This window comes from Suncus etruscus, chromosome 1 (genome assembly GCF_024139225.1).
Source record: "Suncus etruscus isolate mSunEtr1 chromosome 1, mSunEtr1.pri.cur, whole genome shotgun sequence".
NCBI classification, from domain to species: Eukaryota; Metazoa; Chordata; class Mammalia; order Eulipotyphla; family Soricidae; genus Suncus; species Suncus etruscus.
The window spans coordinates 143,651,832-143,723,920 of NC_064848.1; the positions used below are offsets into that span (position 1 = coordinate 143,651,832).

Here is a 72,089-nt window from a genome sequence, read left to right on the forward strand (position 1 = left end):
GAAGCAGCAGAGTGCTGAGAGTGAGAGGGAGCAGAAAACTTAGCAAAAAGCCATGTGAGGAAAAGCATATGGCAGACAGGGCCTTGGAATAAAAGCAAGCTGACTCAGATAAAAGTTTAATTGACTGCTTGTGAATTATTTTTCCACTACTACCCTTCATCAGACCCATCCACCTGAGGAACTAGAGGTGCAGTGCCTGGGGAGGCCTCATCCAACACGTGATCTCTATACACTTTATATTTTTATATTTTAATCAACAACTACCTTCAGGCCAGAGACAATTCAATTTCTCTTACCTAGACAGAAGATGAAAAGGGCTAAACTTTAAATATCAGTGTTGTAGCTTCAATGAGTGGGAGAAATAGTGAATCTCAGCTAGTTATCGATGTGAATCTTGCAGAATAAACTTGGAAAAATGCAGTGAGTGATCGAATCTCTGGAAACATCTGCACAGACAGCAAAGCCAGTAGAGTGGTTTTCAGGGCTGACTTTTACATCTGTATTTGAACTGTCCTCTGAGAACCCTTAAATGTGACTTCTCACACAGCAGTAAAACAGAGGAAGTGCTGAGTCAGCCATACCTGAGCGAATCACCAGAAATGAGTGTAAACGCCAGGGATAGATCATCAATCGGATAGGAATGAGATACCTCTGATCACAGTTAAGCAACTCAGCAACTGAGTCTCGCCAAGGCAGGGTGAGGGACTCTGTCCCTTCTGCCCTAGTTTTACAGAACACAAAATATTTCTTTGGCATGGAAGGAAAACCAGTTAGAGAGATGCTGTCAGAAAATGCTAACGTAATGTGTAACTCCCTGTCCAAGTCTCTGATTCCTTTCCTGATTCCATTTTCTACTATCTCAAGCTTACCAGGCAACCCTGCCTAGTCTTTCTCCACTTCTGCTTTGGATGGAGGAGTTTCCAGGAAAGGGATAGTGGAATTCGGCATCCCAGCTGGCCTCTGTTGAATCAGCTTGCACTCCACTTCCTTTTTATTTTTTAATAATATCTTTATTTAAACACCCTGATAACAAATATGTTTGTAGTTGGGTTTCAGTAATAAATAGAACACCTCCCTTCATCAGTGCCATATTCCCATCACCAATGCTCCTTTTTTCCCTCCTCCCACACCCCTTCCCTGCCAGTATTTGAGACAAGCTTTCTACTTCTATCATTCATTGACATTGTTATAATAGTTCTCAGTGTAGTTATTTCTCTAACTGCACTCACCACTCTTTGTGGTGAGCTTCATATTGTGAGCTAGTCCTTTTGGCCCTCATCTCTGGCCATTATTACAATAATGTCTTTTTTCTTAAACCCCATGGATGAGTGATTATGTGTGTGTCTCTCTCCCTCTGACTTATTTCACTCAGCATAATAGATCCCATGTACGTCCATGTATAGAAAAATTCATGACTTCATATCTCTTGATGGCTGCAAAATATTCCTCTGTGTATATGTACCACAGTTTCTTTAGCCATTCATTTGTTGAAGGGCATCTTGGTTGTTTCCAGAGTCTGGCTATTGTAAATAGCACTGCAATGAATACAAGTGTGAGGTTGAACTCTACTTCTGACATTGCAGTTCTACTATTAGTGTGGGCCCTCCAATGCAAGCACCTTTCTATGTACTACTTTGGCTTGCACACCTATGCTCGCCACATGTTTGGGAAGCAATGTGTGTGTGTGTGTGTGTGTGTGTGTGTGTGTGGCCATACTCATTGGATTATTGATCCTACACTAATCAGTATTCATATTCAGCCCTAGGGGGTGATCTAGTGATGGGATTACAAGATTCCTCCCTACTTAGTATTCCTTCTCCATCTTAGGGAGTGGCCTGGTTCTTTTGAATAAAAGCCTGGGTTTTTTGAAAGGAAGAGGCTCATTCTTTCATCTTCCTCATTAAGCTGCTTTCCTTCATAGGAGCAGAAGGCTTGTGTGGTGGAATTCCTGGCTTGAGTGTTGGAATTTCTGAACCCCGTTTTTACACCCTTTCACTGTGTGGATTATTTTCTGCTCTGACGTTTGCTTCCAGACCTGTGTCTCACCAGATCCTAGTTTGGGAGCCTGGGGCTCCACTTATAGGTGTTTATATCCAGGTTCTCAGGCACACACTTTAGACTCATCATGCAGTGGTGGGTAGGTAGAGAGAAAACTGAGCAAGCAGAGCACCAAGGAACTTTGCTTTTTCAATTCTTAAGTATTTACAGGCAACATGCAAATCAAACACTTTTGAAATGTACTGCACAAAACTGGAAAAAGAGCTATATTGGCTGGGGGGGCAGGAGATGAGGGTTGTCACTATTTGGAAACAATTCCCTCTCATGCACAACCTAACCTTATTTAAATGAAAATTTCAGAGTTAAGCATGGGTGTGCAGTAAAGGGGAGCCCTATTTGCAGGTGAAGGGCATGTGAGTAGCTGGGGAAATCGGATACATAGTGGTTGATAGAATCTAAGTAGATTCCAGAGTTCCTGGGTCCTGGGTTACATTGATATTTTTTTTTCTTTCTACTTCATACCATATATGGACTCCAGAACCAAGTGGTGACATCAGAGTGACTCTTAACTCCCAATTTCTGAGCCACAAAAACTACGAAATTTTCCCAGTCAGAAAAGGATTGCTTTTTGTCTTGGTGCAGTAGATGACTAAGATGCTCTGCAGGTGGATGTCCCTTGATTCATCAACCTCTTGTCCCTGCTTCAGTCAAGAAAACCAAGAATGGGGTCGGAGAGATAGCATGGAGGTAAGGCATTTGCCTTGCATACAGAAGGACAGTGGTTTGAATCCCAGCATCCCATATGGTCCCCTGAGCCTGCCAGGGGAGCAATTTCTGAGCATAGAGCCAGGAATAACCCCTGAGAGCTCCTGAGTGTGACCCAAAAACCAGAAACCAAAAAAAAAAAAAAAAAAAAAAAGACCAAGATCATTTGGAAATTCACGCAGTGTAGAAACATGTTTTTCAGAGAAGTGGTATGTTTTGCTTCTATCTTCCCATTTATTTATTTATTTTTCTATCTTCCCATTTAGTGGGAGCTTGGACGTGACTCTCCCTGGCTTGGAGGTTGGAGGTTGGAGGTTGGAAGTTGGAGAGAGAGGGGAGACAGTGTTGCTGCTGTTTTATTGATTGAGAAAATTACTGCCTGGAAAGAAAATCATGATTGGGTTAGTAAGGAAGAAAGGGAACATGTACTAGAAAGGCGAGTATTGCACTAAAATAGATTTATTTCAGACGTGCTCTGCATTTCTGCCTCCCAACATTTTTCTCATTGAGGGGCCTAGAAAATAGGGCTGGAAGGCAAGTGAGTATGAAAGTAGAGGCTGCTTTTGACAAGGAAGCTTGATTAGAGTCATAGCCAGAGAACCCCAGGGAAGCTCTAAGGACCAAAAGGGTCAGACCCCCACAAAACAGCAGGCCATTTGTAGTTGAACTGTTGGAGGGAAGGGTCTCCCAGGTCAAGTATCTCAGAGATGGACAGGCAGGAACTTCAGTGAGTAGAATTTTCAAGAATAGAGACTATGTAGGAACAGACACATGACCGAGCCTACGGAGTAACTATGTGACCCCAAAAAAGGCTCCAGATATCTTGGGATCCCATTTGGGGAGCTCAAGAGTTGCCCCACTCTGAGAGACAGCCAGCTCTTCCTACTACCACCCACCCCTGATCAGTCATAGATATGGGAGGGGATGTAACTTTATACCAAGGGCAATGCCCAAATTCAGTCTTAGCCAAGATCCCTCAGGTGCTTGGGGGATGGATTTTTTTAGTCAAAACGGGGTGGGAATTCCAGGTTGATCTCCACATGTTCTTTTCTGGAAGCTTTGTATTCTATGATCCTGGAAAATAGCCATGATCTTCCGCAGAGCACCTTTGGTGGTTATGCAGAAAACAAAAAAAGGCATGAAATCTAGGTCTCACCCATAATGCCATGGGGGTTGTTCTTATTAGGATGGGCATCCCAGCAGATGTCTAAGGTTCCAGAAGCCTGCAGGAGTAGGCTGCCAGTCTTGCATAGCACTGAGGGTTGACGAATATATTTAACACACTGCTGTTTATTTGAATTCAACTAGACTGTTCTGCGGCATTTAATTGTCATGGACATCATGTAGCACAAGGCAGCTGAGAGACTGAAATGAGCTTCCAATTTGTCTTTGGAAAATTTTCTCCATTATGAGACTAGAAAGATTAAAGGGATAATAATACCTTCTTCCCATATCATGCTTTCCTATTAGCAGAGAGCTTTCATATGCACATTATCTTATTTGAGCTTTATGGTAGTTATGTGAGGAAGTTACAACAGGAATTACTCATCTTTGAGGTGAAAAAATGATAACTTTGGAAAATTTATTTTAAATGTTTATTGAGATTCATTGGTTTGCAATGCTATTAATAATAATTTATCATGCAAGTAATTTTTCCACCTTCTATTCCACAAATGGGTTACAGCTTCATTTTTTTTTTAACCTATATCCATTGTCTCAAAATCCAAGATGACAAAAGCATGATGGCCAGTGAACAAGACAAATGCTCTTTTCTTGGGCATATCTGGTTTTTACTCCTTCTCTGGTCTCTGGAGCTATAATACAAAAGGAAGCAGAAATAATACAACCAATACAACAATATGTCGCCAGAGAACATGTGGCATTGCCTTGCTGGATGCCTAGAGAGTGATCAAGAGATAAATGAAAAACAAAACTCAGATGGCACTAAGGACTATAATGAAGTGACAAATATTTTGGGGGAAAAAGTGGAGCCAAACTCACAAGAGTCTTGGGAAGACAATGGGCATAAAAATTTGAACAGCATATGCATGTACCATGCTGCTGATGTATGTAGGTCCATTCTAACCTTTGCCCAACTCTCTTGTAAGTTCTGAATTAAATATCCATCCACAAAGACCATCAAGGAGACAAACAACATTGCAATGAGGCATGGAGTTTATTTACCAGCATGCTGTGGTCACCCCTTGTTAGGCAAAGACCCCTTAGGCAAATTTCCAAATACTTCTATAGGGTCACAGATGTTTCAAACCATCACATTTAATCTTTAAGTTGATTGGCTATTGTCTAGGGTGTTTCTTTTTATGGCTAGATACCTAAAGTAAAATATTATAATTATGGGGCCTAGGGGTGTGTCAGCCGAAGTAGTAAAGGAGGAGCTTAGTTGCCTACTGGGCACCCATGACCTAGTCTGCCAGTAGGCCCCTGGGTATTGCTAGTTTATCTAACTGGTTTACTACTCAAATTTAGTCCTCAAATTTCCTGAAAAAACTGGCTGTTCTGGCTTAGTTTTTGTTCCTTAAAACTTGAGCCTGTCATGGCTGTACATAAATTCACAGCAAAGCCAGGTTATAGTTAATTCTAAATCAAACTTTATATCCTAACACATTGCCCCCATTCAGACAATGAAATAGCTCATGCATGCTTATGCTACTGGCCAGCATCTCCCCTGCTTCAGCCTTCCCACTTTTTAAATGTTTGGCCAGTGCCTTTTTTTGAGAACCAACTCATTGGGCTCAGCTCTCACAGGGTCCTTCCAGTTCCTGGGTTTAAATAATATTGAACCCGAGGGAACCAGCTGGCCTGGGAGTGAAAGTGGGGTTGCTTTTTCCAGAGTTGCCTGTTGGTCTCTTTTTTGGTGGGAGGGTAGTACACCTGGTGGGTTACTCCTGGCTCTATGCTCAGAAATTATTCCTTACAGGCTCGGGGACCATATGGCATAGAACCTGAGTTGGCCACATGCAAGGCAAACACCATACCCTGTGTGCTATTGCTCTGACCGCCCCCTTTTTAGAATCTCACCTTGATCCTTCTCCTGGTGGCAACATATCTAATAGATAATGGGAAATGTAAAGAATTTGACTTCTGGGGGCCAGAGCAGTGGCGCAAGGCGTAAGGTCTCTGCCTTGCCCATACTAGCCTAGGACGAACCACGGTTTATCCCCTGGCGTCCCATATGATCCCCCAAGCCAGGAGCAATTTCTGAGCACTTAGCCAGAAATTACCCTTTAGCATCACCGGGTATGGCCCAAAAACCAAACACCAAAAGAAAAAAAATGAATTTGACTTCTAAAATAGATTCTCCTCATTCTTCTAGGCCTCTGATTTATTGCTAGCTTTGTGAAAGTTGAGTAATATAGCTATTCAATGATCACTTGAGGCATTTCTGGGTGGAGAAGATCCCACACTGAAAGAACCAAAGCTCTGGGTGGAAGTTGAGTGGACTGGAGGGAAGGAGGAAGAGAAAAAGGGAAGGAAGGGAAGGGGAGGGAAAGAAAGAAGGAAGGAAGGAAGGAAGGAAGGAAGGAAGGAAGGAAGGAAGGAAGGAAGGAAGGAAGGAAGGAAGGAAGGAAGGAGGGAGGGAGGGCGGGAGGACGGAAGGAAGGAAGGAAGGAAGGAAGGAAGGAAGGCAGGAAGGACGGAAGGACGGAAGGAAGGAAGGAGGAAGGAAGGAAGGAGGAAGGAAGGAAGGAAGGAAGGAAGGAGGGAGGGAGGGAGGAAGGAAGGAAGGAAGGAAGGAAGGAAGGAAGGAGGAAGGAAGAAAGGAAGGAAGGAAGGAGAAAGGAAGGAAGGAAGGAAGGAAGGAGGAAGGAAGGAAGGAAGGAAAGAGGAAGGAAGGAAGGAGGAAGGAAGGAAGGAAGGAGGAAGGAAGGAAGGAAAGAGAAAGGAAGGAAGGAAGGAAGGAAGGATGGATGAATCAGTTTGATGAAACTGCCAGCCTATCTAGGAATTCTCCCCAGTTCTGAGCACCATCAGATGTGACCCAACTACAAATAAATAACAATAAAAAATTATCTTGAACAAAATGACCCAAATAGGATCAAAAGGATACTTCATGTACCCTTTGCCTGAACTTGCCCTGATTCAACAGCCATTGTCCCTTGACCTTAGACACCATGTCTCATGCCTTGATTTATACCTGCCACTCGCCTACTTTATACTTTTGAACAGTTGTCCTGATCATTGTGATTCTTAAACCTGATCCTTCTGCTTGCACCTGCACCAACCTGGATCCCTCTCAAATAAGCCACAAGAGCAGAGAGGGTAAAGACATCTACAAGGACCTCCTCTGTTTCAGGTTTTCCAGATGGCCCGAGGTATAAAAAGGAAATATGGGCTTTTGAGTCTGAGACACATTTCCTCTGGCTGCCTATAAGCCTTCCATGATATGTCCAATACACATGTCAGCTGCTCCAAGTACTCTTCATCTACTCACTGCAAATTCTTCCTCTCCAGACTTCTCTGCTGTGGTTTTTCTCTGCTCCACCCTGTGCAGTGCAAGGGAGTCCATTGCTTAGCAGCTGTGAGTGTAGTACTTCCCTCCCACCTTTGGTAGAGACAAGAGCACCCATTACTTGGACCGAAACAACAAGTCCTGAGGGTTTGCTTTGTAATCAGTGGTTGAGTAGACAGTGAATGGGCAGAGATGGGAGCAGAAAGAAGCTGGACTTTGGAGACATCTCTCCCAGTCTCGCTTGCCCCTGGCTTGTCATCCCTCCTGAGAGAGAAATAAAATACAGTATTAGCATAAGGATTAAATGAGTTTATTCATCAAGTGCTCAACAAGCAGGAATAATCAACAAGATTGTTAGGGCGCTTTCCTGGGACAGGGTCCATCATTGATGAATTAGGGCTGGAATTAGGGCTGGTGGTAGGAGACAAGAAACTAGACTCTTAGTTTCAATGATGCAGCCTGTCCTAACCTGGTTGTCCAAAATCCTGGGTTTGGTGGATGTTTTGGGATCATCTTGAATACGATCCAATATATATGCCCTCTACTCCCTGCCCAACCTGTAGTGAGGGCCAGAAAAACACAATCCTACCCCCTCCAAGTTGCAGAGACTCTCTGAATTGAAGATGGCAACTGAGGATGAAAAGCTGAAACCAAACAACCACAAAAAAATGTCTAAACCGCTAACAGGAACTGGTAGAGCATCTCCAACTGCTGGATAATAGAAAGTGGAGCAATGGCGCCACCAAATGGTGCAATTGTGAATACCATGTTGATGGCAGGCTCGGCATTCGCTTTAATATCCTCAGTTAACAGACATTAGAGCCAGTGTTGAAAGCGTTTGGTTGGAGGGAAGTTGAAAGTGGTTCTTCCCATCCTAGACATAGACCACTTCACGCAGTTCAGGCAAGACAGTGAAATAAGGACAGCAGAGCTCTGAATCCTCGCAAGAGGACAAGAAGAAATGGGGTTGGAGTGATAGTATAGTGGGTAGAGCTATACTATCCACATCAACCTGGGTTGATGAACCACATATGGTTCCGTAAGCCCCTCCAAGATTGATCCTTGAGAGCAGCGCAGCCAGCAACAAGTCCTGAGCACTACCTGGTGTAACCCCGAAACAAAAACAAATAATGACACAGGAAACATTTGAACAACAACAACAACAACAACAGGGGCCAGAGTGATAACACAGAGGTAGGGAGTTTGCCTTGCACACAGCCAACTCAGGACGAACCCAGGTTCGATCTCCAGCGTTCCATATGGTCCCCTGAGACTGCCAGGAGTAATTTCTAAGTGGGTGTGGCCCCCAAAGAAACAAACAAATAAACAACAACAAGACAATGGTTAGGACCACACCCATCTATGTTCCAGGCTTACTCCTGTCTCTGTGCTCAGAAGTCACTCCTGGTGGGGCTTAGAAGACTGTATAAGGGGCTGGAGAGATAGCATGAAGGTAAGGCATTTGCCTTTCATGCAGAAGGTCATTGGTTCAAATCCCGGCATCCTATATGGTCCCCCATGCCTGCCAGGAGTAACCCCTGAACACTGCCGGGTGTAACCCAAAAACCAAAAAAAAAAAAAAAAAAAGAAAAGAAAAGAAAAAAGAAAAAAAAAAAGAAGACTGTATAAGATACCTCTGGTGGGTTATGTGTGAAGCAAGTACTTGTTTGCTGTACTATCATTCTGGTCCCCTGGAGTCTGCATTTTTGTTTTGTTTTGTTTTGTTTGGGACCACACCCAGCATTGCTCATGCATCATCTTGGTAGTTCTTCAAAGATCATGTGTAGTGGCAGAAATTCAAAGCAGGGTTGCTTGTATACAAGAAAATCATCTTATGATCCCTGCAGGCCCCTGAAGCAAGGATCATAGTAAGGACCATGAACAAGTCTGGAGGCATGTCCAAATGTGTTCACACATGCCTGCACACATGTGGACATAGCATAACACAAATTGCAGCCCATGTTTGAAATCAAGTACTTGCTGCTTGGCTTCTATTTAAGTATGTGCCACACATTCTAGTACTCAGCAGTTCTGGGACCCTGAGCTTGAAATGGAAACAAATCTGCCTTTCTTGCTTTTTGTGTGTTCTGAGAAAAGCAGCTCCTCTGGGCTCTGTTCCTATGGAGAGAGAAAACAGTGTTGGAAAGAAGTTTATTCTGTTCTTGTGTTTTTCTTTTTACCCCCAGAGGTCAGAGAGAGGGGCTAGTCCCCATCACTTAGGAAACATGAATGCAAGGGAGAGAGTCCACTGTTACCAAGCTGTGCAGTTTGACTCTTCTCTGTTTCTCTTTTTAATATATATTTTTGTAGCACCATGGTTTACCAAATTATTCATTATATAGTTGTGTCAGGAATTAAAATTTTCCACACTCATCTCACCACCAGCGTGACCTTTCCTTCACCGGTATCTCCAGTTTCCCACCCATCACTCCAGTCTTCCCCTTTTGCAGGCACAAAAAATTTTTTTTACTTCATATAATTGTTAAAACAAAGGGGAAAATGAAATGGTCAAAACTTATATCAATAAAACCTAATTTTTGACCACTATAATATTTCACAAGGGCATAACTGAAGTCATTGTCTGAGGATTTACTGGGCTAGTTGGTGCCAGTTGAGCCTCTGTGCTATTGTTTTAACTCATTGAGCTTGGTGGTCTTCTACACAACTTTCCCATCAGATTTGCTGTGATCCTACTAGGATGCCAGTACGATAAAATTTGGAGGTGACCTGCAGGGCTGAGAGATCTAAGCTATATATGCAGCTAGAATGACTTGGTATCTTGGCAGCTTGGTGAGGTACAGTTGTGAAGCTGAGCTGTTTCTATTTTGGAGGGTGTTAAGTGTAGCTGTGGGCTGTGTAGAAGTTCAGCTGCATCATGTTCTTTTGTAGAATAGTGGTGGAGCTGGACAGTTTCTCTACAGGTAAGATGGCAGGTTTGTGCAGCGGCTGCTGAGTCTTTCTTGACCTCAGTCTCCTCATCTGTAGCAAGAGGGAATTTGTTTGCATAAATCTGAAGTTTCCTTCAGTATCCCAGAATTCTCTTGTCCTGGATTTTTGGCCCTGAGATCCCCTTACTACCCCCAATTTGGGACTCAGTCCAAGTTGGCTTGGTCTGACCATTGACCTCTGCCATTGATCTCACTATAAAGTTAAGGATCTCTAATATCTCATAGATTCATGAGGGGAGGTTTGACTTTTGTGGCTCTGATGTAAATGTTTCCCAATATCTACCCAGCCCACCAAGGGCAAAGAGTTCTGGAGAGGGGTGTGACTGTGCCAACTGAAGCAGTAGCTTATGGGTGTAAACTATGGGCTTCCCTTGACAGCATGTGGGGAGGCTTTCACCCAGCTCCCCTCTTTTTTTCTCCCAGAGGAGTGGAGTATGCATGGATTAAAGGCTACCAGATTGTGCATTTTTGTGATTGATGATAGCTCCAATTACAAAGGCATTTGAATGCTTAAAGAGCCACATCTTCATTAGCCATTCATCTGTTGTTTTGACTGAAAATATGAGATCCAAACTACAACTACTAAACTTTAAAATGTGCCTATCTAGGTGGCAGGCTTGGGTGGGGGGAACAGGAGGGAAGGGAACTTGGGAACACTGGTGGAAGAAAGTTGACACTGATGATGAGATTATTGCTAGAACATTCTATATCTAAAACTCAAATATCAATCTTTGAAAATCATGGTTCTCTAATAAAATTAAACATTTTATAAGTAAATAACTTTTTTAAAATAAATATTTTCAATCCAAAAAGAAAAGAAAAGAAGAATTGATAAAGTAGGTACCCAGGGGTCAGACACAGAGTACTGAAGACACCAGTGCACATGGACCATGTGAAAGTGGCTGTTTGGGGACCAGAAGTCCAGCTGTGAGACTGGAAGTCAGCTGAGAGAGAGAGAGAGAGAGAGAGAGAGAGAGAGAGAGAGAGAGAGAGAGAGAGAGAGAGAGAGAGAGAGAGAGAGAGAGAGAGAGAATGTTAGCTTTGGGGCTCAAAACAAAGCTTCTGCTTTCTAGAAAAAAGAATGAGGGTGAGTGTGAGATGCCTCTGTCACAGAGTAAGGTACTTGGGTGGGATGGGGGGCAAGTATTAGCCTTCCTGCAACATTCTTTTGATCAATCTCAGCTCCTTAAAAAGTTCAGTTGGGCCTTGTGGGGAATCCTGGCCACCCAGCATCCTTGTGGAAAAACCCCTTTTCTCTTTGGTTCAGTCCAGATTGAGCTGGAATTTTCCAGAAGAAACTTTTCCTCAGAAATGAGGAAACCTAACAATCACAGAGGCCTGAGGAAAAACCCCACTCACTGGGGTGGAGATTTCCAGGGCACTGAAAATCCAGAGTGAAGTTGGGGAACAGGTGAAGGGATAGTAGTCTTGAATGTACCTAAATTAAAGTCTACTGGAGTCCCTCATAAAGATCCTCCTAAGGGCCTGAGTGTATCCTTCCCTTTGAGCTCCCCACACATATACATGCATGCCAACCTCACAAAGTCACAACCAGGGCTAGACTTGGAAGTCCCCAGGCATCTCTCTGGGATCTGACCCACCTTTCTAGGATTTACTTTCCACATCCATCTTGAAAGGATGAATTTCCACATCCAGGCACCTGGCCTCCTGGTCTAGTATTCACTCTCCTATCTAGGATGGCCCAGGGCTAGCACTGGAAAAGATGCATGTCCTTCCACAGAGAAACCTCTCAGCATCAGAATTTCCAGACCCAGACCCTGACCCTGACCAGGCACAGCCCTTGGTGGCTTAAGAGAAGATGCACAGGATTCGAGGGGGATCTTGAAGACCTGGGCCCTGGAAACCTCGAGAAAAAGGAACTGAGAAGGTGGCCTGGGAGGAAGTGATGCAGAGGAATGTAGCCTATAGAAGGAGATGTTGAGGGTAGTTTATGGAAAGAAAAATTCTTCTTAGTGGGTCTTTTGTTGCAGGTGAGACTGGACCTGACCATACGGAGCTCAAGGAATGGCTCCCTCCAAGATTCAGAGGCCCTAGATCTGTTCAGCTGTAGGAACAAAAGTCCCCATATCCCAGAACAGGCCCATTCAGGGGACAGGAGCAAGGTGGTCTCACCCTATGAAACTAAAGTTCTGCCCAAAGTGCCCATAATATTGGTGACTAGTTTTGGTGGCCAATGTGACCCAGTTTCAAAGCCTTCAGCAGTTCGAGGCCCTCAAAGGTGCTGAGTTCACAATGGCCTGTGGTCTCTGACCAAACAACTCTCCACAAGCTGAGCAGCATCCAATGTCCTGGGAGGAAGAGACTGTGGTGTCCTCCCTCAGGGTTCTGCTTATCTACCATCCTCCTTTCTTCTCCCTCTCCTTTCCTCACAGGTGTACACACTTTCACACACACATATACTTATCCTAACTGATACACATATACATACACTCATATATAATTTGCACACACATACACACTCCACACACATTCATACATACACTCATCCACATATTCACACACACCCATATAGGCAAACACACGCACACATACTCATATACACAAATACACTCACACATACGCATATGCGTTCCTGCACACTCACTCATACATCCTTTTTCTTGAATTGCTTTATAATTTCCGTGATCACTTTATTTGCTGGAAACTATCCTGAATTGATATAGTGCCATTTATTGAAATGTTGTGTTATTTTTTGGGCTACTTAGGTCCCTCATTCTTCTCTGTTTACTCATGATATAAAAAGGTACCCATAGAGATGTTTCTTTTTCATTTAGGATTGTCTTATTTAAGTCATTGTTTCAGTAGCATCTGCCATCCTTTTTGTTTGGTACATAAACCTCCTCAAACTGGTTTTGAATTGAATTAAGGGTATAAAAATAATAGCTGCAGGGGCTGGAGAATTGGTATACAAAAAAGATACTTGCTTTGCACTAGGTAGTCCATGGTTTGATCTTTAGCTCCACATATATTCCCCAGAGAACTTTCAAGAATGATCCCTAAGTTGGGGCCAGAGCAATGGCACAGCAGTAGGGCATTTGCCTTGCACGAGGCTAAATTAGGACTGACCTCGGTTTGATCCCTTGGAGTCCCATGTGGTCCCCCAAGCCAGGAGCAATTTCTGAGTGCATAGCCAGGAATAACCCTTGAACATCACCAGGAGTGGCCCAAAATTCAAAAAGAAGAAAAAAGAATGATCCCTAAACTGGCTCATGATATAAAGCTCACCACAAAGAGTGGTGAGTGCAGTTAGAGAAATAACTATACTGACAACTATGGTGACAATGTCAATGAGTGAAAGAACTATAATGCCTGTCTCAAATAAAGGTGGAAGGTAGAGGGAAGAGGAGGGAGACCGACAGCATTGGTAATGGGAATGTTGTACTGGTGAAGGGGGTGTGTTCTTTACATGACTGAAACCCAACTACAATCATGTCTGTAATCAAGGCGCTTAAATAAAGACATTATTTTAAAAAAATGATCCTTAAGCATAGAGCCAGGAATAAGCCCTAAACATTTCCAGGTATCCCCCCAAAAAATAACTGTATTCAAGAAAACCCCTAAAGAAATTATTATTATATTATTATTGTCATTGTTTTTCATGTTTTGTTCATTTTATCAGCAAAAATTATGTAATTGTATTTTGTCATTGAGGTTTTTGGGGGGTTGTTTTTGTTTTTAGTGTGTGGGTCACTTTCAGAGGTGCTCAGTGCTCAGGGATGACTAATTGGGGGAACTCAGGAAACCATCTGAGGTGCTTGAACCAGGTTTGGCTGAATGCAGACAAGCACCATCCCCTCTGGATAATCCCCCTTAATTACTGTTCATACAAGGTAAATCTTTTTTGGGGGGACACACCCAGGAGGGATTACTCCTGACTCTCTACTCAGAAATAGCTCCTGGCAGGCATGGGGGACCATATGGGATGCCAGGATTCGAACCACCGTTTGTCCTGGTGAGCTGCTTGCAAGGCTAATGCCCTACTACTGTGTTATCTCTCTGGGCCCTATACTAGGTAAATCTCGAGTGAGGACTGAAATTCTATATTTGGAAAGTGGCTTTCCATGTTTTGAAAAGTGTAAACAAAAATCTGAAAAATTATTAAGCTGGGCATGTGACATGGTAGTAGTACATGCCTGATATGTGTAAAGCCTCGGATTCCATTCCTGGCATTGTAAAAAAATAAAATAAAATACATCAAATTATCTATCTATATTCTTTATCTGATCATGTATTTGTCAGATCTCTTGCTATCATTCCCTTCAAACTGCAAATCACAGTTCATTACTAGATAATGAAATGAGGGAGTTCAAGAGGAACCAACACTCTACAACTAATTAAAAAATCATAACAGGCTAGAATAGAATAAAATATATGAAGATTACATTCCAATCATATTATCAGTCTAGATTAAAAATATCTTCCTGTGGGCCCGGAGAGATAGCACAGTGGCGCTTGCCTTGCAAGCAGCCGATCCAGGTTGGTTCGAATCCCGGTGTCCCATATGGTCCCCTGTGCCTGCCAGGAGCTATTTCTGAGCAGACAGCAAGGAATAACCCCTGAGCACTGCCGGGTGTGACCCAAAAACCAAAAAAACAAACAAACAAACAAACAAAAAAATATATATATATATCTTCCTGTAATATACATACTGAGATATTTTTGTGTGTGGAGTTTCTACTTAAATGCATTAGGCCATCTTGTAAAACACTCTTTTTCTTAGCAGAGGCTACAAACAAAATACTTTTTGGAACTTGGTCTTCCTATAGCTGCAAGCATCTTTTAGCTGCACCTTCTGTTTCTTTGTTTCATTGAATTCTTTCTCTTGCACCTCTTCCATTTTTCATGTGGTCAGGCCTGTCTGTCCTTTGTGATTTCTTATTTCAGTTGAAAAAAGAAATTCATCTTGTTTCTACAAAAGTGATAAATGATCCATTCTGGTTTTTATGTTAACCCAATTCCTACCAAAGCACTCTCTGGATGCCCCCCCCCCTCTTATAAAAAAAAAATTCATGCCAACTCAGCAGGAACTCAGGGTGAAAACACTGGTCTGGACCCAGCAAAATCCAGAGTTTGTGCTAATCCTGAGAATATGGCCCCTTCTTCCCTTTCAAGCACCAGGGTTTCCGCTGTATCTGCAGAATGAGGTGCAAATGCTGATGAAGCAAATGTTGAAAGACCAGAGCTACAGAGTGACAGGATAAATTTTAGAAATGTTGGAAAATGTTCAACATTGAGAATGTTGGAAAACAGAGAGCTACAGAGTGATGGGAGGGAAAACATCAACTTAAAATGGAACTTGGGGCCTAAGAGATAGTACAGTGAATAGGGATCTTGCCTTGTACACTGCACAGTTCAATCTCTGGCACCTCAAGGAGTGACTCCTAAGCACAGAGTCAGAAATAAACCCTGAATACTGCCAGTGTGATGCCCAAACAAAATAAAACAAAACAAGTGAAATAGAACTTTCCCAAGCACCTAAAAATGAAATGACATATAATAGATAATATGTGATATGGAATATTCTTTGGAGGATGGCATTAAATATGATATATATAAAGCTGAAATTATTTACAATAGACAGGTTATTCGCCTCTATGAATTATTATTCACAGGACCTAAAAATGATAGTAAGAGTGGTTGTCAGGGGGACTGAGAGATAGTATAGCAAGGAAGATGTTGCTTTGCTTGTAGCCAACCTGGGTTCATTCCTCAGGACTACATGTCCCACCTGGTGCAGCCCTGAAGGACCCCTAGCATCAGTGGAGTGACCCAAGTAGCCCCATGAGGCCTGAGCAGCACCACAGTCAGGCCCTTGATAATGATAAGGAGGAGGACGAAGAGGAGGAGGAGGAGGAAGAAGAGAAGAAGAAGGAGAAGGAGGAGGAGCATGTAGGATGTAATCCTACTTATAGCCTCACTGACTCCTTATCTTCTTCCTGGAAGGTTCATCTATTTCCATTCTTGATAAGGATACTGCAGCTCCAGACAGTGAGAGGATATCCCCAAGGCCACTAAGCCATAGGTGCCTGGAGTCTGATCTTGCAATTGAGCTTTTTGTCCCAGCCATAAGGTGCCTCCGGCATGAAATATGGGAGTAAGATGGGTGTCTGGAGACTTCCTAAGCATTGAGGAGGCTGAAAGGCATCTGGGGGGTCTAATCACTTCTTTGTGTCATTTTGTTATACCTTTTATAGACATATAAAACTATTTTTGGCCAGGTTCACTGTTTCTATGAATTGGGTACACTCTTCTCTAATCACGACATTGCTCTGAGAACCCCAGATTTTGTTCATATCCCCAAGATGTGCACAAGAGGTGTGTGACTCACTGTGCTAGCAGGAGTGAAAGTGATAGAGGCCCTGAATCATTGTTGGGTTCTGACCACTGTGACTCTGAGTAGGAAGAGATGGATGGTTTACTCCTTTGTTTTTTGGGGTTTTTTTTGTTTGTTTGTTTTGGTTTTGGTTTTTGGGCCACACCCGGCAGTGCTCAGGGGTTACTCCTGGCTGTCTGCTCAGAAATAGTTCCTAGCAGGCACGGGGGACCATATGGGACACCGGGATTCGAACCAACCACCTTTGGTCCTGGATCGGCTGCTTGCAAGGCAAACGCCGCTGTGCTATCTCTCTGGGCCCTGGTTTACTCCTTTGTAAAGATGGTTTTGTAAAAGATGGTTACACCTTTTACAAGATGGTTTACTCTTTTACAAAAGTCTGGACCTGGGGCCTGAGTGATAGCGCAGCGGTAAGGTGGTTTGTTTTTTTTCCTTTTTTTTCCACACGGCCAACACAAGATGGACCCCAGTTCGAATCCTGGCATTCCATATGTTCCCCAGAGCCTGCCAGGAGTGACTTTTGAGTGCAGAGCCAGGAGTAAATACTGAGTGCTGCCGGGTGTGACCCCCCCCCCCCAAATATGGACCTGCATTTAGAATCTCAGTGATATATTTGCGTTCAGAAATCCACTAGAGAAACTTAATTCATGTTGATTGCCACGAGCCTTTGTCTTATAGGCCTTGCTCCATAGGGCAGGCAAGAAGCTATTGAGGACACTGAAGAAGACTTGGGTGTGCATATTGTTCTGTGGGGGAGACTTTCCAATTGCCTGTTTTACTCTGAGGAATTTCTTTCCAATAATGGGATCTTGTCTTTTCACATGAAAGCAGATGCTGCCTTAGCAGTTCTGAAGAGAAGCAGAAAAGTTTGCTTCTCACCTACCACTTTGCAGGATTCCACTGATGGATCCCAGGAGAGTGTGCTCAGAGCACAGAGCAGCAGCATGCTGCCCATAGCACTAGGGATGGAATTACCATTACCATTGTGGCCCGTGATTCTTTCTCTTGAACTCATTATCCTAGTTATTAAGTCCATTTTGTTTCTTTACTTTTTCTTCTTTTTTCTTTTGGTTTTTGGGCCACACCAGTGGTTACTCAGGGGTTACTTCTGGCTCTGTACTCAGAAATTGCTCCTGGCAGGCTTGAGGGACCATATGAGATGCAGGGGATAGAATCCGGGTCTGTCCCGGGTCAGCTGTGTGCAAGGCAAACAACCTACCACTGTTCTTTTTTATTGTTGTTTTTGTTTTGGGGCCATGCCCAGTGATGCTCAGGGATTTCTTCTGGCTATGTGCTCAGAAATCACTCCTGGCTTGGGGGACCATGTGGGATGCTGGAGGATTGAACCGTGGTTCATCCTAGGTTAGCACATGCAAGGCATAGATGGCCTACTGCTTCTGCCACTGCTCTGGCCCCATCCTACCACTGTTCTATTGATCTGGCCCCTCTTTGCTTTTAATGATTGGATTTTAGGAAAGCATCTTTTTTTGTTTGTTTGTTTGTTTGTTTTTTGTTTTTGGACCACACCTGTTTGACGCTCAGGGGTTACTCCTGGCTATGCGCTCAGAAATAGCCCCTGGCTTGGGGGGACCATATGGGACGCCGGGGGATCGAACTGCTGTCCATCCTACGCTAGCGCTTGCAAGGCAGACTCTTTACCTCTAGCGCCACCTTCCCGCCCCTCCCTTATATTTTTGTTTTTGTTTTTTGTTTTTGGGTTACACATGGCAGCGCTCAGGGGCCCCTCCTGGCTCTATGCTCAGAAATCGCTCCCGGCAGGCTCAGGGGACCATATGGGACGCTGGGACTCGAACCACCGACCTTCTGTATGCAAGGCAAATAAATGCCTTACCTCCATGCTATCTCTCTGGCCCCCAGGAAAGCATCTTTTTTATTTTGTTAAACTGCAGCATATTTACAGAATGTTTTTTGTGTGTTGATATTTGTAAATTAGGTTAAATCACCTGGCATCATCTCCTCTAATTCTTTGGTTTCCAGAACACTTGTTAGAGGAACCAGATGCAGGGTAGGACCGTATGTCTTAGTTTACCTTTGTTGCCTCAGTGCAGTAATAGAATAATCCCAGTCATTATGTAATCATTGGTATCATCTTCTTTCCATTCAAATGTGTCCCAGTTGCAAGCTAAACCATATGGTCCTCCTCTTCATGGAAATATGTCATATGACAAGTCACTGTGATATGATGTAATCTGAGCCAAGAGCCTGAAGTCTGGCAAACAAAAAAATGGCAATGGATACTACTTGTTTTTTTTTTTTTCTTTTTTTCAGAGGAGAGCATGAACAGTCTCCCACCACCACAAATTATTCAGTCGAGTTTCCCACATTTGGGGAAATTGCAGAGGTCAACACATCAGAAAAAAATAGAGAAGCCTGAAAAAAATCACCTTCATGATCATGGTATGTTCCCTGCCAGGTAAGTATACTACTTATTTTTTTAATAGAGTTTCCTGTGGTGGTGTCAGAGAGCCTAGGGGTCACTCCAGACATTGCTCACCCTATCAATACAAGACCTGAGAGTTCTGGACTCAGGCCCTATGTTGCCAAGGGCTGCTAGGGACACTCTGGCAGATCTCAGAGAATATATACACACAGCAGTCCTGGAGATAGGATCAAACTCAATTCAAATAATAAGATAAAAGTTGAGGTCTCATCAATGGGAGACATGTGCTTCTTACCTTTTAACTATCTTCCTGGACACTCCATCCATTTTTTAAATTTCTTTATTTTTTGGATTTGGGGCCACATCCGGTGACACTCAGGGGTTACTCCTGGCTATGCGCTCAGAAAATGCTCCTGGCTTGGGGGACCATATGGGATGCCAGGGATCAAACAGATCTATTGTGGGTCAGCCACATGCAAGGCAAATGCCCTACTGCTGAGCTAACTCTCCGGCCCCTCTCCATCCATTTTTATACTATGACCCATTTGTTGGATTGCAGAAAGCTTTGGACCACCATCTATAAATATTTTTTAAAAATATATGAAATGCTTCACAAATTTGCATGTCATCCTTGCACAGGGGCCATGCTCATCTTCTTTGTGTTGTTCCAATTCTAGTATATGTGCTGCCAAAGGGGGCACTCTATAAATATTTTTAATCCACAAACTAAAACAAATTTGTTCAACGTAAAAGTAAATATAAATAGAGCTGGAGCGATAGCACAGTGGTAGGGCGTTTGCTTTGCACACCGCTAATCTGAGACGAACCTTGGTTCGATCCCTGGCATCCCATATGGTCCCCCAAATCAGGAGCGATTTCTGAGCGCATAGCCAGGAGTAACCCCTGATTGACATAGAGTGTGGCCAAAAAAGCAAAGCAAAAAAAGTTAATATAAATGTTTACATAAAATGTTAAACATGACTGTTACCAAACTATTAAAACTGAGTTTGTGATACAGTAATAGATGTGCTTTCTTTATACTTGGTTAAATAACAAGACCAGTGACATAATGATTTTAAGAAGTGATGATTCTAATTGGTATTTTGAGATGTCTATAATGACGATAAGCTGGTATCAAAACGCCTGTGATTTCTTTCCATAACAAAATGATTACTGAATATGTTTTTCCCATGCCCGAGTTCACAGGCTTCCAGAGTTGAATGTTAATTACAAGGAGGGGGGTGGGAAATTGCCAAAGAATTGTGCAAATGTAAAAGAATGTAAAATCCAGAAAAGGTAAAAGAAGACAAAAATAACCCTAAATTTGGGGATGGGTATGAGAGGAGAGGAGCGAGGGGGTTTGTGTCAGGATGAGGGTGATGGAAGGAAAAGCCACTAGACATCTGTTGTTTGTCTGTGACTGGGAGGACTCGGTAAGCCTAGACCATCTAGCATCAAGTCAGCCTGCAACAGGGCATCAGACTGACTTTGAAGCCAGTGAAGAAAGAATTGGACCCCTGAGCATGTCCTTTACATGGATCCTTTCAGTGTGGCTGTTTCCCCTTCCTCTGTTTAACAATAGGAACAATATAACCGGCCTCACAAAATCACTTTGAGGGTTGAATGAGATGCAGTATGCATAAGGCTTAATAAAACACAGGGTTTTATTTTATAGCCTTTCACCTGGAGTTCTGGCAATAGTATTACGGCTATTGGATATTAGGACCCTTACTCCCCACTCTCAATTATTCGACATTCTTAAATCGTTGGTGTTTTTTTCTTAGCCAGCAGGGGGCAGCAAATACGTGTGTGTGTGTGTGTGTGTGTGTGTGTGTGTGTGTGTGTGTGTGTGTGTGTGTGTGTGTGTGTGTGTGTGTGTGTGTGTGTGTGTGTGTGTGTGTGTGTGTGTGTGTGTGTGTGTTACTTGCCTTCTTGGTAGTAATATAACCTGCCCCGCCCCACCCCAGATAACTCAGGAACCAGCAGGCAGTTCTACAGGCGATGTCTAATTTAGAAACATCCACCTAAAAAAAAAGTCTAACTGTTTTCCTTCCTACCACCATGAGGAAAAAATGACATGCTACTCTTTTGTGTGTGTGTGTGTGTGTGTGTGTGTGTGTGTGTGTGTGTGTGGTTTTTGGGTTATACCCGGCAGTGCTCAGAGGTTATTCCTGGCTCCAGGCAGGCACGGGGGACCATATGGGACGCCGGGATTCGAACCGATGACCTCCTGCATGAAAGGCAAATGCCTTACTTCCATGCTATCTCTCTGGCCCCAACATGCTACTCTTACAGAATAATCTGGAAAGTGCTACCTATGCACACACAGAAAGAAGCACTTTTGACTTTGGGGTTATACAACTTAGTATGCCCGGAGTCTGTATTGGTCTCATGGCAGGATGCTTCATGGGTAGGGTCTCCCTGTTTTTAAAACAAAGGGTTTTTTTTTCTATTTTCCCCAACTTTTGCTGTGACTGCAAAAACAAACAAAAAACTGACACACACACACACACACACACACACACACACCCCTTTTCCCCTTTTTTCTTTTTTATCTTTTAAATAGGGGCTCCTACCTTTTTCATAGAACTTGAGATACTGATTCCTTTATTTTACCTCATATTTCTGCATTTTTAAATAAAATTAAAAAGAGAAAAAAAAAGGCTGGGGGCCAGGGACCAAGGGGTCTCAGATGCAGTTTTGGGGTAAAAATAAAAACAGAACTAAATATCCACGCCAAAGTCAATGACAGTAAAATCAAGAGACCTAAACTTTAACAATCGAAACTTAAAATGGACCTGTTATACTGGTAGGCAAGCCAGGGGGCAAAGAGTGGTGGGATAGGATGCACTCTGGGATCATTGCTGGTGAAAAGGGCCCTGATTCACTGTAAATCTGAAATTCAACTATGAAGGACTTTGTAGATCACAATGGTTTCAACAAAATAAAATAAAATAAAGAAGTACCTTTATTAGAGGCATAAACTTGCCACATTATAGGTATTAAAATCACATCACCCCTTGCCACTTTTTCCTAAGGAAATCCAAGAAATAAGATTTCATCTTAACCCCTGAGCGTTACCGGGTGTGGCCCAAAAACCAAAAAAAAAAAAAAAAAAAAAAAAAAAAAAAGATTTCATCTAAGAGAGCAAGTGAAAGGGGCACGCAAAGCTTCTGTGTTGAACCTTTGTCTGGACAATGCTCCCCAACCCCACGTACCATGCACTCATCTGTGCATCTGTACTTTAAAGATGGCGTCATCTCCACTTCTGTACCTTGCCCCAGATGCTGTCAGGTTGAGCATGGTGGAATTAGGTCTTTAAGCGAGGTACTAGCATTGGAGGAGTAGACAGAACCTCAAAAGACACTGCCTGGTTTCTGGCTCTATGCCCAGAAATCACTCCTGGCAGGCTCGGGGGACCATATGGGATGCCGGGATTCGAACCACCATCCTTCTGCATGCAAGGCAAACGCTTTACCTCCATGCTATCTCTCCAGCCCCACAAATAAAATCTTATGCACAATTCCAACATGCAAAGCTGACCAAAATAAATTTACTCAATGTCATGCAATGGACATAGATGAAAAGGCAGAGCCATTGGCCTGTACTGAGATATATTTTTCCTGATTTCACTATCTCACCTGTGAAGTGAGGTCACAACACAGGAATCTCACAGCATCTTTGTCATCTTTGAAAGCAGACCCCAAGGAGGGGGTCAGAGCTATACTCCAAGTCAGCCAAATCCTCCTGGCACAGGGGCTGACTGTCAATAATGTTCTCCTGATTAGGCTCTAAAAATAAGATGACATGTAAACAAGATTCTTTCATCAGAAAATCTTGTCTTAGTTTCACAGACACATGGGATCATTTGTCCAAGGACCAGATCCTAGTGGCAGATACTGACCACTCACCCAGGTGCCCAGCGATCTGCCCCTGGTCCTATAGAAACAGAGACTTTACTGTCCTCTTTCTACAGAAGTTGCTGTTTGTGACTATGCTGGCAAAACGTTTCTCTAGAAGGCAGGTCTGCCATCTTTCAATATGGCAGCTTCCTTGACCTACTTCTCTACTCATCCCTCACCCAGTCGCATTGATTGATCCTTGTATCCAGTGAAAAAACTGAATGTTTGAGGTAAATAACAATTAACAAAATTAACAATAACAAAAGACCAGATATCTCACTCAGCAGGCATGTGTCTTTTTAACTTATGAATAGGTCCCCATACACTCAAAGTACATCAAATCTCTTAATATCATTTAAAGGAGTAAACTAGAGATAACTCATGTTTTCAGAATCCATGTTCAGAAACAGGTAGAATCTTTGAGTCCATTTGTTTATCTCTTGCTGAGACCCAGTTTCACTCAACTCCTTCCCTTTTTATCTGTGGTAAATTTGGTCTGCATGTTCTCCTGATCTTGCCTTTTTTTTCTTTTTTTTTTTATGGGTAGTGAAAAAGTGGTGGTGGTGGTGGTGGTGGTGGTGGAGGAGATCTTGCCTTTTAGTCTTCTCCAAGTTTTGTGGCAATATCATAATTGACATATGGCATTTGTGTAAGTAACTTTAGATGGTAATGGGATACACATTATAATAGGAAAGGTTGAATGCAATAAAGTTAATTAGCACATCTTTTGCCTCATGTAATGATTTTTTTTTTGTTTTCATGACAAGAATACTCAAGGTCTACTCTGTAGCAACATTTAATTATAGAATAAATTGTTAATGCACCCTCCCATCAATAAGAGCATGAAACATAAATCACCTTACAAGTAAAAAATTTTGCCAACAACTTTGACCAACTGCTCCCCATGTCTCTGTCCATATTCCTCAGCCATACCAGGCTGGATATAACCAGCAATAACCAGACCATAACTGGGTCTATGAGTTCAATATTTCTAGATTCCACACATAACAGTAATTGTCTTTCTCTGATTTATTTCACTTAGAATAACATCCTCAAAGTCCATTTATTTTTTTTTATTTAAACACCTTGATTACATACATGATTGTGTTTGGGTTTCAGTCATGTAAAGAACACCACCCATCACCAATGCAACATTCCCATCACCAATGTCCCAAGTCTCCCTCCTCCCCACCCGACCCTCGCCTGTACTCCATTTCCCTCATACATTCTCATTATTAGGACAGTTCAAAATGTAGTTATTTCTCTAACTAAACTCATCACTCTTTGTGGTGAGCTTCCTGAGGTGAGCTGGAATTTCCAGCTCTTTTCTCTTTTGTGTCTGAAAATTATTATTGCAAGAATGTCTTTCATTTTTCTTAAAACCCATAGATGAGTGAGACCATTCTGCATTTTTCTCTCTCTCTCTCTGACTTATTTCACTCAGCATAATAGATTCCGTGTATATCCATGTATAGGAAAATTTCATGACTTCATCTCTCCTGACAGCTGCATAATATTCCATTGTGTATATGTACCACAGTTTCTTTAGCCATTCGTCTGTTGAAGGGCATCTTGGTTGTTTCCAGAGTCTTGCTATGGTAAATAGTGCTGCAATGAATATAGGTGTAAGGAAGGGGTTTTTGTATTTACAGGCATCTTCAAGGAGGAAACTGCACTCTCCAAGCAAGTGAAAGCAGAGATTAACAGATGGGAATATATTAAGCTGAGAAGCTTCTGCACCTCAAAGGAAATAGTGCCCAGGATACAAGAGCCACCCACTGAGTGGGAGAAACTATTCACCCAATACCCATCAGATAAGGGGCTAATCTCCAAAATATACAAGGCACTGACAGAACTTTACAAGAAAAAAACATCTAATCCCATCAAAAAATGGGGAGAAGAAATGAACAGACACTTTGACAAAGAAGAAATACAAATGGCCAAAAGACACATGAAAAAAATGCTCCACATCACTAATCATCAGGGAGATGCAAATCAAAACAACGATGAGATACCACATCACACCACAGAGAATGGCACACATCACAAAGAATGAGAATAAACAGTGGTGGCGGGGATGTGGAGAGAAAGGAACTCTTATCCACTGCTGGTGGGAATGCCGTCTAGTTCAACCTTTATGGAAAGCGATATGGAGATTCCTCCAAAAACTGGAAATCGAGCTACCATATGATCCAGCTATACCACTCCTAGGAATATACCCTAGGAACACAAAAATCAAAGTCCATTTATATTTTGACAAATGGCACAATTTCCTTCTTTCTTATGACTAATATTCCTTTGTATATAGAACACATTTTCCATACCCAATTCTTGGTTTCTCCCATGTCTTGATCATTATGAATGCTGCTGCAATGACTATGAGCAGGCAACTGTTGCTTTACAATTGGAGAGTTCATCTCCTCTGTATATATACCCAGAAGGGTTTGTTGGATCATATAGTAGTTCTATTTAAATTTTTTTTTCAAATTTCTTATATTTTGGTGGGTGCGTGCAATGCTGGAAATCAAACCCAGGGCATCACACACACATAAAAACCTGCTGTGGGCATGTGTGTGTTCTACTGCTTGATAATATCCTGGACTTTTCATAGTGACATAGTGACATTCTCTGGCCAGTGTACCAAGGATCCTTTTATTCCTGTAACCCATACCCCCATCCTTCCTGTGTAACTTGATCTTGCCTGCAAGACCCATTCTTGGGAGGGGTCTTGCTATGTGTAACTTTACCTGCTAGACCCTCCCATTCCTTGGGAGGGGTCTTGGAAGGTTATAAAAGGTTTTGCCTAAGGGGCAAGGGGCAGAGAGGTATTAAGGATTTTGTCAGCATGGAGAGGTAACAGGAGGAGACATGGCTGGAAAAGGCTAAGACGCAGGGCAAGCTAAGAATGGCATGTGCTTAAATGGTTATAATATGGGCCACACACGTTGGCCAGGGCCAATAAAGATGTTATTTCTCTGGAAGCCTGCCTGCGAGTGAGTTCTATACCCACCACTCTCCTGGACCCAGATACCCGCTGGCTGAAGGGGGTTGCAGAGCCACGTGGCCTTGGATGGCAGAGAAAGGTCTCTTCGACCATCCACCACCATCCAAGCCCATCCTAAGGGCTGTCTTACTACAATTCCCATCCTCTCCAGCATATGTTATTTTATAATCTTTTATGTTTTTGATATAGGCATTCTAATAACTAATGATATATTTTACTGTGGCTTTGTTTTGTATTTCCCTGATGATCAATGACTTGATAGTAGTAGTAGGCAAAGGAGGAGGAGGAAGACAAAAGAAAAATATAACAAAAAATTACTAGAAAAGAAAGGAAAGGAAAGAAAAAGAAGAGAAAAGAAAAAAGCCTCTATTCAAGCCTCTATTCTGATTTTTAAGTTCATCATTAAACTGAGCAGAGTTGAGAGCTGTGTTAGTAAAGCTAGTGTACAGCAGAGAAGATGCTTGCCTTGCATATGACCCAGGTTTGGTCCTTGGCACTTCATATGGTCCTCTGAGTTCCACCAGGAATGATCAATGAGTAGAGAGTCAGGAGTAAGCCTTCTTACATCACCTTGTGTGAGGGAGGGAGGGAGGGAGGGAGGGAGGAAGGAAGGAAAGAAGGAAGGAAGGAAGGAAGGAAGGAAGGAAGGAAGGAAGGAAGGAAGGAAGGAAGGAAGGAAGGAAGGAGAAAGTTTTCACGAACTTTTGAATTGAAGATCTATTACAGAATTTATAAATGAGTGTGGATACAAGTCTAGTGAATTTTTGTTAGAGTTTTATAATTTTTAACTGTGGTCAGTTTACACTACCTATGGTATCAATTTGTGGCAGTTGGTGGAGGCCAAGACTAGCCTAGCACATCACTGATTTTCAGAGAAGGTCTAGATGTACTTATAGATAAAGTGTTATCAAGAACAAGATTAGTTACGCTCCTGAAACTTGTTCCTACTCATTTTTTTTTTTTTTTTTTGGTTTTTGGGTCACACCTGGCAGTGCTCAGGGGTTACTCCTGGCTCTATGCTCAGAAATCGCTCCTGGCAGGCTCAGGGGACCATATGGGATGCTGGGATTCGAACCACCGTCCTTCTGCGTTTAAGGCAAATGCCTTACCGCTGTTCTATCTCTCCAGCCCCTGTTCCTACTCATTCTTTGCTTTGCTTGTTCTTAGAAAAATATACATTTTAAAACAAGTTGGTAATCTAGGCAGTTTATTTTGTTTAGGAAAATAGGCTTTTCTAGGTGTTTATTAATAGTGTTTTATCTTAATTGATATTTAGTTTTAGATTAACAAAAAATTTAGAACAACAAAAGATATTTCATAAGCACCACGCTTCATTTCCTATTAACATATTACATTAGTATAGTACATTAAGCATAATTAGTGAACTGATGTTGACAAATTAACCAGACATGATTTTTCTATTGAAAGTGGGGTAGAAATTGGGCCACACCCAGCAGTGCTTATTAGGACCGACTCAGGGTTCTGTACACAGGGTTCTCTGCTGGTGGTGTTTAAGGGACAATATTTGTGTTTCCTTGAGTCCTTCTAGAAGTGTCCCTCTGTACCTTCTAACTCATGCAGGTTCCTGTTGTCAGCACTTAGCCAAAAGCTAGTGTCAACAACACTGAAAGGTCAGCAGGCATGGAGCACTGTGTGCAAGGTATGAACCAGGCATCTGACCTCATTTTGTCCTCCAGAGAAGTGGGAGGGAGGCAGAGAAAGATAGTGGAGATACAGTTTTCTGTGCTAAATATTTCCCCAGGGGCATGCATGAGACAGAACAGGAATGAATATGCTGGAGAGATCTCCTGTGTTTTAGGTCAATCTTCAGATCTGAGAAGCTTCTTGTGGGGGGTGGGGATTGTTTGAGATGAATTGATTTCACATGTAGAGGGTTTGAAGTGGGTCTTGCTTTCTTGCTTGCTTGCTTGCTTGCTTTCCTTTCCTTTCTTTTCTTTCTTTCTTCCCTTTCTTTTTTCCTTTCTTCTTTCTCTTTTCTTTCTTCTTTCTTTGTTTTTCTTTCTTTTCTTTCTTTCTCTTTCTTCCTTTCTCTTTCCTTTCATTCTCTTCTTTCTTTCATTCTCTTCTTTCTTTCATTCTCTTCTTTCTTTCATTCTCTTCTTTCTTTCTTTCTTTCTTTCTTTCTTTCTTTCTTTCTTTCTTTCTTTCTTTCTTTCTTTCTTTCTTTCTTTCTTTCTTTCTTTCTTTCTTTCTTTCTTTCTTTCTTTCTTTCTTTCTTTCTTTCTTTCTTTCTTTCTTTCTTTCCATCCACAATACTATCAATTACAGGGTTTCATCAACACAGCATTCCAGCAACACATCCTCCACTACTGTGTTCCTTTCTCTCCATCAGGGTCTCAGAGCCCTTTCCCAATCCCATCTCCCCCATGTCAGCACCCCCATATCTCACTGCCAGGATAAACTTTATATTCCCTATTTTTGTTTTGCTTTTGTGTTTTGGGGCCATACCAAGCAGTGCTCGAGGCTTACTTCTGGAAGGTTTCAAGGGAACACCGGCAGTATTGAGGGTTAAACCCAGACAGGTACAAAGCAAGCACCCTACCCACTGTGTATCTCTCTGGTCCCTCAGCTCTGTGTTGTGTATACCAGTTATTAGAGTCTGTTGTTTTATGCCTTTTGTTCTTCCTCTGCTCTGATTCTTCATGTCCTACCTATGAGAGATGTCATTTTGTATGTGTCTCTCTCCTGGCTGACTTACCTCAGCCTGTGGAAGTTTTATTTGTTAAGTTTGGGAGCCACTCTTGGCAGCGTGGTGCCTGGGAGAGAACTCAGGGCTTTGCTTGAACCTCAACCCCACATTCAGGGACTCAATTATTTTTTTGTCATTGTTGTTTTTGGGATACAGGGTCACATTTGACAGTGCTTAGGAGTTATTTCTGGCACTGTGCTGGGAGTTGCTCTTGACCACACTCAGGGGACCATGTGTATATGAAGCATGCCTTACATGTTTTCTCAGCCTGTTGAGCTCAATTTCTTGAGCTCAGGGTTTATTTACTGTTACTAGACTAAGACAGGTTTTGTTCTGTTCATGCATTGGATCATGCAATGGGCATGACTAAGCTGGGTTGGTGCTCCAGACTGTTTATTGCAGGCTCTGCTGTAGAGAGAAGAATAAGGTAACAAGACCTTGTGCTCCCTGGGGCTCTGCTGGGACTCCAACTGTAGGAGAGACTTATGAAGCAAGCCATCTGCTTTCTACTGACTGCTGTCAAACTCCCCAGGATAAGCACGTGAAGATTCTTAGAATTCTGAAGATCAAAGGACATCATTGGAGAGCAAATGCTTTCGAGACATAAAGATATAAGTCATAAAAACTAGATGTGGCCTACAACTGGCTCCCATAATCATGAGCCCCAGAGGTAGCCATTCCCTCCAGGAAGCTTTCCTAGGTTGAAGCCAGCACAATTTTTCTTCTTTTCTTCTAACGATCTTGGAGGGAGCACCCCTGAAGAATCCGGGTGGAGGATCCACCTTACAAGTATGAGGTCCTGGATTTGATCTCTGGCCCTGCCCCAATATATATATATATATATATATGTATAATATGTATATGTATATATATGTATATAGATAATATAAAATATTTAAAATATATAAATAAAAATAATTTAAATTATATATTTAAATTAATGTAGATAATTATTATATAAATATATAAATTTATATGTGTTATTATATATTTTAATATAAAATATAATATTTTATATATAAAATTTATATAAATATATTTGTGTGTAATAAATATGATTTTATGTAAGATTAGTATATATACATATATAATAAATATATGAAATATTAAATATATGGATGAACTCATTGTGGCTCACCCCATAGAAATGCTGGTATTTTACAACAAAGTTCCATGCCCAAAGAGTGCAGCAATTAATGATTTAAGGAGACCAACTGAAAGACAGCCACAGAGTATGAAAACAGACTTGCTTACAAAATCAGGCTTTCAAGCTTTGCTGCAAAGAGCTCAGCCCACCTCGCATTCAGTGGATAACATTTGGGAACAAGCAGCTTCAGGGCAGGCACCAGCCCAAGGGCTACAGCTCAAGGGTCTCTCACCTTCTCAAAGCAAAGGCTTTGTGGGGGAGATGGGAGGGTAGGATGGAGATGGGAGGTAGGGGGTGGTGAGGGGGTCTGTCTGTTCCATTTAGGGACAATGGTGAGCAATGGAATGAAGCTGGCTTGGGTGGAGTCAACATTCCAGCACCAAGTCAGGCCCCCAAGGATCCCCCTCCTACACCAAGGTCACTGAGTGTTACAAAAATTCATTTTCGTTCAGAATGGAAGTGAGACCAATGCAAGTGTTAGACCTGGATTCTTCTCTGAGTTATGTTCTTAGATAAATTCTGGAGCCTTTGCAGAAAGTAGGTAGGAAAACTCATGTAGGGGAACCTATGGGATTTTTTTTTTCCAGTCTGTTATTCTGATTGATTTTTAAATCTTTTCATTTTGATTAAGGGGGTCTAGAAAGCATGTCTCTGATTTTAGAAACTTACTACAGGGTTAGAGATATTGTACAGGGATTAAGGTGATTGTCTCGCATTTCACTCACCTCATTGTTACATATGAACTTCGAGCACTGACAGGAATGATACCTGAGTACAGAGTCAGGGGTAGTCCTGCAGTACTCCTGGCTATTGTAGTAGTAGTAGTAGTAGTAGTAGTAGTAGTAGTAGTAGTAGTAGTAGTAGTAGTAAACAGAAAACAACCAAATAAATAAATGAAATGAAAATTTACCACAGTGCACAGAGCTGGAGAAATACTAATACTTCAGAGGTGAACATAATGTGGTAACGTATATCTAAAGAGGTGTAAAGTCTGTGCTCCTTCCTAAAACAGGAAGTTTCGATCAGTGAATGTTACTTCAATCAAAATTTTCTAAATAGAGGGTCTTGGGAGATAGCATAGGAGTTAAAGGGTTTGCCTTGCATGTGGTTGAATCCAGGTTCAATCCCTGGCACAATTTTCCCCCACACCATGGCAGGAATAATTTCTGAATACAGAGCCAGGAGTAAGCCCTGAGCACTACCAGTGTGGTCCAAAACAAACAAAAATTTTAACAGAGTTCAATTTGTGTGTGTGTGTGGTTGTGACAGTACTTGGGTTGGGGGATGGATTAAGAGGCCCACACTGGCAAATCTGGCTGGCACTATGGACTGAACCCAAAGCCTCACACAAGCAGAATATATGCTCTACCACCTGAGTTTATCTCCCCAATCCTGGGAGTATCTATTTGGAATAAATTTCCTGGGGCCTGAGCCTTAATATAATAGGCAGAACTCTTGCCCTGCACACAGCCGACCCATGTTCAATCCTCAGCACCCCAATTCCCTGAGCTCCATCAGGAGTGATCCCTGAGCACAGAGCCATGAGTAAACACTGAGTGCCATTGAGTGTGGCCCCAAAACAAACCAAAAAATTGCACTCCTACTGGCCAGAGTTATAGTACAGTGGTAGGGCATTTGCCTTGCATGCGCCTGGTGGCATGGATCTGGATTCAATCCCTGGCATCTCATATGGTCTCCCAAGCCTGCCAGGAGCAATTAATTTCTGAGCGCAAAGCCAGGATTAACCTCTGAACACCAACCTTTGAACTCCCCCCAAATTACTTTCTTTTCTTTCTTTTCCTTCCTTCCTTCCTTCCTTCCTTCCTTCCTTCCTTCCTTCCTTCCTTCCTTCCTTCCTTCCTTCCTTCCTTCCTTCCTTCCTTCCTTCTTTCTTTCTTTTTCTTTTTTTTTTTTTTTTTTTTTTTGGTTTTTGAGCCACACCTTTTTGATGCTCAGGGGTTACTCCTGGCTATGCGCTCAGAAGTCGCTCCTGGCTTGGGGAGACCATATGGGACGCCAGGGGATCGAACCGTGGTCCATCCTACACTAGCGCTTGCAAGGCAGACACCTTACCTCTAGCGCCACCTTCCCGGCCCCCCAAATTACTTTTTTACTGAAAATCTATGCATCTAGATATAGTTTGTGTTGGGATGAGGGAGTGATTCCAAGTAGTACTCAGTAAGTCTGGGAATCACTTCCAATGATTCTCAGTCAGACTGGAGGTTCCATGTTAGGGCCCCAGGATGTGGTGTTAATTTGATTCTGCTGTACATGGAAGCTCCCAGGACAATATCCAGTGCTTCTCAGGAGCCCTGTGGTGCCCAGTATCAGAGCAGAGCTGGTCACATGCCAGGCATGCACCCTAACCCTATACTATATGATCCTGGCCTTAGATACAGTGTTGATCAAAATTGTAAATTTTAGGGATGAAGATAGTACATCAGATAGGGTGTTTTGCCTTATATGTGGCCGCCCCAGATTTGATCCTCCATATCCCCAAGTCCCACCAGGAGTGATCCCCCAGTGTAGAACCAGAACTAAGCCCCAATCAATGTAGGTTGTGGCCCCCAAACAAACAAAAAATTGTGAGATTTTCATGTGGGGGGGATACTCTTGTTGGAGACCCATGGCTTTGAAGTGCCTATGGATGAGACTGAGTACCTGGATGGATATATAGGAAGTTGGACTGATCAGCTGGCAGGACACAAGTCTCACCACCCACTGCTCTGCTTTTGATGAGGTCTGCAGCTGCACTCAGAAGGTTGGACATGCCTCATCTGGCTGGGGAAAGTGTAATCAGGTGCTGAGAGGGATCCACAGCACTAGGGAGGTGGGGCAGGGTCTCCCACCTAGCTCACCTGAGTTTACTGTTGCCTCAAGCCAGGGCACATCTGAGCGCTTAGCCAGGAGTAACCCCTGAGCATCAAGCGGGTGTGGCCTGAAACCCCCCCCCCCCAAATCCTAAAGACTCTACCAAAAAGCTTCTAGAAACAATAGATTTATATAGCAAGGTGGCAGGCTACAAAATTAACACACAAAAATCAATGGCCTTTTTATACACCAATAATGATAGGAAAGAAATGGACATTAAGAAAAGAAGGGCCCGGAGAGATAGCACAGTGGCGTCTGCCTTGCAAGCAGCTGATCCAGGACCAAAGGTGGTTGGTTTGAATCCCGGTGTCCCATATGGTCTCCTGTACCTGCCAGGCGCTATTTCTGAGCAGACAGCCAGGAGTAACCCCTGAGCACTGCCAGGTGTGGCCCAAAATCCAAAAAAAAAAAAAAAAAAAAGAAAGAAAGAAAAGAACCCCATTCACATTACTGCCACACAAACTCAAATATCTTGGAGTCAACTTGACTAAAGACATGAAAGACCTACAAAAAGAAAACTATAAAATACTGCTTCAAGAAATAAGAGAGGACACTAGGAAATGGAAACACATACGCTGCTCAAGGATTGGCAGGATTAACATCATTAACATGGCAATACTCCCCAAAGCATTGTACAGATTTAATGTGATTCCTCTAAAGATACCTATGACATTCTTCAAAGAAGTGGATCAAACTGTTGAAATTCATTTGGAACAATAAACACCCTCAGATAGCTAAAGCACTCCTTGGGAAAAGAAATATTGGAGGCATTGCTTTCCCCAACTTTAAACTGTATTACAAAGCAATATTTATCAAAACAGCATGATATTGGAATAAAGACAGACTCAGATCAGTGGAATAGGCTTGAGTACTCAGAGAATGTTCCCCAGACATACAATCACCTAATTTTTGATAAAGGAGCAAGAAATCCTAAATGGAGCAAGGAAAGCCTCTTCTACAGGTGGTGATGGCACAACTGGCTAGCCATGTGCAAAAAAGAGAACTCAGACCTCCAGCTAACACCATGTATGAAGGTAAAATCCAAATGGGTTAAAGACCTTGATATCAGACCTGAAACCATAAGGTATATAGAACAACATGTAGGTAAAAACACTCCATGACATTGAGACAAAAGGCATCTTCAAGAAGGAAACAGCACTCTCCAAACAAGTGGAAGCAGAGATAAACAGATGGGAATATATTAAGCTGAGAAGCTTCTGCAACTCAAAGGAAATAGTGCCCAGGATTCAAGAGCCACCCACTGAGTGGGAGAAACTATTCACCCAATACCCATCAGATAAGGGACTAATATCCAAAATATACAAGGCACTGACAAAACTTTACAAAAACAAACAAACAAACCACATCCAACCCCATCAAAAAAAATGGGGAGAAGAAATGAACAGACACTTTGATAAAGAAATACAAATAGCCAAAAGGCACATGAAAAAATGATCCATATCACACATCATCAGAAGATGCAAATCAAAACAACTATGAGGTACCATCTCACGCCACAGAAATAGGTACACATCACAAAGAACGAGAACAAGCAGTGCTGGTGGGGATGTGGAGAGAAAAGAACTCTTTTTTTTTTTGTGTGTGTGTGTGTGGTTTTTGGGTTACTCCTGGCTCCATGCTCAGAAATTGCTCCTGGCAGGCATGGGGGACCATATGGGACACCGGGATTCGAACCGATAACCTTCTGCATGAAAGGCAAACACCTTACTTCCATGCTATCTCTCTGGCCCGAGAAAGGAACTCTTATCTACTGCTGGTGGGAATGCTGTCTGGTCCAACCTTTATGGAAAGCAATATGGAGATTCCTCCAAAAACTGGAAATTGTACTCCCATACGATCCAGCTATACTACTCCTAGGGATAAACCATAGGAAAACAAAAATACAATACAAAAATCCCTTCCTCACACCTATATTCATTGCAGCACTATTTACAATAGCCTGATTCTGGAAACAACCAAGAAGCCCTTCAACAGATGAATGGCTAAAAAAACTGTGGTTATTATCAACTGTCAGGAGAGATGAAGTCATGAAATTCTCCTATACATGGGTGTATATGGAATCTATTATGCTGAGTGAAATAAGTCAGAGGGGGAGAGATAGACACAGAATAGTCTCACTTTTTTTTTTTGCAATAATCCTCAGAGACAAAGAGAGGAGGACTGGAAGGTCCAGCTCATGACATGAAGACCACCACAAAGAGTGGTGAGTGCAGTTAGAGAAATAACTACACTGAGAACTATCATAACTATGTGAAAGAATGAGGGAAGTGGAAAGCCTAAGTACAGGTGGGGTGGGGTGGTGAGGAGAGAGATTTGGGACATTAGTGGTCAGAATGTTGCACCGGTGAAGGGGGGTGTTCTTTACATGCCTGAAACCCAACTACAATCCTATTTGTAATCAAGGTGTTTAAATAAAGATATTAATATAAATAAAAAAAGAAAAACCACCTTAGCTGTGGACAGCAGGTAGTGAGATAATATAGGAGTTAAGGTGCTTGCTTTGCTTGTGGCAGACCTGGGTTCAATATATGGCCTCCCAAGCACCACCAGGGTGATCCCTGAATAGCGCCAGGAGTTCTGAGCACAACCAGTTATGGCTTAAACCACTCCCTCTTCCCCTGCAAATGGGGAATGTGGATAGTGGAGTGATAAGGTACTTTCTTGAATGCAAGCCACTCTCACAGAAGTGATGCTTGGCTAAGCACAGAGCAAGACTGTCAGAACCTGGTGTGTTCCACCCACATACTCAAAAACCATCAATAGCTTAAAAACACATATTCAAAACCCATATACTCAAAAACTAGCAATAGTTAAAGTTTTAAAAAGAAAACAGGGGGCCAGAGAGATAGCATGGAGATAAGGTGTTTGCCTTTCATGAAGAAGGACGGTGGTTCGAATCCCGGCATCCCATATGGTGTCCTATGCCTGCCAGGGGCGATTTCTTTTTTTTTGTTTTGTTTTGGTTTTTGGTTTTTGGGTCACACCCGGCGGTGCTCAGGGGTTACTCCTGGCTGTCTGCTCAGAAATAGCTCCTGGCAGGTACAGGGGACCATATGGGACACCAGGATTCGAACCAACCACCTTTGGTCCTGGATCGGCTGCTTGCAAGGCAAACGCCACTGTGCTCTCTCTCCGAGCCCCAGGGGTGATTTCTGAGCATAGAGCCAGGTGTATAACCCCTGAGCACTGTTGGGTGTGACCCCCCCCTCAAATTTTTTTTAATTAAAAAAAAAAAAACAGGGGCAGAGAGATAGCATACCTTGCATTGCAGGACGGTGGTTCGAATTCCGGCATTCCATGTGGTCCCCAGAGCCTGCCAAGAGCAATTTCTGAGCATGGAGCCAGGAGTAACCCCTGAGCACTGCTGAGTGTGACCCAAAAAAACAAAAACAAAAAATAAAAAACAAACAAACAAACAAAAAAACAAATATGGGGTTGGGAAGACAGTCCCCAGCAATGGAGCCCCAGGTATGCACTGAGCCCCATCTGTGCACTAGGATGGCCCTGGTAACCCCTTGCAGTTGGACCTGAACATTAAATAATTTGGACCTATTGCTGGCCCCCAGGCGCCCTGTGTACTGCTTGGGAACACCAAATAAAGTTTCAAAAGCTCTTACTCAGTGTAGTGGGTAAGGAGGGCACTTGTGTGGCAAGTGGACTACTCTGGTTCAATCCCTAGCACCCATTATATGGTGCCCGGAGCTCCATCAGGAATGAATGATACCTGAACAAAAAGCCAAAGTAAGTCCTTTGTAGTCCAAAACCCAAAAAATCAATCAAGTGGGGGAAGGGGACTGGAGATATAGCACAGCAAGTTAGGGTGATTGCTTCACACACAGCTGACCCAAATTTGATCCCTGGCACCTATATGGTTGCCTGAACCCTGCCAGGAGTAAGCCCCAAGGCTCCCAAACAAGAAAGTATTAATATCATTCACTCTGGAGATGGCAAAGAGGTCTACAGGTCAGAACAAGAGCCTGTTGACATCATGATCTTGGAGGGGAATTTGGTCTTCAACCTCTCAGTGAAAGTGGGTGTTTGGTAGGTGAGTCCTGGCTGAGACCCTTGGCCATGACCACACCTTAGATTCATCAGGAGCCCATGTTAGCGATGTACTAGTGGAACTAATTTGAGGGGCACAGGTTTTTAGCCTCCCCTTCAGGTGATACGCATCTATAGTCAAGGGGAGACCTACCTCTTGAAAGCAAAATATCAGTAATGTAAAATACTGGGGCTGTGTTTATTATAGCTGCAGCACAGCTGAGTGGGTATCAAAGGGAAGATGGTGGGGTGGCGTGGGGTGGAAGGCAGCAGGTCATTTCAACAAATCAAGGCAAACACATCCAAGTACACAAAAGCATTTTTTTATTTGAGGGGAGAGTCTGCCTGAGATGCGCACAATTCTGAAACCGGCCAGCCGCCAATGGCATGGCATTTTTCTCTGGGCATTTTTCTCTGTAGATTCAATGGAAGTTAGAAAAGGTTTTCTGGTGGTTTCCCTGGCCAGATAAGAGGAGGCTTCAAAACCACTAATCCTGTTCTTGGGCGCCATCTCTAGCAGCTGGTATGGGGGTGAGGGTGCAGGATGCTGAATAGCATAGAGGGACCCCAGCTAGATGGCCGTGATGAGGGAGAGGATGGAGACAGGGAAGAAGGCAGAAGGAAGGGCAGCAGGCTGCTCTGTGTAGATACTCAGGTTTCAAAACTCAACAGTGAAGGGGTAGTTCTTGTGTGAGGTGCAGCTGTGGAAATAAAGAGGCAAGTTAGCTTCCATCAAATTACCATCATGGACACTGGTTCCTAAGGAGAAGAAACAAAGAAACAAAGCCTGGTGGGGAGGGCAAACTGATTCTGGCACTGGCTCCTGCCTCTGCCTGGGGCTTTGATCCACAGCCATATGATGACTACCACCTTTCCATGTGTCAAGTGCAGTGCCCTGTGGTATAGGACGCCATATTCCAGTTTCTGCATTCTGGGAACTTAGACCCACTGGCAGGACCAGCTTACAACATACCCAAATGCTTTCAAGTGCCACCCAGCCACCCAGGGTGTAGCCAGGCCTCAACATCACTGGAGCTGGGGTCGAGCCTCTGACTTTTAGTTCTAGCACTGCACCGTCTCTGTCCTGGCATCGCTCTTAAAATAAGAGATAAAAATATACAATCTCTACCCTCAACCCCATAAGCAAATCTGTGGGTGATTTTCTGTGAGTGAATCTTCACTAATTCTGAAACAGTGACCCAGCCAGTGCTCCAAGGACACAGAACAGAGGACACACATAGTCCTCCTCCAACAAGCCTTGCTGGGAGTTGTGGACACTGGTGAGGGGGCAAGGATGAGGAAACAGCAGAGAGAATGGGCTATGGTCAGGGCATACACTCAGCCCCTTGTGACTGGAGGACTGTGGCTGTGAAAGGAGTATATAAAGGAATCCTGTTAGAAGGACAGTGTGAGAGTCAGACTGATGCATCTGGGACACTGAAGTCTAATTTAGATGTTGAGACAAACAAAATCCCTCCTGCTCTTATTTTTCTTTCTTGCATCCAGGTTGAGATCAGACTCAACTGCTACTAGCAGCAGACGCCCTCAGCAAAAAATGGCCACGAGAATGTATGAACAAGTTCCCAAGGGACCTCACCTGGGGATGGGGAACATTGTCCCCTCTGGGCGCCACCCCCCCCCAATAACCTATGAAAGATGCTCACAGCTATTTCTAGAAGTTTCTGGAAGGAGTCTGTTGGTAAAGGGTGGGGCCAATGAGACACTCACTGATCTAACCCCCACCTCCTCCCTGTGTTTACAGGGGGCAAGAGCAAAGAATTCCAAGAATGAATGGTAAAGATTTGCAAAGGAAAAGACTTAACCTTTGAGTCCCATCTCTCCCCCACTTACGTCACCTCATGCCCTCACATTCAAAATAAGTCACTCATGTCTGAGGTACCAGTTACATGAACACAAAGGTAACAGAAAGAGCCCTGGTTTAGGGTTGCTGGTGACTTGAATTTTTTTTTTTTAGCTTTTGGGCCACATATCTTAGTGCTCAGGATCACTCCTGGCAGTGCTCAAGGAACACATGGGAGTACCAGGATCAAACTTGGGTCTGCCTTACATGCTGTACTCTTTCTAGGATCTCTGCCAGTGATTTAAAACAAAGTCCTCTTTGTGGCTTTTTTTGTAGAAAGGGAAGCCACACTGGAGCCAGTGTGATAGCCACTGGTGCACCAAGCTGAGAGAGGCACATCCTATAGAAGTCAAAGCAAAAGCAAGCTAGGGGGCTGGAAGCAGGAGAACCGCTAGCAACCAGTGTCAGAGCAGCCCTGAGGGGCGCAGACACGCCGAAGACAAGGGGTCAGTAAGGGCAGGGCCTCTGCCTCCATCTGCTGATGGACAGAAAAGCCACTTCCTCAGACAGAAAATGAGTTTATCCAGCAGGAACTGAGCAGACAGGATCAGGGTCAACAGCTGACAGGGGAGGCAGCCTGAGTGAGGGATCCGGGGATGCCTCAAAGAACACCAGCCCCTCAAAACGGGCTGAGGAACTGGGGCCTGTGGGGTCCCAGAGCTTCTCAAGATTGGGCCTTCTAGGCATCCTGGTCTTCACACCACACCTATTAGTGGGCCTCCACTTATGACAGGATCCAACCAATTTTGCCGGAGGGGTGACCACTGCCCCATCCACAACTCTGGCTTCCAGGCAGCCTCTATCGGGAAGAACAGTGAACACAGCGAGCCCTGCACAAAGGAGTGACCAGAAGAGCTGGTGTTGCCAGCTCCCTGCAGCTTGCTGGCTAGAATAGACACTAGGGCACAGACAACGGTGCTAGTAGAACCGCAGGGAACCTGAGATATGGGCATCCTGGGAGGGTCCTGGCAGGGTGTACGTCTGTTCTGGGGAGACCCACTCACCTCACCAGCGCACAGACTCTCCAGTTGCGGTTGAAGCTCAGCAAGGTCTTGACCTCCTCGCTGCTCAGTTCAAAGTCGAATACCTAGGAGATAGCCAGGCCTACTGCAGACACAGCCTCCCCCCAAAGGGAGGCAGGCAGAGATTCTCCTATAACCTCGGGTCCATGTTCTTGAGGGAAAACCACAGGATAGCTAAGGGCCACTGTCACATATACTGGGGAAACCAAGCAATCCCAGTGGCTCTGCGTAGGGAAGAACTGGCTGCAGTGGCCGCTGGACAGACGGGATGAGACAGCAGACATGGCAGGCAGGCAGGCATGACCAGGCCCAACAGTCATTGTGAGGATGTCCTTTACTCACACTGGCTGGCTGTTGCCTCCCACTTTCACCCCACATTTTTCTAGTTAAAATCTGTGCAACACAGGGCTGGAGAGATAGCATGGAGGTAAGGCATTTGCCTTGCATGCAGAAGGTCGGTGGTTCAAATCCTGGCATCCCATATGGTCCCCCGAGCCTGCCAGGAGCGATTTCTGAGCATAGAGCCAGGAGTAGCCCCTGAGCGCTGCCAGGTGTGACCCAAAACAAAACAAAACAAAAAATATCTGTGCACCACACAAATCAATCCTTTCCCTACCCTCCAGCATAGCTGGAAGTGGTGGGTCAACCCTCCAGGCCATGGGCAGAGGTGCCAGAAAGGAGGCCATGGTGAAGAAATGAGGGAGGTCCAGGAGGCAAAAGGGGAACAGAGGGTCCAATGCCAGCAGGGGAACCCCAAACACAACATGGGTGCCCTGCACAAGCCCCATGGCTCTGCCCCTGTAGGGAGGGAGGTCATTTCAGAAGGTGGACGAAAGCTAATGGCAAAGGGGGCACCTTTGAAGAGTGAGGACTACTCATGGTCAGCCCAGCCTTTTTCTTGCTAAGCACCGTGACTCTTCCTGCAGCATTATTCAACATGCGACAGCCCCCAAATTGACTGACTTTACAGATGGAGAAACTGAGTCAACAGACTTTTCGCAGATCTCTGGCACCCTGGCTAGACCCCACCAGTGAGGCACAACTGTGCTGGCTGTGTCCTCATCAGAGTTCAAGGTGGGGTCAGGGGTCCCCATCCATAACCCAGGCAAAGAGAAGCCTCCCTGGCCTGTCCTGGCCAGCCTTGTCTCACCTTGAAGTTCTCGGCAATGCGTTCAGGCGTCACAGACTTGGGGATGACGATCAAGTTTCTTTGCATTGGGAAGCGGATGAGCACCTGGGGAGAAGAGTCCAGGGTGTGGGGGCGTCTGCCAAAGAGCCCCAGAGTTGGCAGGAAGTGGTGTCCACTGTGAGGTGGACTTGAACTTGGCAATACTGAGTACCAGCACTGGGTAGGAGTCCTGCTCAGGAGTAGAACTTCCCTGGGATCCTACTCTGGGCTCCACACCCCAGGGGCTGATTCCCAGAAGAGCTCCCCCACTCCTCCATACCTGCGCTGTGGTTTTCTTGTGCTTGGCTGCAATCTCTTTGATCCTGGGATCCTCCAGCAGGGAGGGGTCTTCCGGCTTGGCCCTGGAGACAGAGATATGAGCCATGGGATTTGTTGCCACATCAGACAGCTGGCAACTCCCGCTGCTAGTCTATGCAGTGAGAAGCTGGTGAGACCCTCTCAGCACACAGAGTGAGAAGGCATCCCGCTTCTGGAAACATCTGGAAACTCCCAGCAGGAAGGCCGACATTGGGCTCAGGGAAGCACCTCCCTTCGCAATGACGTTCCCTGCCCCCAGCCCTAGTTTTGCCAAGTGACAGGAGAGCATGACTGAACAGACACACACCAGGGCCTGTCGGGTGAGCCGAGTGGGCTATAGGCCGTCACGGCGATGCCTTTGGACTGGCAGTACTGGATCAGCTTCTCCTGCGTGAGGTAGGGGTGGCACTCGATCTGCAAGGGTAGAGAGGGATGCTGTGAGCCTGGGCCACAGGGTGGACTCTCCAGGGCTTTTTGCTGTGATGTCATTCTCTTTCCCCACTGCGGAACCAAAATAAATTCCCACCCCCCTTCCTGCCCCGCCACCGGACCCCATCACATGCTGTCGCCCTTGTAAACTGGAATCACTGCCTTTGTGTCGAAGTGTATATCCTTGACATGAATCCACTTGTCACTGATAAGCACTGATGATGCAGCCAACCATTTCTCCAGGCCTTTGATCAGCCGGAAGAGGACTGTGAAGGTCCATCTCTTCTGCTATTCATCTGAGTCCTCCCTTACAAACTTGGTTTTCTGGGGCCTCCCTCCCCTTCCTCTCTTCCCATTTTGCTCCCTGATGTGTCATTTTTGGCATCATGATATAAATCAGCCTTCTGCTAGTTTCCCAGAAGAACCATCTCCTGCCTGCTCCCTGGTGGGGATGTGGACAAGGAGTGACCACAGGGGTAGGGCTGGGGAAGAGAGCGGTAGGTTACCTGGTTCACTGCCGGCTTGTATTTGAGGCCAGGCTTGTTTAGGATCTTCTCAATCTGCAGGTGGTTGAAGTTGGAGATCCCAATGGCTTTCACCAATCCTTCATCCACCAGCTCCTCCATGGCCTAGAGACAGAGGAGGGCCTACTTGCTGCTGCCCACCGAGGCTGCCAGGGTCATGAGTAGTTGCAGCAGCCTTGGCAGCTAAACAGGCCTTTTACTGACTCAGACCTTCGAGAAGCCAAGATAAAAGCCAGGCTGGCATGAGCAAGCCAGAAAGAGAAAATGCAAGCCAGGGGAGACAAAGGGGAGAGTTGGGGGAGGAGGGAGAAGCTGCCTTACCGTCCATGTGTCCACAAAGTCCGTCTCAGAGGGAATCACTTTGCCATTCTCATCGAGTGGAAAAAACTCCTTAGAGGGCTATTATGACAGACAGACACACACACACACACACACAGAGTCAGTGCTACCCCTCCCCAACCTGCAGCAGACCTACAGGGCTGAGAACAGAGCCCTAAAAGTAAAGTCAAGAGTCTTTAAAGTGAATTCCTGGCAAATCTGAGGGTAAACAAGCTTGCAGTCCCCACTATTCCGTTGCAGAGTCAGTAGGTGATGGAAGAGACTTGAGTTGTCAAGAACCCTCTCAGTGGACTGGGCAGTATGGATATGGAGGTCCAGAATTTGAGGACTATGCCTGAGCCAGACAACCACCCACTGGCTGAGCTGTACTAGTTTCTCACAGAAAAGCCAAGGGCCCAACACCCAGCACTAACTAATGCTATGGGCTCTGAGACCCTGGGAGGTAAATACCTTTCCCCCACAAAGGACAACAAAGCAGAAAATAAAGAGCATTGTTAGAAGGCGACCACGGTCACAACAACCACTGTTTAGTTCCTTTGGAACACAGTAGAATTGGGATGGGAGTGGCTAGAAAGCCAAATTTGCCCCACTGAGTGAAGCGTGTGTGGAAAGGGAGGTTGTGTGTGGTAGATGGTGTGTGTTTCCGTCCTGGCCACAGTAAGAACTCCATAGCAATGCCTACTGTTGCCCCTTTTCCAGATACCCAAAGACCAGCAGCAATACCCCACAATGTGAGTACCCCATAGGTGAGTCTCAGAGTGCCTGGGATACATTTCTGTTTTTTGTTTTGGTATTGGGATTATACCTGGTGGTGCTCAGGGTTTACTCCTAGCTCTGTGCTTAGGAATCACTCCTGCAGGACTTTATGGTGCCAGGGATTGAACCCAGGCTGGAGAAGTGCCTTATCCTTACACTATCTGTCCCCTGGGGTATGCTTCTGACCAGTTTCCAGGCCACTTGGTGGCAGTAGGAGCCAGCCTGGTTCCTTCTCACCTGTGCACATATGTCCACAACCCCGGTCCCCACAACCCTCAATCTGCCCTGGCCCCTGGCCCTACCTTGAAGCCAGTTGGCCAATGGATCAGGTAGAGGTCCAAGTAATCCAGCTTGAGGTCGCTCAGAGTCTTCTGGCAGGCGCCTTTCACCAGGCTCTTCTCATGGTATGTGCACCACAGCTGCAAAGGGTGAGAGACATAGATGACAGGGTGCCTACCTGCACTGTCCTATCTCTTCCTGCCCCCTCCCCATAAATCCCTGGGCTATGTAAGGCTGTTTGGGGGTGACATGGAGGCTGATAGTCCCACCAATGCGATCGGGTCAAGGGAACCATTCAGAGAGGCCAAAGCTTGGGGAGGGGGGCACAGAAATGAGTTATCAGGCTGGTCTCCCTGGAATAGGTCCCCCCAGACCACAGTACTGGGGATTCAGTCTGTCCTCACTGACAACTCCCAGGAAAGGGACCATCGGTAGCAAGGGGCACTGATTTTGGAGTATTTGGGACCCTTGATGGCATTAAAACAACAGAGAGCCCATGGAGAGAGGAGCCCGTGTCCACCTTACTTCCCACTACCTTGCTGACAATGAAGAGGTCCTCTCGCTTCACCACCTTCTGCTGGATCTTCTCCTGGATGGCCGAGCCCACCTCGTTCTCATTCTGATACACATGCGCACAGTCAATGTGGCGGTAGCCCACGTCGATGGCGGCCTTGACTGCTTCAGCCACTTTGCCTGGTGGGGACTGGAGTGGGTGAATGGGAATGGAGGAAAAGATCAAAGAGTGAGAGCCAGAAACAAGCCAAGTTTGCTGGCAACCCAGAAGAGCAGTGTGAGCCCGGGTTTTGCAGGAAGCCAGGCAATTCCTTCTAGATTCCAGAGAGCCAGAGGCAGGGGATGAGAGGAACAGAAAGTGGGGAGCGGCACTTAATTGAAGATGCTACAACCACTTCGCAATAGCCCGGGCAAGTCAACACTACTAATGGCACATAACACCCCCACTTGCAGCTGTTATTTGCATGACAACTAGGGAGCCATGTCAACACCACTAATGGCACATAACACCCCCACTTGCAGCTGTTATATTTGCATGACAACTAGGGAGCCATATTCCTGGAGGACCTCAAAACTGCCATTATAGCTAGAGCCACTGACTCAGACCCTACTGACCAGCAGGGGCCTTCCCTGAGCTATCTGTCTCCTTGTGCCCATACTATTAGCAATAACCTCTTACTTTGTCATTCTGGAATGTTATGGCTATAACATGATTGTGGCTTCAATTCTCACCATGTAAGAGCCTGTGTCAGGGACATGAGCTGCACTTAGAGGGAATGAGGAGAGGGCAGCAGCTACAGAGCCCTTCAGCTGCACCCACATAGTGGCTAGCCTTACTGCATAGATGTAACAAAATGTTCTCCCTTTAGCTACTTTTCTGGGCAGGGAGAGAAGTGGGATAAACTAGGATGCAGTGGACTGCTGAGAAGGAGGTTACTCCTCTTGAGAGCTGGGGGAGGAGAGAACAAGAACAGAATGCTCCTCAGGGACAACAGTAGCAGCTGCAGCTGTTCTGTTGTCAATGTAGAGGGTAGGCCACAAAGGAGCACAGCACAGGGGAAGACCTTTGGCACAGATCACCCTCACTTCGTCACCTACAGCCATTAAACTCCATGAGCATCCCAGAATCATTTTCTACAGTTTTTCAACAGATCAACTAGCTCAGACACGCGCAACATAAACCGACATTTATTTCTGGCCTATAAAAATTCTGGGGCTGAGTGACAGTTCAGTGAGTATGGTGCTTTTTTGCATACTGGTTTAATCTCAGGCATTCCATAGAGTTTCCTGTGTACCGCCAGGAGTAATTTCTGAATGTAGAGACAGGAGTAACTCCTGAGCATTTTCTTTCTTGTTGTTGCTGTTGTTGTTGTTGTTGTTGCCAAAAAGCTAAGCAAAACAAATAAAAAAAAAAAAACCAACTTGTTCCAAGGGTCAATGAACTGAATTAGAATCTTCTGCAAGAGGGCCCAGCATACTTTTTCCTTCTTCTCAGAAAGCACTAATATATTTTAGGCTTTTTGGGATGACCCTTGTACCACAACCCCTCAAGCACTGCTTTAATCTCAGGTGTCATACAAAATCTAAGAGAAGGATAAGGTGCGACTAGTCAAACCTTCCAGGGCATCACAGCACTTAGGTGCCAGAGGAGCAGAACAAGACAGGAGCAGATCACCATGATTGGCACAAGGTTTCCCATGCAGTGCTCTGATACTCAAAAATAGGATGTGTGGACTCGGCCTGGAAGAAGGCTTTCTCCTGACCCTCAGCTGGCCAATGACCAGAGCCCCACTCAACAACAGGCAACTGTGACCTCACCAGCTGCTAACCTAACTCTGATTCCATGTCATGTTTCCAATCTGTACCACTGGGAGCCTCATCACAGGGACAGGACTTAAAACCTACCAGGCCAAGAAGCCTCCGAGCACGGGGGAGAACACAGCATAACCCTGATAGTGTAACAAAACTAAATGTGCTGCTCCATGTTCAGTGAGGTCTGCAGGCCTCCTGTGCCTTGGCTCCCAGCCCACAGCCCCAAGCTTGGTTTCCAGATTAATCTTGTAAACCACAGTCTCCAAAGAGAAAGCTGGCTACCTTATCACAGGAGAAAAATGAGGCTGCTATTTTACATCAAAGCTCATAATCAGGTTTGACCGCAAAGACGGAGATCAAATCCCCAAGGTTCCTTTATAAGACTTGGACCTAAGTCTCACTTGATGGGAAAGACACATTGAACTAGTTGCACAGAGCAGGATATTAATGAATCTCTCAGAACTACAAGCATGCAAACTTGTAGGCTGAGATGCCTGGAGTTTTGGAAAAACTAGGGTCTATTTGAGCCATGACTCTGGTCCCTCTCCCCCTCTCAAACCCTTTGCACATTGCAGGCCTTTCCTGTCTTGCTTTGCTTTGGACAAGTAACAGAAGCCTCGCTCAGCACAACTTCCACCTCATCTAATCTTAAAGGGAGCTGAGAACACCCTTCATGGAGGTAAACACTGCCTTTGCTGAAGAAGAAATAAAAAACAAACCAAAACCAAAAGAGTACGTATGCATTGGCTTATGGGTCTGCAAAGGACCAGAGGCCATAAATAGGTAAAGTCTGAGATATTAAGAAAAAAACCCTGGTGGGAAGAAGAGGAAATGAGGAAAAAGTCTCAAAGCTTCCTAGCTGAGGAAGGTGTGGAATAATGGAGAGGTGAAGAGAAAGGGCTACTGTGCCTCCATTCCCAAGAGTATAAGGAGTCCCATGAGCACTGCCTGCCACTTTCCTGCCAAGCTAAACACGTTATGAGTCTCAGGACCTTCTTTTATTGTGGGCCTAAGCAACAGCAGAGCAGGATAGGTGTTTGCTCTATACATGGCTGACCCAGATTCAATCCCCAACACCCCATATGGTTCCAAGTCCACCAGAAGTGACTCCTGAGTGCAGAGCCAGGAATAACACCCCCCCCCACTTCCAGCATTTTGGGGTGTGGCCCAAAATTAAAAAAAAAAGAAAAGAGTAGGGGCCGGAACAGTGGCGCTAGCAGTAGTCTGCCTTGCCCACGCTAGCCTAGGGCGGACCACAATTCGATCCCCCCGCCCCTAGCGTCCCATATGGTCCCCCAAGCCAGGGGTGATTTCTGAGCACATAGCCAGGAGAGGAGTAACCCTGAGTGTCACCAGGTGAGCCCTTCCCCCAAAAGAAGAACCAGAAGACATGAGGTGGGGGCATCCACTCCTAGCCAATACTTGTATCATTTTTAGCTCCCTATTTCCTCCAGTCAGGTTTACAGCCAATGAGATTAAAAACTTCACTTTCCCAAAGCAAAGCCTTTGATTATCTGAGCATTCATTTGGAACATCCCCTCTGGGCACCAACCAGACGTGGAGATTAGCGCAGGGCATAACTGTGAACAAGGCAGAAGCTGTCAGCCTCAATAAACTCTCCCCCAATGAGTGATGTAAATATACAGGTTTTATGCTATTAAATATATTATGAATATAGATCACTTTTCCAAAGTACTTAAATATTCCAGAGATGAACTTAAAAACCTTCTATCAACTTCTACTCCTCTTGTTAACCCTAGAACAGTAGGTGCCAAACAACAGGCAAGAACCAGGATCCCAGTTTCTCAAAGCACAAAACAAAAACGGAAAAATTCCAGACATTTAGGTAGAAATGGGACCTTTTTTCCCCTCCCATTAAATATAAATATCTGTGTGCCACATTATTAAAAATTGGTTATCTGCTCCTGTCATATCTAAGAGAAAAAACAAATAAACAAACAAACTGAGAAACCAAGGGTCTAGGGCCTTGTCAGATTCAATCTCTGACATCCCATATGGTACCTTGAGCACTGCCAGTAGTGATTCCTGAGTGCAGAGTAAGGAGCATCACTGGGTGTGGCTCCAAGCCTCTTTACACCCCCAAAATAATTTGACTGTGCCACGGTTATAATTCAATTATTCTGGGTCACAGAGAAGACACATACTCATGTTCAATGACCAGCACTGCCTGGTCTCCCAGCTAGTCTTGGAATACCCTTTAGACACCTCCCCAAGCCTAAACATCAATCCCACAGTAATAATTCAATTATGCCCTCTGTAGTTTGGAAGGAAATTAATTACAGAAACTCTTTGATCTTTCCTTATCACTGCCACATATGAACTTTTAATCACTAGTTTTAGGAGAAAAACCATCTTCTTCTCATCCCCATAGAAATAATTTAATTACATCCTCTGAGAAACCACTGCAGTTTTGTAAGGAAAATAAATGTGAAATCTTCTGGCCCTTCCTTATACTTGCTAATACTAATTTCTTTTTTTTTTTTCTTTTAGTTTTTGGGCCGCACCTGGTGGCACTCGAGGGTTGCTCAGGAATCACTCCAGGCAGCCTAAGGGAACATATGGCATGCTGGAGATCAAACCTGGAACTGTTCATGCAAGGCAAACGCCCTACCTGCTGTGCTATCACTCTGACTCTCTGACACTAATTTCTTATTACAGGTCTTAGGCAGAATACTATCTTCTGTTGAATTTCAAACCAGAACTACCCTAGACCCTTGGCCTTCTCTTTCCTTGTCTGGCCAGTATTCGAGATCATGGATCTCAACAAGGCAAAAGAATCCTATTCAAGGGGCCTGGAGAGATGGCATGGTGGCGTTTGCCTTGCAAACTGCCGATCCAGGACCAAAGGTGGTTGGTTCGAATCCCGGTGTCCCATATGGTCCCCCGTGCCTGCCAGGAGCTATTTCTGAGCAGACAGCCAGGAGTAACCCCTGAGCACCGCCGGGTGTGGCCCAAAAAAAAAAAAAAAAAAAAAAAAAGAATCCTATTCAAGGCTAAAGCATTGACTCCCAGGGGAAACCTGGGCTTTGCCTGACCCAAGGGATCCCACAGCATCTGGCCCTCTAAGCTCCACTAGAAGTGACTGATACCTGAGTGCAGAGCCAAGAGTAACCCCCGAGTACCGTTGGGTGAGACTCTTCTCCAAAATTAAACACTCTGAAGCTAAATTAAAACAAATAGTTCTAAAAAATCTTCCGACCTGGGGCCGGAGAGATAGCATGGAGGATTTGCCTTGGAAGCAGAAGGTCGGTAGTTTGAATCCCAGCATCCCATATGGTCCTCTGAGCCTGCCAGGAGCGATTTCTGAGTGTAGAGCCAGGAGTAAGCCCTGAGCGCTGCCGGGTGTGACCCAAAAACAAACAAAAATAATAATACTCTTTGGACCATACACAGGATAGGGCTTTTTGCCTTGCACGTGGCCTAAAAGGGCTTTAAGCCTCGGCATCCCATATTCTTCCCTGAGCACTGCCAGGAGTGATCCCAGGCTGCAAAGCCAGGAAGGAGCAAGCCCAGAGCACTGCTGGGTGTGACCCAAGAACCAAACACTAAGTCTTGAGTTTAGGGTCCGGAGAGACAGCACAGCGGCGTTTGCCTTGCAAGCCGATCCAGGACCTAAGGTGGTTGGTTCGAATCCCGGCATCCCATATGGTCCCCCGTGCCTGCCAGGAGCTGTTTCTGAGCAGACAGCCAGGAGTAACTCCTGAGCACCGCCGGGTGTGGCCCCAACACAAAACAAAACAAAACAAAACAAAACAAAACAAAACAAAAAAGTCTTGAGTTTAGCTCCAGCATCCAATAATGCCTTTTGGGTTAATTTTCAGATCCTCTTTTAGAAACCAAACAAAACCAAACAAAACCTTAACCAGTTCTTTAAGAGTGTGAAGGTTCCCAAACCCCACTAACTGCTTTTGCAAATGCCCTAACGACGCCCACCCACCCATACACATTCTCCAGCGACAACCTCCAAGGGGTAGAGCTTAGCCCCTGGGGCCTCAGGTTAATTATCTGAGGCCCTGGGTTTGTCCTGGAATACTTAATCCTAAAAGTGAAAACGGAAACGGTTAAATGCTAACTCTGCGGGACGCAACAAGTGCCCGGAGGTGCTCAGAACCCAGTGCTCGGGGCCCAACATCTCCGTAGGCCTGCGACCCCCAAAACCCTCCCTCCCAGGCCCCCTCGGTTGCTTTGGGCAAGAAAAAGATGCACAGCTCGGCCTGGGGTGCAAAGAGGCCTAGTCCCCCCTCTGGCCTTGCAATCCCCCAGGCCCGGGTCCCGAAGGCCTCGCCGAGCATTTGTACCCGAGTCAGCCGGGGATGGGGGTGCAGGCTCAGCCCCCCAATCTCCAAGCATGGCTCTGGCCTGCTTGGTGCGGGGCCTCTCTGGGCCCCTCTAGATCCTCCCCATCCCACCCCACACCCCCCAAGAAGCGCAGGACCCCTAGAGGGGCCTTCGAGGGGCGACCCCAAAATACCCACCTTCCAGGTGCCCAGCCCCAGGATGGGCATCTTGGCGCCAGTGTAGAGAGTGATGTGAGTAGCCATGACCGCTAAGTTTCACAGCTTCTGCTCCAGGACCATGCCCGCAGCCGTGCCGGCACGGGCGCTTTAAATAGCAGCTGCGGCCACCAAAGGAGGCGGGCACACAGGGCGGAGGGCTTGGCAAAAACGGCTTCTGATTGGCCCGGTCGTCCACCAGCCCCGCCTTGATGCGGCGGCCTGGCGGCTCAGAGATGACGCTAGGTCCTAGCGGAACCGGGTTCTCGTGGCCCTGAAAGCTCGTCCCCAGCTGCACGTGGCCAAAGGAGATTTCTCTACGGTTGGGAGCCGGTGCCACTCGGAATGCTTTTAAACGTCCCACGTATAACCAGCCTGAAACAGTATTTTGGTGTTATTTTATTTTTATAATCAATATTATATTTTATTATTTCATTTTATTTATTTGCATTACATTTTATTTATTTATTTTTTAAAATATCTTTATTGAAGCACCGTGATTACAAACATGTTTGTCGTTGGTGTTCAGTGATAAAAAAGAATACCCCCCCTTGATTAGTGCAACCTTCCCACTACCATGCCCCCCCCCCATCTCCCTCCTCCTCTACCCCTGCCTGTCTTGAGACAGGCATTCTATTTCTCCCACTCCCTACCACTGTCATGGTAGTTGTAGGTATAGTTATTTCTCTAAATGAACTCACCACTCTTTATGGTAAGCTTCATATTTTATTTTTATTAAGAATGCAGAAAGATTCATTTAAGCTCCGGAATCATCCACTTTAGAAATTTGAAATCCTCCATTTGTGAAGATTTCAGGGGCTAGTGGTGTGGTTAAATATAGTTGGCTTGTCTCATGCAGAGCTGAGAAAATCACTGAGCTCTTTTTATTTTTTAATGTTTTTTCAAGATTTGGGGTTACTCTTCTCCTGTGTAGGCTCCCTCCCTACTCAAATGTCTGTCTACCCTGGATTAAATGAAGCCACCTACCAAAGCCATGTCCTCTCCACTAAATGACATCCAGTAGGGCCCTTACAAAACTGCCAGTTTCAATTGTCACTTAATGAAACCCAAGAAAACTAAACAGGCTAGAAGTTCTCAACAATGAATTTTACTACTATAGCATCAAGTACTTTAAATGAGAAAGTGCTGAGTAACTGACCATCAGTCTTTGGGTAAGTGGAAAGCATCCTAGGCCATTAAACCCAAGGAAAGTCACTGGTAGTATTTTGAAGACAATTTGGCCTTCATTCAACGACCTCTGGCTGCGGTGCTTTCTCTATCTACCTCCCGTCCTACTCTTTCTGCCCCAGCAACCTCCATTTCTTCCCCCAATTATGCAAGCTTGAGAATGACATCTGCCTAGTAATGACTCAGAAATCAGATCTCCCTAAATTCTATTCTGGTGATTTTCCATTGACTGCTAAGTAGTGACTCCTAGGAAAAATTTATGCTTGCTAGACTAGTCCAAATAGTTTTCCATCAGACTTTTATAGAAACTATTTTGTGGGTAGCAGACTCTGATGCTCTCTGTTCCTCACTAATAGAATTTTCATCTGAGCCTACAGCTGGGAGGTTGGTTTGTGGGAAAGGTACCTGCCACGCTTAACTCATAATATCCCTGTTGATGTAGAAGTTGTTAGTAGGGTCAAAAACTGGTCTCTTGAGAAAATAATGTGGCTTGAGCGACCATATAGGTGTGTACAGAGTGGTTATCTAATAGGGAAGGATATCATCTCATAAAAGACTTGATTGTTGTCTGATTGGAAATTTGAGTGTATCTAACTGCTTGAAGGCATCATGGCTAAAAAATGAATGGAGTATTTGACAATAGAGTACTGTGTCGCTCTAAAAATGTAACAAAATCATGCTCTGCAGCAACATGAAATTATGAGAAGATTGCGCTAAATAAAATCAGAAGAAAAAGGACAGATACTGAATGATCTCTCTCATATGTGAGGTCTACAGATACACAGCAAGATAGCAACAAAGGTCCAAAGTTAGCATCAGAGAAAACTTACACAATCTACATAATTGATTGGAGAGGGGTCTTTGGGAGGGAGGGGTCTTGGAATTCTTGGGAAATGGAGTGAGGGACACTGGTGATGGGTGTGGTGTTGGAATTATGTGTATGAGAAACCATTGTTAATAGCCTTGTAAACCACAGAATCTCAATAAAAATATAAATTAAAATGAAATGTTTGGGCTGAATTATGCCAATGAGAAAAAGTCTGTGGAACTTCAGTCAACAATAAGACTATAGTTGGGACAATTTAGGATGATTGTTTCCTTCTTTGTAAAATGTCACTAGACACATATCAAAATTTTGCTTCAACAAGAGGTGGGGGATACATAAATGGTAGAGCACATGCCTAGTACTTTCAAGGCCTTAAATTCAGTCATTGGCACCCCAACATCCTAGTCCCCAGTGCCCCTGGTTGACCCTTCCAAAACACTTTGGGCACCTGAAACCCTACTACCAAGCTATCAAGACTGTGACTTGCAGTAGCCCCCACAAGAGCTACCATGAGCATCCCTGGGTATGGTCCTTGTGGGGGGAAATAAAACCTTCAATGAGATCCTTTGAAATGTTCTGGTATTGCCCCTCAAAAGTAGTATGACTCTTAATGTTCTCTGAGTAAGTTATTTTATTATGAGAACCAGTAATTTCATGCCAAGGAAAGAATTTTAAAGAAGGATACACACTGTGAGAATATTAGTCCTATACACATAAAGCCAACTGTCAATGTCCAACAGTTGTAAAAGATGGAATGTATTCCTTAAGATAAATAGAATATTTGCATGGAGAAATTTTACAAGAGGTAAAGCAGTTACCTTGTGTGTGACTATCCTGGGCATCACACATACCTTCGCTCTGACCAAGCCCTGCCTGTGTGTGGCCCTGAATGCAAGGCCAGCAATAAGCCCTGAGCACAGTCAGATATAGCACAAACCCAACCCTAACCCCAAATAACAATAATATAGGCAGAAAGTCTGAAAAAGTGCCATAGTGAACGTAGGAAACAAAAGCATGACTATGGACACGGAAAAAAATACCCATCATGCAACTTAATAATAGGCTTTTCAGATAATAAAATAATGCCTTTGTCAGATTATGTCTTATGAAGAAATGTATTACTTGATTTTGTTTGTTTCTTTGTTTTTTTGTTTTGTTTTTTGGGACGAACCAGTGACACTCAGGGGTTACTCCTGGCTATGCACTCAGAAATCACTCCTGGCTTGGGGGACCATATAGAATGCCGGGGACTGAACCCAGGTCTATCCTGGGTCAGCCGCATGCAAGGCAAACACCCTACTGCTGTGCTATAACTCTGGCCCCTTATTTAATTTCTTATTAACTCCAATTTTTGTGTGTGGGGGCTTCTTTTTGTTTGTTTGTTTTTGTTTTGTTCTGTTTATTTTTGGATCACACCTTTTGGTTAATCCTGGCTCTGCACTCAGAAATCGCCCCTGGCAGGCTCAGGAAACCATATGGGATTCGAACCACCATCTGTCCTGAATTGGCTTCATGCAAGGCAAATGCCCTTTCGCTTTGCTATCTCTCCGGCCCCGTTAACTCCAATTTCTATAGGCTAAAATTTAAACTCGAAAGCCTGACATTTAATTTCCTGGAAACTCTGGTATGATGCTGATTACATGAAAAACTCTCAAATTGTTTAACACTTTAATAAGGTCCACATCATGACATGTGGATCATAGTTCATTAAAGGTTTTAGAGACCAGCAAACGTTTGAAAATTTACAAGTTAAAAGTTACATGCTACTGTGTAACACATTCTGCCTGGTAGAGTCCTTCAGGCTGAAAGTTTGATTACTTCTCTCACTACAAAAACAGACAGGAAATTTTCAGATTAGTAACTACTTAGGCTTAGAAGTGGCGCTCATCACTTCCATTTACAATATACTGGTTAGCTCTGGAGGAAGGGTCCTTTCACTTGGATAAGGAGAGCATCACTTCCTATATGTGTGCCCAAAACTGAAAAAAAAAATGGGGGAAGGTATTAATAAACCTTAGAAACAATTTTTTTTTCCACAATGAAAAAAATTTTGGGGTAGTCTGCATGTACTTCAAATGCATTATATGACTTTATCTTTACAACCTCCTGGCAAAGACAGATTCTTATCTATTACTTTCCCAGTTTTTCAGGTGTAAAACCTTGAGCATTGGGAATGGTAATCTGTCCAACATTCATTATGTTGAGGTGCTGTATGAGGAAATCTACATACATTACATAAAGGAAATGCCACTGACAGTAATGAGACTAAGGTAAAGGCTAATGTCTATTGAACTTGCTGTGTTGGGCACAGTTCTACCAGCATTAGACATATCAGATCATTTTGTCTTGGTAACTATTCTTTGCAGTTGGCACTATTATTTTTTGTCTTGTTTGGTTTGGTTTGGTTTGGTTTGTTTTTTGGGTCACACCCGGCAGTGCTCAGGGTTTACCCTGGCTCTACGCTCAGAAATCGCTCCTGGCAGGCTCAGGGGACCATATGAGATGCCAGGATTTGAACCTCTAACCTTATGCATGAAAGACAAATGCTTTACCTCCATGCTATCTTTCTGGCCCCAGTTGGCATTATTATTGATATGCAAAACTGACACAGAGAAGAGAGAATGATAGGGAAAAACTCAAAACCAACCAGTAAGTAGCAGGGTTAAGCTTTATTCTGGAGGAGTCTGACTGGCCCCAAAACTTGTAATCATCTAACTTAAAGTTTTCACATTCTGGGGCCGGAGAGACAACACAGCACTAAGACATTTGCTTTGCATGCAGAAGGTCAGTGGTTCAAATCCTGGCATCCCAGATGGTCCCCCATGCCTCCCAGGGGCAATTTCTGAGCATAGAACCAGGAGTAACCCCTGAGCGCTGCCAGGTGTGACTCAAAAACAAAACAAAAAAAAAGTTTTCACATTCTTTTATTGTGAATCATACTATGTTCCATGTGATACTTTATATTATATGTGTTTTTAGTGGGAACAAAGCTTCACAAAAATTCTCATTTTGGGGCCAGAGAGGTGGTGCTAGCAGTAGGGCATCTGCCTTGCAAGCACTAACCTACGACAGAGCATGGTTCCATCCCCTGACATCTCATATGGCCCGCCAAGCCAGGGATGATTTCTGAACGCATAGCCAGGAGTAACCCCTAAGTGTCACCGGGTGTGCCCCCCCAATTCTCATTTTTATGACATTTGGCATAACAGACTCGATATGTATACCATCTATATTTTATATATTGCTTTGTAATTAATATGTTCACATATGCTTATGTACATTTTATATAATAACTTTAATTACCATTCACTCTGACAAATGAATTTCTGATTCACTAACTGTGACCTACAATTTGTGAAACTCCTCAGGCTCAACCATATCTCCGCATCTCCACTTCTCTAGCAAATATCTATGGACTGAACATTCTTAACATACCAATAAAGCCATCTTTCCCCTCTACCTCTCCCCCATTTCTTTCTTCCTGATGTGAAGCAAGGAGAGACAGATAGCCAGGAAAAAAAATAGATAAGAGAGAAACCAGAAAAGGAGTCTGACCTCAGCAACTGCTGTGGATGGGCCTGAAAAATCTCAGGATTTGGTCCAGGAAGGAGATTCTAGCCTGCCAATGTTGATTTGCTTTTGTTTGCAAGGTGAGGTGAGATGGTAAACAACATTGAGATAATTGTCAATATTAACCTTTCTCACTGAGCTGGGGAACAGCCAAAAAAACCCAAAAAGACAAAAAAATGTCCTTCCAAGCTAGTCAATAAATTCTAAAGAACAGCACAATTTTTTGGGTATCTTGCATGTGCCAGACACTTCAAGCGCATTATATGACTTTATTCTTACAACCTCTTGGCAAAGACAGACTCTATCTATTCCTTTTCCCAATTTTTCAGATGGAAAAAACCTGAGCATCGGGAATGGTAATGTGCCCAAGACTGAGAAATTAGTAGTTTTTTCTTTTAAAAATTACATTATTGGGCATGAGAAATAGTACTGAGAACAAGGTGCTTGCCTTGAGGGCAGCCAATTTGGGTTCTATCCCTGGCACCACATATGGTCCCTAGAGCAGTGCCAAGGGAACAGAGTACAGGAGTAAGTAAAGAGCACCCTGAGTACAGAGTTGGAAATAAACCTGAACATGGGGTGGTGGATCTGGCCCCCAAACAAAATTAATAACTAAATTAAAATCAGATTATTTTATTCATTGTGGATTTGTAAGTATTAATTTATATTTTTTAAACATTGCATTAAATATAATTAATTGGTTTTGGAAATTATGCATTTCCCCTCCCCATTAAATTCTGTATTGAATTACCAAGATGAGCCAGCTGTCAGAGAAGTCAACTCAATTCTTACTCTACCTGCTGAAAAGAAAACATCTAATTCTCTGGGAAAGGGCTCTCTCCCAAGACTGCCACCTTCTACAGATCTCAGCCACAAGCCTGGCTGTCATCTGAGGTTTTGATATACCAGCTGTAAATTGGGAGATCTTAGGACCCTCTTCTCATTTTTAACCAATTTTCTGGAGCTACTCAGAGACTCAGAGAAATACCTTATTCCCAGATGGATGATTAATAACTGAGGATATGAACTAGGATAAGATCGATGCAAGGGATACAGTATGTGAGATGAGGTAAAAGGGAGTGGGGAAGCTTCCATGCCCTCTTCCAATGTGCCACAAGTACTCCCTATCTAGAAGCTCTGGTAATCCTCTTCTTTGGGATTTTTACGATGGCTTTAGACATGGCAAGATAGATGAGCTCATTTGACCACTGGAGACTGATTGAATCACAGACCTTTTCTACTTCCTGGAGGATGGGGAAAGGTACTGACAGTGGCAACCACTTCACCTGTGGTTGAGTCTCGGCCCTTATGTGCACCCAGAAGGCACTTCATTCACATAGCAAAAGACACCTTTATCACTCTTAATCCTTGGAAAATCCAGGGTCTGGAGCTTTGTGATCCAGGAACTATGGATGAAGACAAAAAAGATAGGTAGTAGGTAGGTAAGAAATGTCTATTTCTATTTCTTAATTGGTCACAATATCACACCATTCAAGCCATACGTCACTGTTCATGAGCAAATAAATGCCCAAGTGATGCTCTGAGTGGATGTTTCTTTCCAAGATCTCCAATGTGTTAGCTATTTTTTGCTTAGAAAGTCCAACCAATATCGTACTGTGTGGAGTAAATCCATGTGGGAAGATCAGAAGGTCCAGATTAACTTTCAATATTAAAGGCCAAGACAATGACCTTAACTATGGGACAAAACGTAAGAGTACACCGTCTACTCTTACATTGACAAAACGTAAGAGTACATGGTGTACTCTTACATTTTTTGTTAGAATACAAGTGGTTCCTGACCTTCTATTGATAGGAAAAGAGGAAAAAATGGTTTTCCAGAGAAACATAGATGCAAGGAATAAGGGAAGGAAGCAAGAGTAGATGGGGACTCACTGTGATGGATGAGGAAAGGTTGAAATGAGAAAAGGTTCTTAGAAATCTTAATGAATGTCTGAGAAAATGAAATGAAATGTTTTGGTCTGAACAGGAAACATTTATGATGTTGTGAAAGTAGATTTATTTGTTATTTCAACAAGGAAAGGCAAGGATAAACACATTAACTGAGATAACAGAAACATCAAAATCACAAGGAAATGAGAAGCAAACTGCAATAATTTCAGAAAAAGTAGTAAAAAGTGGTAACTTTTCTGGGGCTGGAGAGATAGCATGGCGGTAGGGTATTTGCCTTGCATGCAGAAGGACAGTGGTTCAAATCCCAGCATTCCATATGGTCCCCCAATCTTGCCAGGAGTAACCCCTGAGTGCTGCCAGGTGTGATCCAAAAATCAAAAACCAAAAACAAAACAAAACAAAAAAGTGATAACTTTTCTAACATCCCAGGAAGAGTGATTTTGAGATAAATAGAAGGAAGATTGTTGCTTAGAACTTGATGCTGTGTGACTCAAGTTGTTTATGGTATCAAGAGAGGAACAAGATTAAAAGTTGAAATTTCCAAATATAATATCACTCAGTCAATTTTACAAAAATAGTCACCTATTGAGTCTTGAGAAAACTACCATGAATGCATGTTTTCTTTTACCTCTCAGTCAGTGAAATAAATATTCAGACATGAGACAGAGGTTGCAGTATAAGAGATTTTTGGCAATAAAAATTTGTTTTCAGGGGCCAAAGAGATAGCATGAGGTAGAGTATTTGCCTTTCGTGCAGAAGGACAGTGGTTCGAATCCTAGCATCCCATATGATCCTCTGAGCCTGCCAGGAGCAATTTCTTTTTCTTTTTTTTTTTTTTTTTGGTTTTTGGGTCACACCCGGCGGTGCTCAGGGGTTATTCCTGGCTATCTGCTCAGAAATAGCTCCTGACAGGCACGGGGGACCATATGGGATACCGGGATTCGAACCAACCACCTTAGGTCCTGGATCGGCTGCTTGCAAGGCAAATGCCGCTGTGCTATCTCTCCGGGCACAGCAATTTCTGAGCGTAGAGCCAGGAGTAACCCCTGAGCGCTGCTGGGTATGAAACCCCCCCCAAAAAGATTGTTTTCAGTAATCTGTTGATGAATATTTAAAAGTTAATTTCACTATCAAGAGATAGCACAAGGATTAGGGCACTTGCCTTGCATTCAGTCAAACCCAGTTTAATTCCCAGCCCTGCATGGTCCTCTGAACACCTGTGAGAGGAAGTTTCCAGAACATGCCAAAAGTCCTTGAGCGCCACTGTATGTGAGCCAAACACTGTCCCTACAACCCCCACACACCAAATTTTAGCTAGTTCTCAGAGAAAAAGTAGAAAGGAAGCTTTCATTTGCAGTGATTGCCAATTTCAGTGGGTTCAATATTGCCTTCCCTTTCAAAATGGCAAGATTAGGGTGTTCACCCTCAGATTTCAAATAAAATGTAACACCCAACCACCATGATTAATGATAAATAAGAATTTGAGTCTGAAGAGATAGGACAGCATGTAAGATGTTGCCTTTTTCAGTGGATCTAGACTTTATCTCTATCACCAGATATGTTCCCCCCACAAGCACTGCCAGGAATGATTTCTGAGTGCAGAGCCAGAAGTAAGCCTAAATATTGCAGAATATGTCTCCAAAACATAACCCAAAAGAGAAGATTTTGGTATGATATGAAAGAAGAAAGAAATTTTTTTTGTTTGTTTTTTTGATTTTGGGTCACCCCTGGCTGTCTGCTCAGAAATAGCTCCTGGCAGGCACGGGGGACCATGTGGGAAACCGGGATTCGAACCAATCACCACCTTTGGTCCTGGATAGGCTGCTTGCAAGGCAAATGCCACTGTGCTATCTCTCCGGGCCCAAAAGAAGAAAGGAATTTAAACCCCGTCAATGAAGTCATACAATGATTCCATAGAGTGATAATAATAGTGAGAGTTCAGACAGGGTCAAGGCCTGGACAGGGTGCAGACAGTCCTAGCATCTCTGAGAAACTCCACATTTCATTCGACATTTCACCTACTCTGCGAAAATCCTGAAAGAAGGCTTGTCTGCTATTGCGGTCATCATCAGTTTCCTCAGAATTAGAGCTTTGAGTTACCATTGGAATCACACAAGATTTTTGTCAGGAAAGAGGAGCACCCTCCCAAAGAACTCACTGACTCTGCAGAACCTTCTAGAACCATGTGATGAACTCTCAGGCAGGCTGTGTTCCCCTTTTGTTAAGAGAAAAGGCAGGGCCATTGTCTACCCAATTTGACAAGCCTGAATATTTATGAATGTGAATGAATTCTAGAAATCATTGTGTATGTTTATTATTTGTTTATAAGATTTATGTAAAGGAAATGCACTTTTCATGTAAAATAAATCTATTGTAGGCACAAATCCAAATATGTGCTATAAAGTAAATTCTGTTAAAAAGTTCAACTTTCGGGCCCAGAGAGATAGCACAGCGGCGTTTGCCTTGCAAGCAGCCGATCCAGGACCAAAGGTGGTTGGTTCAAATCCTGGTGTCCCATATGGTTCCCCGTGCCTGCCAGGAGCTATTTCTGAGCAGACAGCCAGGAGTAACCCCTGAGCACCGCCGGGTGTGGCCCAAAAACAAAACAAAACAAAACAAAAAACAAACAAACAAAAATAAAAGTTCAACTTTCAAGTCCAGAGAGATAGCATGGAGGTAGGGCATTTATCTTGTATGCAGAAGGGTGGTGGTTTGAATCCTGGCATCCCATATGGTCCCCCAAGCCTGCCAGGAGTGATTTCTGAGTGTAAAGCCAGGAGTAACCCCTGAGTGCTGCTGGGTGTGACCCAAAAACCAAAAAAAAAAAAAAGTTCAACTTTCAGGAGCTGGGGTGATAGCACAGCAGAAAGGGTGTTTGCCTTGCACATGGTCAACCCGGGTTGGATCCCCAGCTTCCCACATAGGGCCCTGAGCCTGCCAGGAGAGACTTCTGAGTGCAGATCTAGAAGTAATTCCTGAGCACTGTCGGGTGTGGCCTAAAACAAAACAAAACAAAAAAAGTTCAACTTTCAGATCCTCAAATAGGTTTCTTTTTTATTTATTTGTTTGTTTGTTTGGGGAGGGTGTCACACCCAGCGATGCTCAGGGGTTATTCCTGGCTCTGTGCTCAGAAATTGCTCCTGGCAGGCATGGGGGACCTTATGGGATGCCAGGATTCGAACCACCCACCATCTGTCCTGGATCAGCTGTGTGCAAGACAAAAGCCCTACCACTATGCTATTTCTCCAGCCCCTCAAATGGATTACTGACCCTAAAAAATAACCTTAAAAGTTAAGAATTTCAGAATACAGTCTTTAAAAAATGTAAATGATGAAAACATATCATCTCAGTGCATCAACTGCAGCATAACTATGCATACATATGATTTGTTTTTTATAGAGATATGTTCAACAGATAAAGTTATAGTTATTTTATAGATGGCAAAGGTTTGGATAATCTTCCAAGTTGAATAGCAGCTAAGTCTATCAATTAATCTTAAATACTGACAAGAGGAAAATGATTTTTGAAACTGTATAAATAGCCCTGATTTGATTACCAACGTAGAAAATAATCGTAGCAAATTTTACAGGAAATAAAATTACATCTGAGAAAAGATTTGAATTCCATGGCTATTGATTTTAAAAAGGCTGAAACAAAAGTCAACATTTGCAAGAATTCTCTTCAGTGTTCATTATTAACAACAAATAGTACAAATATTGGAAGGACATTGTACTGGCAATGAAGCTTATAAAAATATTTACCTCGGCTGGAGAGAGAGTAGAGTGGGCTGAGCACTTGTCTTGCACACGGTTAGCCTGGGTTCAGTTCCTGACATTCCATATGTTCCCTCAAGCCCTAAGTACTTCTGGGTATGCCCCCCAAATAAACAAAGATAAAAGGCTTTTTTAATGTATATCCTCCCTCAATTTCATGCGTTCACACACTCAAGTTGAAGTTCTTGGCTTGAAGGGTTACCAGAGTTTGCATTGTTTGATACTCAGCAAAACTATGGTCATGGGAGGTTCTAGCATGGAAGTCTCACAGAAACAAAAAGCGAAATTGAAATTCTTTGTGGGACTGAAGGGGTTTGCTCATCTTTTTTTAAAGAGTCAGCCCTCTGGGGCCGGAGAGATAGCATGGAGGTAAGGCATTTGCCTTGTATGCAGAAAGACAGTGGTTCAAATCCCGTCATCCCATATGGTTCTCTGAGCCTGCCAGGAGCGATTTCTGAGTGTAGAGCCAGGAGTAATCCCTGAGCACTGCCGGTTGTGACCAACCCCCCACCCCACCCCCCAAAAAAAGAAAGAAAAAAAAAGTCAGGCCTCTGAAGAACAACTCAGTTTGGTTTCTGATGAGGCTATATGGGAGACTCTGGTTTCAGCCTTTCTCACAGCTCCATATTCTGCCTCTCTGGAAGGACTGTGTCAGTCAATGTTGGGCTAATTCCAGGCAGTAGACCAATGTTGTGCGTAAGAAATGTGTGCCTAGGATTCCTTCTCTGAGAAAGGGAGACAGTGAGATAGAGAGGCAGAATTCAGAAGAAGTATATCAACTGCACACAAATCAAATTTAGGAGAAATCCCTGAGTCACTACATAAATCACTCTATTACCTACCCTGAAGTAAGTAAAGAGGAAGGTAGAAAGGGATGGATGTTATATTCTGAAGAAACCCAAAGAGCTCAGAGTCCTACTTTAAGGAAAATGCTAGAGTCAAGAGAAATTTAAAACGTCTCATTAGAATCACTTGTGTGAAAGGTTATATGTTCAGTATTGTATGTGGCCAAGTGACAAGTGACAGGAAGGTCTCATCCAGGCATTTCCTGTACATGCTGAAGAGTAAACTTAAAGGGCCTATTTCCATCAGGAGACCCGGCTCCTCAAAGGAATGCACACACAATGATCTAGGTAACTGAATATGTCTCTTCACCCTTAAAGTATGTGCATGGCAAAGAGATTCTAAAATAATGAAACTTGTAGGTGGACTGCCTCCTCTGTGCTGCCTGTTTCCTTACTGGTTTAGTCCCATATTAGGTGGGCAGTTTTGTTTCTTACAGGTAAAGTCTTCAAGGCTCTCTGAGGCGTCAGGTAAGTGGCTCAAGATCTGAGAGAGCTAAAAAAGAGAAAGAAGGGGCAGAGAGATAGCATGGAGGTAAGGCGCCTGCCTTGCGTGCGGAAGGACGGTGGTTCGAATCCCGGCATCCCATATGGTCCCCCAAGCTTGCCGGGGGTGATTTCTGAGCATAGAGCCAGGAGTGGCCCCTGAGCGCTGCTGGGTATGACCCAAAAACCAAAATAAAAAAATAAATAAATAAAAAAGAGAAAGAAGGGGATGGAAAATATAGTACAATGGGTAGAGCATTTGCCTTACATGTGGTTCAATTCCCACTATCCTATATGGCCTCCAGAGGCCAGGAATCAAACAAATGTTGCCTGCATTTGAAGGTAAGTGCCTTACCCCTTGCACTAACTCTTTGGCCATCTGAGTTAAAGGAAACCTTTGGAATCTATCTTTATATTAGTTAAGGTTTGCCACAAAACATAGCTATAGGATATTAGTAATATAAATTATATATGTATAAAATATACTATAGAATATATAGGTTCAATAAGGAATAGAATAATACAAAATACAGACATATTTCATATCTATAAATGTCTAGACCTATCACTTTAGAAAGGGATTCAAAAGAATTGGCTCATACTGCATAGAAGTCAGCAAGATGGAGACCAAGGAGATTCAGTGATGTAAAATTCATTTAGAGTCATTCTAACTTCAGTAGTCAGTAACATGAAATTTCCTCTTACTCTGCTTTTTTATTCTATTCATATCTTCAGTTGATTGGAGGAGTCCCACCCACAGACCAGTGATGGCGATTTTCATTGCTCAGTTTACTGATTCAAATGTCATTTCATCTAGACACACTCAACGTAACCTTTGGTCAAGTGATTGGCCACTTCAAGATCCAGTCAAAGTAACAGATAAATTTAACCATCACAATTCCTAACTAAGGGTCCAGCGTTATAATCACAGCATTGATAGCACAGTTTGCCCTACATGTTGCCAACCCAGGACTAACCTGGGTTTGATCCCCCGCAGGTCTCTCAAGTCTACCAGGAACTATTTCTGAGTACAGAGCCAGGAGTACACCCTGAGCGTTGCTGGGTGTGGCCCCAAAACAAAACAAAACAAAGCAAAACAAAACAAAGTAAACAATCCCTAACCCAGGAAGAGAACTGAATATTCTACCCTATATTCTATATTGCTCTTCTGAGTGGCAGAATAGCAGGGCAATCATTATATTAGTAAAAATTCAGACTTTTGCAATTATTTTATAACTCACTCTCTTGCACTCTTTCTCTTATACACACTTACTTACACACACACACACACACTCATGCACGCGCCATTTGCTGTCTTCTAGTCTTCTATATTAAGCTACTTATAACTCCACTTGGCAGCATTTGTCCAACTAAAAATAAGTTTCACTAAAAAAGATAGCATGACACAAAGGATTAGTATGCAGGATATTTGAGTTTATGTTCCAGCTTTGCATTTTTCTAATTAACCTAAAATCCAACTCTACAAATCAGCTAATTTCTCACTTTTTAAGACACTTGGATATTAATTTCATGTGGTTCAATATACGAGTGCATGTTTGATATGTTATATCACATAGCTCTTGAAAAAATCACTTGCAAAATTAGTTTCTCATGATATGTTTTACTGATTAAGTCAGAGAATTTGACTGTGGCCACAAAGCCCTGTAGACCAGGGGTGGCGAACAGGATTTTTACCCTCACTCAAAATGGCAAAATGCAATATGTGTTTAATAGATTATTGTTAAAAATTATATGCTTTTGTGTGAGCATTTGTCTGTTTTGGCAGGTCACTGCGTGGTGTGACTCTCTGACTCTCACAGTTTAAAATTTTGGCTCTTTGTGTCGAACTTGTTCACCATCCCTGCTGTAGACTGAACTGAAATTCTAACCAGTTCTTTCTGTTTACAGAACCAACACTCCTCTAAGCTCTACTTCCCATTTATGACATGAATAAGTCATTTAAGCATACTACCCAAAAGGGTAGTATGCTGGAGTTTCCCTTTTCTCCATCTGTTACTATCAAAGGAAAAAAAAAAAAAAAAGAATATCAAAGGAGGTCAAGTTGAAAGTGGGAAGAATAAAATTCAGAGGTAAAAATCTGAATACATGCTATAATGATAGAGCATTACCATTGCAAATGGTAATTCTTGGTATAAATGGATGATAACTTGTGTACTTAAGACTAATGAAGGAACCTGAGTGATAGTCTAGGAGGGAAGGCACTTGTTTTGCATGTGGCAGATGCTGGTTTAAAACCCCAGTGTCATATATAGTCCTTTAAACATTACCAGGTTCACTCTTGAGCACAGATGTGGGAATAGGCCCTAAGCATTTGAGCCACATTGCATATGCCCCCTGCAAAAACAAAACCCAAAACAAACCTCATTAAGTTTTTTTTTAAGAATTAAATACACAGAAGCAAACACTCTATTTGATTATTTATTTGTTTGTTTGTTTGTTTATTTGTTTGGGGGGGTTGGACCACACCTGGCAGTGCTCAGGGGTTACTCCTGGCTCTACGCTCAGAAATCTCTCCTGACAAGCTCAGGAGGTCCATATGGGATGCCAGGGATCGAACCTGGGTCTGTCCTGGGTTGGCCATGTGCAAGGCAAACACACTTCTGCTGTGCTATCTCTCTGGTCCCTCTCATTAAATTCTATTTTATTTCTAGGTAAAAAAAAAAAAAAAAGATCTTTGATCAGTTACTGTAGTGTCTCCATTGTTATGCCAATAGAGAAATAATAGGTTTCTTTCTATTTTGTTGTTGTTGTTGTTATTTGGTTTTTGGGCCCTGGGGTTACTTCTGGCTCTGCACTCAGAAATTGCTCCTGGTAGGCTCAGTGGACCATATGGGATGCTGGGAATCGAACCATGGTCTGTCCCAAGTCAGCTAAGTGCAAGGCTATCTCTCCGGCCCATGGGTTTCTTTTTAAGATCTTTATATAGCTTCACATTTCATTCCCATTACAAACTTGCCTATTCAAAGTGTAGGCAGATCATAAATAGGAGACCCTCAGCTTCAGGGAGGGAGGGTCTTTCTTTGTTGGGTTCAAGCTTGGATGATCCCAGTGGCAGTATACCTCTACCCTGGCTATACTATGGGTACTTCCATTTTGGGTTTGGCATACCATAGAAACCCTATTCTTTTTTTTTTTTTTTTTTTTTTTTGGTTTTTGGGCCACACTCGTTTGACGCTCAGGGGTTACTCCTGGCTATGCACTCAGAAATCGCCCCTGGCTTGGGGGGGACCATATGGGACGCCGGGGGATCGAACCGCTGTCCCTCCTACGCTAGCACTTGCAAGGCAGACACCTTACCTCTAGCGCCACCTTCCCGGCCCTGGAAACCCTACTTTTTATACTAGGTCTGTCACAGTGAAACAAAATATATGACTTCCTCAGCTCTAGCGCCATTCGCAGGCAGTATGACATAATAACTGTCCTAAGAGATGTTATTTGACACATACATTATTGATTAAAAATATAAAATATAGGGGCCGGAGAGATAGCATGGAGGTAGGGTGTTTGCCTTTCATGCAAAAGGACGGTGGTTCGAATCCCGACATCCCATATGGTCTCCTGAGCCTGCCAGGAGTGATTTCTGAGCATAGAGCCAGGAGTAACCCCTGAGTGCTGTCGGGTGTGACCCAAAAACCAATATATATATATATATAATATAATATAATATAAAGTATAAAGTCCATGTGTTGGGTGAGGCCGCCCCAGGCACCATGTTTCTAACCCCTTTGGCTGGTAGGTCTGAAGATGCAGGATAACTAGAGAAATAATTCACAAGCAGTCAGTTAAAGTTTCAACGAAATCATCTTGTTTTGTTTCTCAGGCTTTTCTCTGTCATGAGTCTCTCTACCATGTGATCTTCCTCAATGTGCTTCCCTGCTAAGCTTTCTGCTACCCCTCTGTCTCTTGGCCTCTTCCTGCTTCTCTTCACCTTCCCCTAGCCAGACTTTTTTTTTCTTTATTTAAAACAGCCTGCCCATTCCATGTGTGGGCTGGTCTGTTCATCCAGCGGGGATTAATATCTCCAAAGAAAGTTTAAGTAAAAGGGTGTTGGGGACAGGGTTACAATACATCATCTCATGTGCATAGGATGCAGCTGGGACAGGTAACTGAGCTAAGAGCTCAGGAAGTGGACAGGGATTCCTCAGGGGAAATAAGGGACATTGAGAGAAGACATCTCTTTTCTGTTGCCTTACATGGCTTCCCAACCCTAAAGGAAAAGGAAGAAGGCCCTTCAGTCATTCTTTCATTGTTTCATTCACTCAAATATTTATACAACTATTTATATGTACTTTGTATCATTTATATTATGCATATGCATAATATATTCAAAATTAAAAGTTTATAAATTTATTTATGTACTAAGCACCATTTTCTCCATGAAAAACTCTTGATTTTTTTTTTTTTTTTTTGGTTTTTGGGCCACACCCGGCGGTGCTCAGGGGTTACTCCTGGCTATCTGCTCAGAAATAGCTCCTGGCAGGCACGGGGGACCATATGGGATGCCGGGATTCGAACCAACCACCTTAGGTTCTGGGTCAGCTGCTTGCAAGGCAAACGCCGCTGTGCTATCTCTCCAGCCCCAACTCTTGATTATTTTAATGAGAACTCTACTGAGATCCAAAATATCACACTGCATCCTCTCTACATTAATATGAGTTTACATTCTTTAGATGATTTTTATGAGCTTTTCCCAGAAAGTTATAAATTATGGTTTTTATTGGAATAGGCACACCTGGCAGTGCTGAGGGCTTATTTCTAGCTATGCCTGCTGGGATCTTTCCTGGCAAGTCTCACAGGGCCATCTGTGGAGATGGTCATCAAACTGAGGTCGGTCACATGCAAGTCAAGTACCTTAACTCCTGGACTAGCATTTCTAGTTCATTTGAATAGTCTCTGTCCATCATGATTTTGGTTTCTAAATCTTAGCACACTCCAACTTTTCATGGACTATGCACTGAGGCTGAGCAAAGAGTCAATATTTCCTCTGTTCTATTGTTTCATAGTGAATTTCTAGGGGTGAAAATCCTTCCTTCTTTTATATTATGAATTTCTCCAAAAATTGGGTCTTTCTTGTTCAGTGTTCATGCAAAAAAAATTTTTTAAAGCTTGAGCCTCATTCAGACCTTATCATGTTGGGTCTGGCACCACATTTTAACTTAACACATTTTTAATCTTCCCTTAAAAAAAAACGGTGGCAAAATCTTATGTTGCTATTTTCTTCTATTCTTAAAGAATCATAATGTAAGGGACTGGGTGATGGTATAGAGAATAGGGTGCTTCCTTTGCATGTGGCCAACCTGGGTTCTATCCCTGGTACCCCATATGGTTCCCTGAGCCCTGACAGGAGCTTTCCCTGAGCAGAGAGCAAAGACTAAGCCCTGTGCATTGGTAGGTCTGACCTACACACATACACACACACACACACACATACACACACACACACACAATCATAATATGAAATTGTAAAGCCAGTAAACATGTGAAAACTTGATTCTATCTTCAGAATAAAAAATGTAAAATAATGGTAATATTCACAATTTAGCATAGTCAGAGCCTGCGGCCAGGGGAAAGGGAAAGAGAGAGAAGCAGTAATTCTTTGCAGGACCCACTGGTGTAGTCTTCTCATATTTATTTTATTTTATTTATTTATTTGTGTGTTTGTTTATTTTTGTTTTGGGGCCACACCTGCAACACTCTGGCGATCCTGGCAGGCTCGAGGGACCATATGGGATGCTGGGAATCAAACTTGGGTTCGTCCCAAGTTTGCAAAGCAAATGTCCTACCTCTATGCTATTGCTCTGGCCTCTTCTCATCTAGATAAATTTCTTACAATGATTGTTCCAGGACAATTCTCTAATGGAAGTTGCCAAAGAACGTTTAAAGCAACTGGTCCCATTTTCCCTTCATCAGTCTAATTACAAACATTATCAGAGTGCCCATAATACAAGAGCCACCCACTGAGTGGGAGAAACTATTCACCCAATACCCATCAGATAAGGGACTAATATCCAAAATATACAAGGCACTGACAGAACTTTACAAGGAAAAATAAAAAACCTAATCCCATCAAAAAATGGGAAGAAGAAATGAACAGACACTTTGATAAAGAAGAAATACAAATGGCCAAAAGGCAGATGAAAAGATGCTCCACATCACTAATCATCAGGGAGATGCAAATCAAAACAACTATGAGGTACCATCTCATGCCACTGAGATTGGCACACATCACAAAGAAGAAAAACAAGCAGTGCTGGTGGGGATGTGGAGAGAAAGGAACTCTTATTCACTGCTGGTGGGAATGCTGTCTAGTCCAACCTTTATGGAAAACAATATGGAGATTCCTCCAAAAACTGGAAATTGAGCTCTCATACGATCCAGCTATACCACTCCTAGGGATATACCTGAGGAACACAAAAATACAATACACAGGCCCGGAGAGATAGTACAGCGGCGTTTGCCTTGCAAGCAGCCAATCCAGGACCAGAGGTGGTTGGTTCAAATTCCGGTGTCCCATATGGTCCCCCGTGCCTGCCAGGAGCTATTTCTGAGCAGATAGCCAGGAGTAACCTCTGAGCACCGCCGGGTGTGGCCCCAAAACAAACAAACAAACAAAAAATACAATACAAAAATCTCTTCCTCACACCTATATTCATTGCAGCACTATTTACAATAGCCAGACTCTGGAAACAAGCAGGATGCCCTTCAACAGGCTAAAGAAACTGTGATACATATACACAATGGAATATTATACAGCTGTCAGGAGAGATGAAGTCATGAAATTTTCCTATACATGGATGTACATGGCATCTATTATGCTGAGTGAAATAAGCCAGAGGGAGAGAGATAGATGCAGAGTAGTCTCACTCATCTATGGGTTTTAAGAAAAATGAAAGACATTTTTGCAATAATTCTCAGAGACAAAAGAGAGGAGTGCTGGCAGGTCCAGCTCATGACATGAAGCTCATTACAAAGAGTGATAAGTGCTGTTAGAGAAATAACTACATTGAGAACTATCCTAATAATGTGAATGAATGAGAGGAGTAGAAAGCCTGTCTTGAGTACAGGCGGGGGATAGGGTGGGGAGGAGGGAGATTTGGGACATTGGTGGTGGGAATGTTGCACTGGTGAAGGGGGTGTTCTATACCTGACTGAAGTCATACAACTACACTCATATTTGTAATCACAGTGTTTCAATAAAGATAAAAAATTGGAATTAGGGCCGGGTGGTGGCGCAAGAGGTAAGGTGCCTGCCTTGCCTGTGCTAGCCTTGGACGGACCACAGTTCGATCCCCCGGCGTCCCATATGGTCCCCCAAGCCAGGAGCAACTTCTGAGTGCATAGCCAGGAGTAACCCCTGAGCGTTACCGGGTGTGGCCCAAAAACCAAAAAAAAAAAAAATTGGAATTAAACGAAAACATTATCAGAGTGATAGGACAGTAGTAGGGTGTTTGCCTTGCAAACATTGAATAGACCCAGGTTAAATTTATAGTATTCCCATATGGTCCCGCAAGCCTGCCAGAAGTGATTTCTGAGTGGAGAGTCAGGAGTAGCCCAAAAAAAAACAATAAATAAATTAATAAATACATGGAGCTGGAGAGATAGCACAACGATAAGGTGTTTGCCTTAGATGCAGAAGGATGGTGATTCAAATCCTGGCATCCCATATGGTCCCCCAAGCCTGCCAGGAGCGATTTCTGAGCATAGAGCCAGGAGTAACCCCTGAGTGCTGCTGGGTGTGACCCCCCCCCAAAAAAGAACAAAAATAAAATAAAATAAATGAATAAATAAATAAATAACATGGATTGTTCCCTATAGTTAGTTATCTTGACTCCCCTATTGAGTTTATCTCCCAGGAAATATTCAGTTAATCTTCTATCTCATTGGCTTGGTGGTGAGTAAGTGAATCTTTGCTGCAATCATCTGCCTGTAGCAAAAGGACAAAGTCTCCAGAATGTCCCATAACTGAAAGATAAGACCGCAAAAGCAGATCTGTCCCATTCACAAGAATTAACCAGTGAAGTTCTTATTTATTTTATTTGGTTTGGGTGCACACCTGATGGTGCTTAGGGCTTACTCCTGGTTCTGTGTGGTCCTCATCAGCTCTGAAATTTGGGTATTGGGGATCAAACCTAGGTCAAATGTATCAAGTTAGTCACCTTGCCTACTAAATTATCTCTCCATCACCCCATGACTCAAATATTTTAACTGTAAATCAAAATCAAAGTGAACATAGGAACATTTAGTACAACTAAAATGAGAACCCATATTGTGTCCCAAACTCTTAACATTTGGACAAATTGCTCTGTTAGATAATTCTTTGGAAAAGGGGTAGAGTTTGGTCAGTTGTGCTCAGGGGTTATTCTTTGCTCTGTGCTCAAGAATGAGTCCGGGCCACTCACAGGGAAACATACAGAATTTGATCTTCAGGATGCAGAGCAAGAAAGCACCTTAACCATTGTACTATCTCTAGGGCCTTCTGATGAATATAATATTAAATTAAAAATAATATTGGGTCAAGGACAACTTGAGAGAGGTTCTCTCACAGAACTTCCCAAAATCAGGCTATAGATATACTGTTTATGATGCAAATATATATGTTATATATAGTTGATTTTATAATTTAATTTATAATGTGTGCTCTAAAGAGATGCTTTTGCTGGTGGGTGGAAAGATTTAGAAGATTTCCAACTTAGCTGTACTACTTAGAATGAGTTTCCTGTTTTGTCTAAGTTCAGAAACTGCTGATTTTAGGAAACTCCCTGTTCCATACTGATAAGATACTATGATGTACTCCCTAATATTCCTGCTGTACTCAACCTCCTTCAGTGTAACCATGGTGTTCTCCTTATCTTACAATGTCTTTGTTGTACTGAAGCCCCAATGTCCTTGCTCTACTTGATTCCATGACTTATGTGTACCTCCCACAATGTTAACATGTAATACTGGGCATGAATCAGAAGTATGACCTTGCAGGAATGCCCTGTAAAATCGGCCTGTGAGACCTCTCCTCTGGTGATGTTCACAGACACCCTTGTTGTCTGGACTCAGCGATTTAGTGAATAAATCTCCTTGTTCTCCTGCTATAGATTATCTTGGTGTGCTTGATTACGCAAACACCACTACAACAACATATTTTAATAGGGCTCTGTCACTACTCTCTCAGTTCTACCTCCAACAAGTTCCCTGTCCTCCCAACCCACCACTGTCTAAGAGGAGGAGAAACTTTTCTTTACGTCTTCACCCTTGGATTAGATGTCTTGTTTGAGAAACAAAACAGGTTCCAAAATGCCCCATATGACATTG

At 43.6% G+C, this 72,089-nt stretch overlaps 1 protein-coding gene, 1 non-coding gene and 1 pseudogene across 2 annotated transcripts; all 3 read right to left on the reverse strand.

Annotated features, from left to right (window-relative positions):
* Positions 1-18,825: 18,825 nt before the first annotated feature.
* On the reverse strand, positions 18,826-18,979 carry LOC126033562 (uncharacterized; annotated as a pseudogene).
* Positions 18,980-19,532: 553 nt separating this feature from the next.
* Positions 19,533-19,639, reverse strand: LOC126027461 (U6 spliceosomal RNA). Its single transcript, XR_007502272.1, has one exon. It is a non-coding gene; the product is annotated as a U6 spliceosomal RNA (small nuclear RNA).
* A 17,437-nt stretch (positions 19,640-37,076) lies between these two features.
* LOC126011455 (aldo-keto reductase family 1 member B1) lies at positions 37,077-50,274 on the reverse strand. Its single transcript, XM_049775220.1, has 10 exons — positions 50,152-50,274; positions 43,866-44,033; positions 43,354-43,470; positions 42,278-42,355; positions 41,939-42,061; positions 41,311-41,417; positions 40,966-41,047; positions 40,668-40,751; positions 39,500-39,582; positions 37,077-37,335 (listed from the first exon to the last, which is right to left on the reverse strand). The coding sequence occupies exons 1-10, from the start codon at positions 50,215-50,217 to the stop codon at positions 37,293-37,295; spliced, it is 951 nt and encodes a 316-aa protein (XP_049631177.1). The 5' UTR covers positions 50,218-50,274; the 3' UTR covers positions 37,077-37,292.
* Positions 50,275-72,089: the final 21,815 nt, after the last annotated feature.

Bases quoted from the DNA above. Each gene is read 5' to 3' on its own strand.
- LOC126011455 (XM_049775220.1), bottom strand. From the start codon at position 50,217: ATGGCTACTCACATCACTCTCTACACTGGCGCCAAGATGCCCATCCTG. The intron at 42,356-43,353 runs GTAGGGCCAGGG...CTGTCATAATAG, and splicing joins ATTGGCCAACTGGCTTCAAG to CCCTCTAAGGAGTTTTTTCC. The intron at 40,752-40,965 runs GTATGGAGGAGT...TCTTCTCCCCAG, and splicing joins ACAAGAAAACCACAGCGCAG to GTGCTCATCCGCTTCCCAAT.